Source organism: Paramormyrops kingsleyae, chromosome 13 (assembly GCF_048594095.1).
Source record: "Paramormyrops kingsleyae isolate MSU_618 chromosome 13, PKINGS_0.4, whole genome shotgun sequence".
NCBI lineage: Eukaryota > Metazoa > Chordata > Actinopteri > Osteoglossiformes > Mormyridae > Paramormyrops > Paramormyrops kingsleyae.
This window is the reverse complement of record NC_132809.1, coordinates 5,676,624-5,748,712: the sequence shown is the minus strand read 5'-3', so window position 1 is coordinate 5,748,712 and position 72,089 is coordinate 5,676,624. Positions and strand designations below refer to the sequence as shown.

Sequence of the window (72,089 nt, the reverse complement as noted above, 5' to 3'; positions counted from 1 at the left end):
CTAAACGGGGGAAAAGAGACCTGGTAATCACGTTTGTAATTTGCACCAACTGAAACCCACTTTTCTTGTAAGTAAAAGGGGAGTTTTTGCACAATTGGGTTTACACCCCTGGCAGAGTCTAGAAAAGGGAGGCCAGGGAGGTCTCCCTCCCTTTTGGCACTCTGGAGCTCCATCAGCACATCACCGAATTTTCTCAGCTTCACGTAATCTCTGTTTGTGATCTTTGGAAAGTTGTCGAGCCGCTTAAACAGAGCATCCTCAACTGCCTCTGCAGAGCCATAGCATTGGTCGAGTCTCTCCCAGATCATTTTTAGCCCGGCATCTGGATGATTGATGTGTATAGCTCTGATTTGTTCAACATGCTCCACAGATTCTTTACCAAGCCACTTACAAAGTAAATCCATCTCCTCACTTGCGGACAGATCCAGGCCCCTTACTGCATTCTCAAAAGAGCGTTTCCAGGCTCTGTAGTTCTGTGGCCTGTCGTTGAACTGTAGGAGGCCTGTTGCTACGATTTCCCGACGGGCAAGGTATCTGACAAATTCGCTGATATTTCCATCACCGTGGCTTGACGGCCTGGAATTGCAGGCGGGATCATAACAGCTATTTCTTGATTGTTGTTGTGCCCGATCATGATTTCCATTATGGCTAACTGGAAGTGGATAGGGAGGAAGGTGAGATAATGAAGTAGCTGGAATCTGTTGCCGGTACGCACTCTGTTTAGAATGATTTTTTGTATCTAATGTTAATCCACAGTTTACCAAGTTTATGTGTGAGGAATGAATATCACTGGGGTTGTCAACTATGTTAATTGGGAGCTTGTTAAGTGGTGACGGCTCTTTGTGCATTTCAGTAGTTACGTTTTCTATCACCTTAGTCTGAGCCAGAACATAGCTTTCCGTTCGCAGTGAACTTTCAAGAGAAGGGAGATCTGAATCATGATCATCAATTTGCGATTGAACAGCAGCCTCTAAGACTTCTGCTTCTGCTGCCGCCGTAGCTGCATCTTTCTCGCATTGAAGAAGTTCCATAGATGCTTCAATTTGAGCCTTTTCTAATTTCAGATTTACTTCTTTCTTAGCAAAGGCAAGGCGAGTTTTAGCTGCCTCCGCTTTTGCTCTTGCCCTGGCTGCTGCCGAACCAGTAGAAGAGCATGAAGCCTGAGATCTTGTTTTATATGAATTAGCAGACATGGTGCCAATGTTAGCTTCTAGTGAAACACTGCTTTGGAAGCTGTACTTAGCTGATACGTCGTGGCACTCCAAAGGTGTCTGCTATTAGCCTGATCTGCGTTACCTTGCCCGTAAGGATGCCGTCGTTTCACTGTTCTGTCCTCTATGCGTGCGGTGCATTCACTGACAGACAGCTAAACGCTTTACTCCACTCAAACTTCTGGATATAGATCGCCAGGTTTATTGGTTGAAGCAAAGGTGAAACTAAAAAGAAAACAGATAAAATAAACAAATTCTGACCCGCATCGACACCCCATATTAATCAACAAAAGGCATGACCAGCGAAAATCATATGCTAAGAAGAAAAAAAAGCAAACGAAATTGACTTCTTGCAAGCAATGAATATACATATTAAACTTAAAAATAAATAAATAAACACATGAAAGCAAGAGTACATGTGCATTTCCTCTGTACATACCGACGATGCAACCATAACAAGATGTATGCTGGAGTGGCTAACGATGTGAGCTGCCGAGACGTCTTTCTCCGTGACTGCGTCGTTCACTTCCAGGATAAAGTTTTTGTTTCAAAACTAACAAACTGATATGTCGGCCAAACTAAAAAATAACCAGTAGATGGCGCACTTTCAAATATTTCACTCCATAGAAATTACAATGAAATGAATGAAATTAAATACATAAATTTTTTATATTTAACTCAAACACTACAACTTGTAAAACTGGAACAAAACACTCCCCGCCTGGCGTTAATTGGCGCCACTCTTTTATGAAAGTCAAAACAATATATCTCAGTCTTTATGATTCTGGGGGAACAAGAACCACTATTTCTGTGATAGGCCTGGTAAATAGCTTACTTCCTCGTAACCCTGGTACCTTTATCTCCACAGTGCGTACCTTACCATCCTTGCTTGGAAACACTTTGGTCACAAGTCCAAGTGGCCACTCATTTCTTGGTGATTGAATGTCTTTCATAACAACAACAGTCCCTGGGCTCACGTTCTGTTGAGTAGACTGCCATTTGTGTCGGATTTGTAGTGTTGAGAGAAACTGACGTTTCCACTTGTCCCAGAAAGTGTTGGCGAGATGTTGGACTTGACGCCACTGACGCTTATAAAGATCAGAAGCAACAAAGTTGCCAGCAGGGGCTGAGAGCGTGTCGACCTTCTGTGTGAGGAGAACAGCTGGGGAGAGTATAAATGGGTCAGTAGGATCTGTCGACACTGGAACAAGGGGCCGTGCATTTATTATGGCAGACACCTCCGCCATAAGAGTGACGAGAACCTCGTGTGTAAGTTTTATGGTCTTGAGCTCAAAGAACATAGAGTCAAGAATTTTCCTAGCCAGACCCACCATCCTCTCCCATGAACCACCAAAATGGGAGGCGTGAGGAGGATTAAAAGTCCATGAACATCCCTGTTCCAACAAGTAAGTTCTGACTGCAGTAATGTTTATGTTTGAAGGTATCTGAAGTTCTTTGCATGCACCAATGAAATTGGTGCCACAGTCTGAGTGGATGCTCTTCACCGGACCCCTGATAGCCAAAAATCGTCTGAGCGCATTGATAAAACTCGAAGTGTCAAGGGATTCAATCACTTCAATATGAACAGCCCTCATGCTCAAGCATGTAAAGAGGACAGCCCACCTTTTGTTTCGGGTAACACCTCCTCTTGTGCGTCGCGTAAAGATACTCCAAGGGCCAAACACATCCAAGCCCACATTTGTAAACGGGGGTTCGGTTGAGAGACGTTCAGCTGGGAGATTGGACATTTTTTGCACATTGAGGGGGGCTCTCAACCTTCTACATCTTACACAGTGGCGTATAACAGAGCTCACTCTCTTCCTGCCGCCCACAACTTGTAAAACTGGAACAAAACATACATACAGAGATTACGCTTGGACAATTTTGAACATAGTAATAAATCAAGTAAATTTTTAGCAAACCAACTAAAACAGAATAAAGAGAAAGTAGCTATCTCTTCAGTTACAGACCCCAATGGGAAGGCAACTCATAGCCTAGGAGAGATAAATAGGATATTTAGGGACTTCTATAAAAAATTATACTCACCTAATATTAATCCAACCAATTCTGAAATAGAAGAGTTCTTAAACAACATCGACCTACCAAAATTAAATAATGAACAAATAACGGCATTAGAGTTACCTCTCTCAATAGTAGAACTTCATGATGCACTACAGTGTATGCCTAACGGGAAAGCCCCAGGTCCAGATGGATTTCCAGCAGAATTCTACAAAACATTTTGGCCTCTGCTAGCACCACTATTCCATAGAATGGTTATAGAAATTAAAGAAACTGGCAGCATCCCTCCAAATATGAATTGTGAAGACATTAACCTGCTCCTCAAACCTGACAAAGATCCTGCTCTCCCCTCCAGCTATCGACCAATATCACTTATAAATGCGGACCTTAAAATCATCAGCAAGGCACTGGCTAGTAGAATTGAAAAAGTGACACCTTATATAATACATCCAGATCAAACGGGTTTCAGTCCACTAACAACATGAGCAGACTAATTGGTGTAATAGACTACTGCAACATTCAAAATAAGGAAGCCATAATCATGTCATTGGACGCAGAAAAGGCTTTTGACAGGGTCAACTGGAAATTTCTAATGGCAACCTTACTAAAATTTGGATTTCGTGAGAACTTCGTAACTGGATAAAAATTTTATACAGTTCACCTAAAACCTGCGTAAAAACGAATGATCAAATCTCCCCAAGCTTCACTCTCAGAAGGGGCACTAGGCAAGGTTGTCCACTTTCTCCATCACTATTTGCTATATTTATTGAACCATTGGCAGCAGCAATTCGGAATAATAATAATATCAAAGGTATTCAAACAGCAAGTATAACCCATAAAATTAGTCTTTATGCAGATGATGTATTACTTTTTCTTCAAAATACACAGGGTTCCCTCATGGAGACGATAAGACTCATACAGTAGATAAGTTCTCCTCCATATCAGATTACTCTATTAATTGGAACAAGTCGACTACTCTTCCAATATCTTGTGACTTCCAGTCCAATCCAACTATCCCACTTTAATCTGGGAACATTAGATATCTGGGTATTAACATTTCTGCCAAGCTGTCAGATCTGACGCGATTAAATTACAGTCCGCTGCTTAAAAAGATAGAAGACGACCTTGCATGGTGGAACAATCTACCCACATCACTTCTGGGAAGAGTAGCTACAATCAAAATGATAATCCTACCAAAAATTAACTACATGTTCTCAATGGTTCCGAGTCAACCTCCGCAGACTTGGTTTAAATCAAAATATCTATGGAAATCCAAACCACCACGAATAAGTTTAAAAACTTTACAGAAATCCAAAAACTGTGGGGGTTTGGAGCTTCCCAATTTCTACAACTACTTTCTTGCCAATAGATTGATATATGTCCTAAAATGGACTACGCAAAATAACTTAGACCATAACTGGCTGGATATTGAGCAAACTTTCTGTAATGATATTCGAGTCCGGGACCTGCCATTTATCAGTCATATACTTAAACGACATTGCTGTTTTAAGAGCATAAACATCAGCACATCGCTGACAGTCTGGTGGGAATTTCTTAGAATGAACGAAACTTCACTGGTCCCATGTAAACTGAAACCCATCTGGAACAACCCTGACATCCTGTTAAATAAAAAAGTGATAAACTTCCTGGCTTGGCATAATAAAGGAATCAAGCGCCCCGAACATATAATCCAAGACAATTGCATGATATCATTTGACAAAATTACAGAAACTTATAACATTGAGAAAAACAAATACTTAGAATATCTTCAACTTAAATCAATAATACATAATAGATGGTGCCGTAAGCAATTAGATCTGGAGCTTTCACCTAAAATAACAAACTTCTTAATAACTCCAACTAAAAAACTACTGTCTAGGATTTACGTGCATCTAGCACAATCTGATACAACGCTCTCACTCCCTACCCACAAATGGGAAAGGGATTTACTCATCAATCCAGACACTAACTTCTGGACGCAAATTTGCTTGAATACCTTTCGAATGAATCAGGACTCCAACCTGCAGCTATTACAGTACAAAATTATACAAAGAACACACTACACTGTCATGCCCACAGGGGTGGGGAAGCACAGTGCTTAACAATCACCCTCATTTGCCGGTACAATACTTAAGGCTTAGCGGTACTAACAGCCATTGCGAAGTATTGTTGCCATGTTACGGAGCATTACCAAGCATTCATCTGTCTTGTGTTTCCTCTCCTTTCCCTGCCCGTGTCGCCGTGCCCTGCTGTCTCGCCTGCCCTGCATCCCTGCCTGGTCCCGCTCGTCCTGCCTCCATCCCCGTTCCTGCTTGCCTCACTTGTCCTGCCTGCCTGATCCACTCACCCTGCCTGATCCATCCCTTCGTGTCATCGTCCCGTCTCTCTTTGTAGGACTGATTTACCCGGCTTCGACCCTTCAGCATCCGACCCGACTATTCCCACGGATCTCCCTTTTGGCACTGTGTGTTATCGGCTTTGTTTGTGTGAATATACCTGTCTCCTGCATTTCGGGGTCTGCCTCCTTCCTGGATCGGCCGCGCAACAGAATACTTCGCCCGACAATGGACCCCGCGGAGAGCCAGAGCCTGCAGCAGCAGATCGATCACCTGACCACAGCGGTAACCCAGCTCATGGAAGCTTGCGCTGCGCCGATCGGCTTACCAGCTTCTCCACCCCGGGCGTCTGCATCTGTCCCCGTCGCGATGCCCGAGAAGTATGACGGTACCCCGGATCAATGCCAGGCATTTTTAATGCAATGTGGGCTGTACGTAGAGGAGCACCCAGAGCGGTTTGTGGAAGAAACTGCTCGTATACGCTTTGTGATTTCACTGCTTACCGGGCGCGCGCGTGAATGGGCTACGGCTTTATGGTTGGATGACAGCCCGTTGTTGGATTCAGCACGCGATTTCCAACAAGCGTTTAAAGAGATCTTTAACCATCCAGCCGTGGGACGCAGCCTAGGCGAGAGGTTGTTTGACCTGAAACAGGGGTCACGTCCAGTTGCAGACTTCGCTCTGGAGTTTCGCACCGTGGCTGCAGGCCTCCGGTGGCCGGAGGATGTACTGCGGATTCTTTACCGGCGTGCATTGAATCCGGAGATACAGGACGAGTTAACCTCCCGTGGTACTGCTCTCTCCTTTGAAGAGTACATCGCTCTCTCCGTGACCATTGATAACAGCATCCGTGAACGCTGGAGAAGAAGACCTCGTCCTGTACAAGCCTCCTCCACGCCTATGCCCTCCGAAGAGACCACGGAACCTATGCAGTTGGGTCGGGCCCCCCTCTCCACCCAGGAACGGCACCGAAGGGTTACTCAGGGCTTATGCATGTACTGTGGTGAAGCCGGACATGTGCTGCGTTCCTGTCCCAGCCGACCACCACGACTGGGGACCCACATGAAGGTAGGCACCTCTTCACTTCTTGAGGTTTCACTAGTTCAAGTCACGGTTCCTGTTACCTTAACCGGTGTGGGGGAGGGACAACACGCTCGCGCCCTTGTAGATTCAGGGGCTGCGGGGAACTTCATTAGCCTCTCATTTGCCCGCGACATTGGAGTTCCACTCTTACCTCTCTCTAACCCGGTGGCTGTACTGGGAGTCAATGGTGAACCTCTGCAAGGGGGAACTGTGAGTCAACGAACAGGGCCCATATCCCTCCAGGTCGGCCTGCTCCACACTGAGATCCTGGATTTCCTGGTTCTTCCCAAGGCTAAGGACCCCCTTTTCCTTAGCCACCCGTGGTTGAGGAGACACAACCCCGTCTTCGATTGGTGTAAGGGGGACCTCGTAGCCTGGTCCTCATACTGCTTTCAGAATTGTATGCCTGTGCCTTGCTTTGTTTCTTCCATCGAAAGCCCAGAACCTGAGGACCTTTCCCAGATCCCCGCAGAGTACGTGGATTACCAGGACGTGTTCAGTAAAGAACTCTCCTTCAAGTTACCTCCGCATCGAGAATGTGACTGCTCCATAGACCTCTTGGATGGGGCGACCATGCCTAAAGGCCACGTCTACCCCCTGTCCATAGCAGAGGAGGAGGCTATGGAGACGTATATAAGAGAGGGGCTCATGCAAGGTAGTATTGTTCCCTCAACTTCCCCGATCACAGCTGGTTTCTTCTTCATTAAAAAGAAGGACGGAGGATTACGCCCCTGTATCGACTATAGGGCGCTTAATTCCATCACCGTCAAACGGAGGGAACCCCTGCCTTTAATCCCCTCCGCTCTGGAGCAGCTTCGAAAAGCTGTTATCTTTACCAAGTTGGACCTCCGCAGCGCTTACAATTTGGTAAGGATCCGTCGGGGGGATGAGTGGAAGACCTCATTTATCACCAGTACTGGTCAATATGAGTACCGGGTTATGCCTTATGGGTTGGCCAATAGCCCCTCGATCTTCCAAGCATTCATGAATACTGTCTTCCGGGACATGATCAACCGGTTTGTGGTCGTCTACATAGACGACATTTTAATTTATTCATCATCCCGTGCTCAACATCTCTCCCACGTGCGCCAGGTTCTTCAACGGTTACGCGAATACGTCTCTTCGCCAAAGGAGAGAAATGTGAGTTCCATCAGACCCAAGTACAGTTTTTGGGCTATATCATCCGTCCCGCGGAGGTGGCCATGGATGAGAGCAAGGTAACGGCCATTCTCCAATGGCTGCGTCCTCACAGTCTCAAGGAACTTCAACGGTTTCTGGGGTTTGCTAATTTCTACCGGCGGTTTATTCGTAATTTCAGTCAGGTGGCTGCTCCTCTTACTTCATTAACCAGAGGTCAGAGTTCCGGATTAAGATGGACCCCCGAGGCTGAACATTCTTTCAACCATCTTAAACAGGCATTCAGCTCGGCCCCAGTGCTCCAACAACCCAACCCAGACCTTCCCTTCGAGGTGGAGGTGGACGCGTCCAATGTTGGAGTCGGAGCCATCCTTATCCAACGTCATCCGGTAACGGGGCGTAGGCACCCTTGCGCTTTCCTGTCCAAAAAACTTACCTCGGCTGAACAAAATTATGATGTAGCGAGAACTCCTCGCTATCAAGGTGGCGTTGGAGGAGTGGCGGCATTGGTTGGAGGGTGCTCGTCACCCGTTCCAGGTGTTTACCGACCATAGAAACCTAGAGTACCTACAACAAGCCAAGAGGCTCAACCCACGGCAAGCTAGGTGGGCAATGTCCTTTGCCCGGTTCGATTTTAAAGTTACTTACCTTCCTGGAAAGAAGAACATCAAGGCGGATGCCCTGTCTCGGCAATATGAGCCACCAGAGACAATTTCTTCAGTTGAGACTGTCCTTCCACCCACCTGCTTTGTCGCGCCTATTACCTGGTCCCTAGAGGAGGCACTTTGTCTCGCCAATGAGCGCCAAACGCCACCCCAAGGATGTCCCTCCGGTCGGTGGTATGTACCGTGCCACCTCCAATCTGCTGTGCTGCGGTGGGTTCACACGGCCCCCAGCTCGGGACATCCTGGGGTTCCGACTACTCAACGGTTGGTTTCGCGAAGGTATTGGTGGCCTGGGTGGAGACAGGCCGTTGAGAAATATGTAGCCGCTTGTCCCGACTGCGCTCAATTGAAATCAGCCCATCAACCTCCAGCTGGCCTGCTCCATCCGCTCCCAGTCCCGTCACGTCCGTGGTCTCACCTCGCAGTTGACTTCATCACGGACCTTCCCTCCTCACAGGGCAACACCATCATTCTGACAGTGGTAGATCGATTTTCGAAGATGTGCCGGCTCTTCTCCATGCCCAAGCTCCCTAATGCCACTGATCTCGCCGAGGTACTGATCACAGGGGTCTTTCGCTACTATGGGATGCCAGAGGATATCGTGTCTGACCGAGGTCCCCAATTCTCCTCCCGGGTATTCAGGGCTATTTGCACCACGCTGCATATCTCAGTCAGTCTCACCTCGGCCTATCACCCCCAATCCAATGGTCTGGCCGAGCGGACTAACCAGGAGGTGTCCAAAGCTCTCCGGCTTCTCTGCAAAGACAAACCTCATGAGTGGTCCCGTCACCTGGTCTGGGCAGAATATGCCTTGAATGCTCGAGTTAACCCTACCACTAACATGTCTCCTTTTCAATGTGTCCTGGGGTACAGTCCTCCTCTTTTCCCTTGGGACACACCACCAGGCGACATTCCCCAGGTCGAGGAATGGTACCGCGGAGCCAGCCGAGTGTGGCATCAAACTCGTCGTGCCTTGACCGACCAGGCTGCCAAGCAGAAGACCTAAGCGGACAAACGCAGACGACCAGCACCTCCTTACCGGGTGGGCCAGCAGGTCTGGCTGTCCACCCGCAACCTGAAACTGCCTGCTTGCCGTAAGTTGTCTGCTCGATTCATTGGACCTTTTCGAGTCCTTCGGAGGGTGGGTCCAGATTCCTTCCGACTGGAGCTTCCCAAAGTGTACCGCATATGTCCTACGTTTCATTCCTCTCTCCTCAAACCGGTCCGTTACAGTCCAGCTCACTCGCAGGCACCAGTGGCGGTTCCACCGCCCCCGGCCATGCAGGATGGCTCCCCCATTTATCAGGTCCGGGCCCTCCTGGATTCCCGACGGTGGGCTGGGGGTTTGCAATATCTGGTGGACTGGGAGGGCTTCGGCCCCGAAGAGCGGTCATGCGTTCCAAGGGCCGATATTCTGGATGCTAGTCTATTGGACGACTTCCATCGTATGCACCCGTCCAGGCCAGCGCCACGACCCCGCGGGCGGCCGCGGCGCCTTCATCGCCCTCCAGGAGGTGGCCGTCAGGGGGGGGGTACTGTCACGCCCACAGGGGTGGGGCAGCACAGTGCTTAACAATCACCCTCATTTGCCGGTACAATACTTAAGGCTTAGCGGTACTAACAGCCATTGCGAAGTATTGTTGCCATGTTACGGAGCATTACCAAGCATTCATCTGTCTTGTGTTTCCTCTCCTTTTCCTGCCCGTGTCGCCGTGCCCTGCTGTCTCGCCTGCCCTGCATCCCTGCCTGGTCCCGCTCGTCCTGCCTCCATCCCCGTTCCTGCTTGCCTCGCTTGTCCTGCCTGCCTGATCCACTCACCCTGCCTGATCCATCCCTTCGTGTCATCGTCCCGTCTCTCTTTGTAGGACTGATTTACCCGGCTTCGACCTTTCAGCATCCGACCCGACTATTCCCACGGATCTCCCTTTTGGCACTGTGTGTTATCGGCTTTGTCTGTGTGAATAAACCTGGCTCCTGCATTTCGGGGTCTGCCTCCTTCCTGGATCGGCCGCGCAACATACACAGGGCAGAGGATGTTCCAGATGGGTATCAGAGATACTGACATATGCCTAACTTGTAAGAAGGACGCACCAGATAATTACCTGCATGCTTTCTGGTATTGCACACCGGTCAACGAATTCTGGCAAAGGATTTGTGAAGACTTATCGACACACCTAGGGCATCCCATCCCACCCTCGCCCTCACTCTGCCTGCTTGGGGACCTCACTAACAATAATATGGACATGAATAAATCTTGCATTCTTCTCACAGTACTAACCGTTGCTAAGAAAACAATCCTTCTGAACTGGAAGTCAAAAGAGAATTTAAACATAAATCTGTTCAAAAATCTACTCTTGGATTATGTTTCCATGGAGAGGATGTCTGCCTGTAAGAAAAATCATTTGATCAATTTTGAAGACAGTTGGACTCCAATAATTAATTTTTTAATGTAATGTCGTAAGGGGTGGTGGGGCCTTGCCATCACCATCCCGGGTTGGGGGCTGGGTTGTTGGGGTCCTCTGGTGTTTCTCTTGGCTGAGGGCGCGTGGTCAGTGTCTCTGGGTGGCCGCTGGCCTGTTGGGGGCGGTGCGGGGGATGGGGGGTTCTGCCCGCCCGGGGTGGGTGGCACGCTGTGGGGGGGATCGGGGGGTGGTGCCTCTGGGTTCCGCCTGGGCCGCAGCGCTGGGGTGCGTGGGTTTGGGGGCGTGGGCTCTATCTGCTGGGGCCGCTGCTCCGGCTCCCGGGCGGGTGGTCGCCCGCATGCTGGGGGGCCTGGTCTGCCCAGGCCCGTTGCCTGGTGGGGGTGGGTCGTTGTCTGCCGTTGGCGATTCCGGCGCGGGACCCTCAGGCGCTGTGGGGTGGGGGGAGCCTCTGCCTCGCCTGGGGGGGGGGCCTGGGGTGGCCGGGGGGCGGGGGTCAGCCCACCTGGCTGGACCGGCTCCCCATTTGCCGGGGGGTCTGGGGTTGTCCCGTCCTTGGCTGCTAGCTGGGGTCTCATCTGGTGTGGTGCGGTGGGTCTCTCCCGGTCTGCGCCTTGGGGGGGGGGGGGGGGTTCCCCGCTGCCGGGCTGCTTGTGGTGCCCCTGAACACCTAGGTTGGCCGTCCCTGCCGGCTGTGCGGGGTCGGGGATGGGGACTAATCGGGGCCAGTCGGGGATCTGGCCCCGGTGCCCCTTATTGCTCCCTGGGCCCAACACCACATTTCACACAACACTAGGGCCTTGAGGGGCAGTGGGGAGGCTGGGTCGCTGCGGTGGGCTGGGGCCCCTCCGGTGTGTGGGGGGCCGTCCGCCGGGGGGGGGGGGGGGTCCCGGTTGGTGGGGCCCTTCGGCCCTGGACCCGCCTGCCTCGGTGGGGGGGTTGCGGGTGGGGCTGGGGGGCTCGCCGCCCGTCCTCCCTCTGCGGGCCTCCATGTACGGGGGTTGGCGCCCCCTTAGTCCCTCGCGGGCTCCCTCTCGGGTTGGGCAGGTGGTTGTCTCGGGGATGCATGGCTGTGGGCCCTTGTGCCGGGGGGACGGTAGGGTGGCCTCGGTTGCCTGGATCTCCTGCCTTCGCCTTGGGCCTGGGGGGGTGCTGTAACCTCCCCTGACGGCATCAAATGGCAGCACATCCAATGACAAATCAGGTCACACCTACAGTACACTTGCACATACATACAAGAATGGTTGAGCGATCAATATCATTATTATTATTACTTTTTAGGGTATGTTATAGTTTTAGGATTTGAAATATACATATATAAGGGTAGGATCACGTGTGTGTATGCTACATATATATAATACCGATTTGTCACATTATTAATTATTATTATTATCACTGATGTTGTTATCATTTTTGTTGTTTGATGAGTGTTATGTTTCTTATGGTTGTTTATATTCTGTATTCCCCTGTACTTAATTTTTTTCCATCCCACCTACATTATTAGTGTTATTATTTCTGTATACCTTTTTTTTTTTTTTTTCTCCCCCTCTCCCCATGTTGATTGATGTCTGTTATTGTTACGCTTGTTGTTTCTGTATCCCCCCCTGTTTTTCTTTTTATTTTCCTTTTTCCACGGTACCGGTGAGTTCGGAACGGCCACACTCTTTGCTCTTGAATGTAATGTAAAATAAAGTTGTCAACAACAACAACAACAAACAACAAATTTATTTTTGTATAGCGCATTATCACAACATTACATTGTCCCAAAGCGCTTTACAGCATCCCCACCCAAAGCCCCCAGTGAGTAAGCCATAGGCGACAGTGGCAAGGAAAAACTCCCCAGAAGGAAGAAACCTTGGGAGGGACCAGACTCAAAGGGGGAGCCCATCCTCCAGGGGCCGGCAGGGAGAGTCAAATACAGTTAAATTTGAAACACAAACGGGGAGCAGGGGGGAGATGACAAGCCGGTGCCACCACTCCCTCCAATCGCCAGGCAGCCAGAAGGCAGGGAGCGGGTCATACAAGGAAGATGACACAGGCAGAACGGCGAGCTGGATGCACGGACGTCATTGGTAGTGGTGACGTCACATGTTGCAGGGTGTGCTGGACATCTTGATAGATTGAAGATTAACTGGGAGTGAGAAGCTAGCTAGAGCTAGAACTAGTGTCCCTATAAGCTAAAGTATAGGTGTGTTTTTAGTCTAGACTTGAATATTGAAAGTGAGCCTGAAACCCGCACATCCGGTGGAAGACCGTTCCACAGCTGAGGAGCTCTATAGGAGAAAGCTCTGCAGCCTGCCGTAGATCTTTCTACCCTAGGTACTAACAGATATCCCGCACCTTGAGATCGAAGCAAGCATGGGGGATTGTATGTGGTCAGCAGATTATTAAGATAGTCTGGTGCAAGGCCATTCAGTGCTTTATAGGTTAAGAGCAGTATTTTATAGTCAATCCGAGACTTAACTGGTAACCAATGAAGGGAGGATAAGACTGGTGTAATGTGATCAAATTTTTTAGTGTTTGTGAGAACTCTGGCTGCCGCATTTTGTACCAGCTGAAGTTTATGTAAGGATCCAGACGGGCAAGCAGAAAGGAGGGCATTACAGTAGTCCAGTCTGGAAGTTACGAAGGCATGTATTAATTTTTCTGCATCACGAAGTGAGAGCATCTTACAAAGCATGGCTATGTTTCGTAGATGATAAAACGCAGTTGTAGTAATGCTTCTTATGTGAGCATCAAAACATAGATCTGAATCTACTAGAACACCAAGATTTCTAACCACTGTGTTAGGTTGTGTAGGAAGGCCACTAATGCTGAGGTGGTGAAACTTATTTCATGCAGCCTTGGGACCAATCACCAGTACTTCTGTTTTTTCTGTGTTTAACATTAGAAATTTTTTTGCCATCCAGCACCGAATATCTAACAGACAATCTTCTAACCGAGATAGGAGTGATGTATCATCAGGGTTAACAGATATATATAACTGTGTATCATCTGCATAACAATGAAACCCAACACCATGTTTTCTAATAATGTTACCAAGCAGTAGCATGTATAGGGTAAACAGTAGTGGGCCCAGTACTGATCCCTGTGGGACACCGTATGTGACTTTGGTGGCCTTGGATGATTCGTTGTTCACATGTGCATACTGATAGCGATCAGTTAAATATGAGCGGAACCAAGAGAGTGCTGTCCCTGTAATACCAACTACACCTTCTAACCGGTCCATGAGGATATTATGGTCCACAGTATCAAATGCTGCAGTTAAATCTAGTAGTACCAACAGCGATATCAAGTCGGAAGCCATAAGTAAATCATTCATTACTTTGACTAGAGCAGTTTCTGTGCTATGGTTTGGTCTAAAGCCAGACTGATATAATTCATTAGTATTATTTTTTTGTAGGAAAGAAGACAATTGACGAACTACAACCTTTTCCATGATCTTTGAAATGAAAGGAAGATTTGAGATTGGTCTATAGTTTCCTAAAACACTAGGTTCAAGATTTGGTTTCTTTAGAACGGGTCTAATAACAGCCATTTTAAAAGGTTTAGGAACATATCCAAGCTTAAGAGAAGAGTTTAACACATTTAACAGGGTATTGCTAATCTCTGGTGCGATTTCCTTGAAAAATTTTGTAGGAATTGGGTCTATGAGGCTTGTAGAGGATTTACAGGAGGAAATTAAGCTCAGGAGTTCTGGGTGTTTTATAAGTGTATTAGGATGAATTCGCGGACGATTACGTCACCCACGTGACATGGAATTAACTTTACTATAATATTCTGGAAAGTTGTAATTGTGGATTAATTCCGATCGCGTGTGGACTGATCGTCCTGAAATTAAGATCAATCGTCCATGATTCACCCCGAATGTTACTAAACTGCACGAACATGTTATTTACCGATCCCCTGTAAAACCTAATTTTGCCATAAATAACTTGGGCTCATAAAGAGAAGCCAGGATGCTCATCTGGGCCATTAGATCGGCATGCAGGATGCTTATCTTGGTTTCGGGAGATAGGGTGGGGGGTCGGTATACAGCACACTGTATTGCCTTTAGGGGGGAACAGGGAGGCATTGCGCAAGGACGCCTATTGTAGTATGTTATCGCAAGCAGCATCACTCGGACAAAAGGGGCAATTGGAGCACACTATATTGTCTGGGGGGAAGGGGTGAGCCTGGCCAGCTTACCCCCTGCCCACATGCAACTCTAAATTTAGTATAAAGGAAGGGGGAGATCCCAGTACTGACCGGAGTTCAGCCGTGGGATAGAGCGCGCATCGCCCGGCACTTTCTCGGAACTCACGTGTTGGTCTCCTGCCAGGACTGAAAGGGCTCCCCAGTCCATGAAGGTGGGTGATGATAGCACGTCCGAGTGTAAATAGCTTTACAACTGCTTATGCTTTCCCCTGATTGTTGCGAGTAAATTATCGCCGCTTGTGATAATATTTCGTAACTTTTTATGTTTCCTTGCGTCTTGTATGTGTAATTGCTTCTTTTCTATATATATTCATACCTTTCCACCTAATACTATTAGCTATAAGATATATATTATTTGATATCCGTTGTAGTACGAGTTGTTTTGCATTGCCTTCAATATGATAGCTCAGTATTGGTGTTAATGCGAGATAATTTTGTATTACTTATTAAAGTGTATTTGAGTGAACCTAAGCGTGCCTGTTTGTTCCTTCGAGAGCCCTATATCCCTCTCTCATCCATTTTAAGACAATAGGAATGAAAGATTCAAAAGTCTCATTATTGATAGGCATAAGACTAGCAGGAGTCTGGCAGTCATAGGTAGCTAAGGACGTGCACTGGATGGTCCGTCTAATTTTAGTTATTTTTCCATTAAAGAATGTAATAAAGTCATTACTCTTAAGAGATTATGGGACTTGCGAGTTCAATGGAGAATTCTGTGTTAACCTAGCCACGGATTCAAATAGGAATTTTGGATTGTTTTTGTTCCCGTCTATTAATCTGGAGAGATACACAGACCTAACAGTCACTAGTGCTTGTCTGTATTTAGACAGGCTCTCTTTCCATGCAGATTTGAAAACTTCTAGTTTAGTTGAGCGCCATTTGCGCTCTAGCTTACGTGTTGCCTGTTTGAGTTCACATGTATGATCAGAGTACCAGGGGGCAGGTTTCTTATCTCTATGCTTTGTCCTCCGAAGAGGGGGGGTGGTGGGCAATAAAGAAAAAAATATATATTTCCTCCGCTGTGTGTGTGTGTGTGTGTGTGTGTGTGTATATATATATATATATATATATATATATATATATATATATATATATATATACACCTGTATATACAGTAGTACATTAAAATGGACAGGACGTCAACTCCAGCAAACCATGATCCAGTGGCATTGGCAATTATTCCAATGACCCAAAAAAACAGGAAAACATTCTTCTCTGGTTTGTAGTCCTTCTCCAGACTTTATGCATTTAAGTATTTGAGTAGGAGTATGTAACTAGGCCTGATCCACAAGCTACCATCCCCATTCCACCTGTCCCATCAGATCAGTCAGATAAATCAGGTTATGACCTATTATTTCACTGAGTCCTAGGAGTTACACTTTTATTAAGAAATAAATGATCCACCATTCATTGTACACTTAAAAATTAATTTTAAAAGTATTCAAAGTAGCTGAAACTTCCCCAGATTCATAGGTGAGGTCATCGAAAGAGAGGATTGATGGTATGCAACCTTGTATGTCTTCATGCCAGTTTAAATTTTATTTCACATTTATTACTCAACAAAAGCTTTGATACATGTCTTTCATTTATCCCCTTAACGCTGACAAAAATGTTCAAATCATTGAGTAGTGGAGTGTTTTATCACTCAGGTTTCATATAGTTTAATTAAGTCTATGTAGGCAGCCTCAGCTTTTGCAGCAGAAGGTTATACTTGTCATTTTTCAACATTTTATCTGTAACTAGCAACTTATTATTTGAAAGGATTGTAATGGCAGCCTAACTGAAGGTCTTTGCTGAGTATTGTTCTGAGGTAGCTGCCTTTTGCAAGCTTAGATTTGTCTGCCTGGTTTGGTTCTCATCACCTGTTTTTGTCTTCTGGTTTTGGTAATTGGTTCTGGCTCCTTAATTCTCTTCATTCTGATTCCAATCTATGATCGTCCCTTTGGGAACCATTATTTCAAAATTCTGTGCTCATCGCACGGCACTGCTTTTGGATACCATTCTGCATAAGGAGCCAAAATGTCCAAAAATCCACCATTTTTTTATAAGCAGCAGGTGACAAAGTGACTAAGACCATGCAGTTGTGTGTGTATATATATATATATATATGACTGCTGTTGATTGCACTTGAATGACCTTACTCCGTGTGAAGTATCCAGCTGTTTAAATTTGCTTAAAATTTTACTATTGTTAAAATCATCACCTAAGCAACTAAATGAGAATATAAAATTTGGCAGCAGCACAATGTTTAACTGCTGCAAGCAGCTAGAAAATGAAATAAAGCAGGGTTTTCCCAGACTGTGTCACACCTCTTGTCTTGTGCCAGTCGTTGATGATAACGTCTTGCAGTAATCAAAGTAAAGTGTGCAGCTCAGTCAGAAATCAGAACAGGCGCAGAAGCAGGTCATGTTTTGTGGCAGTATTTCCTGTTTTTTTTCTGCATTCTCTTTCAGGTTGCTGGGTTGTTTTGTGTACCTTGACTTTCTTGGTTATCTAGTTTCTGAGATTGGCCATTTCTGTTTAAAGTTCCCCATCCCAATTTGTGTTCCAGTTTCTCGTTAACAAGATGCCTTTATTTTGGACTCCCTGCTGTCTTCCCTAGGTTACGCTTTCTCCAAGGCCACTTCCTTGCAGAGGTATCTGAAGCCAGTCTCCTACAATGCAGCTGTGTTTTGATTACCATGCCGCTGAAAGTTGTCACAGAAGATCAGAGACATGGACGCTAATTTGCTGTGCAAAGCAATGTGACTTGTCAGTTTTTGACCAAGTAGAAGACAGTGGTTTATGGGCCCTATTATGCTCCTGTCCCCCTCAAGTGTAAATCTCCAGACTGCCTTGAAACCGAAGGTATGCAGGTAGAATAAATTACACAAGTGATCCATCGTACAATCTTTCAGAGGTGGTATCTTTTTGACAAGGGGTTCTGCATTTCACTTGTTCTTCAATGTGACTTTACACTAGAGTTTAGATTCTCTGCCCGAGCCCGAGCCCAGACCCGACCCAACCCGACCCGTGGGCCGGGTCGGGCCGATATTTCCTGCCACTATCTTCGGGCCGGGCCGGGCTGGGCGGGGCCATGATCAAGCATTTGTGTGTGTTTTTTTTTTTTTTAAATCATTACTTAATTAGCCTAATTGGGTGGAGAGCTATGCCATAATTATAAATGTAGCTCCCTCCCGTAAGACACGAGCACAAGAGTCCTTTGCATTTAACTGAGCCGACGGTTTATTCGAAAGACAGTGGCTTCGTTATTATCACCATCATGGCAGACGTGAGAACTAAATACAGATACGGAAACACAAAATCAAGCACATTTACTTACAATATTAGCTAACAAACATTGAAATTCAAATGAAATATAAACATAAATAACAATAAAGACAGCTTAGAGAATTCATATACAGTTAACACGAACCTCAGTTAGCATTTACATTTACATGGCTAAATACAACAAACTTAACTAAAACTTAATTAACACATACCTCGTTGACTGCTTACGGAAGGATTTAACCTTTTTCTTAACCCTTTACTTAAAGTTCGATGCCGAGCACACAAACTGGTTCCAGCAGCAAGCGAACTGGATAAGTGAAAATGTGCTTTTCTTCTAAACGTGTCTCAAAAATCCATTCTGAATAAACAAACAATGCAGTTTACATGCTTCGTCCTTGTTGCATTTTTCATTAAGATAAATCTAAACTAATTTCTGTAGTTCAAACAACTTAGAATTGTAGTTGAGAACGTCTGTTACAACGGCTCACGTATTAAAAAATAGTCGGGTTTAAATCGGGCTCGGGCTCATAATTACAGTTAATGTGTCGGACCGGGTCGGGCTCGGACACAAGGTGCACGGGCTCGGGTAGGGTCGGGTTTAATTTTTTGGGCCCGATCTAAGCTCTACTTTACACACAAGCACAGTTTAGCATCTTTTACTTTTTCTTTCCCTCAGTGATTGTGCCACATTCTTTCATGGCAGGTGTTGTATAGTGATAGATCAGTGAAGCAAGAAATGGAACCTGTATTAGGAGAATCTCTTGCTAAATACTAAGGATTCAATAGTCTATCCTCTGTCAAGCGCATTTCCCCTGCATACTAACATGCTCTTCAGTCCATTTATTTTAGTGTTACATTATATAGCACTTTGGAGTTCCTAAATTGCCCGTAGGTGTGCATGTGTGGGTGACTGGTGTGTGAGTGTGCCCTGCGATGGGCTGGCCCCCCGTCCAGGGTTGTTCCATGCCTCGTGCCCATTGCTTCTGGGATAGGCTCCGGACCCCCTGCGACCCAGTAGGATGGATGGATGGATTATATAGCACTTGGTTCAAGCTTAGTTCAAACTGATGAAGCAAATAGAGCATCCAACTGGCATTACAACAAAATGAGAGTCAAAAAATGAACATACTTTATTTGCACAAGGACATGTACACTGGAATGCTTCTCTTTGCTGACCCCATCTTGCTCTCCATAGCTTGGGGGGGTCACAGTGCAGGGTCACTGTAATATACAACGCATATATATGAAATGCAAACTGAGACAAGGATTCTTGTCATCATGATATTATGTATAAATGCCTTATTGAAAAGTGTGCTTTATAATTCCCTCGTAATACTTCCCTCGTCTTGATATTAACAGCAAACTGCAGATAAGACTGATGATTAAAATCTTTTCAAGATATTGGAGACTCGGTTTTCCCTTACTGTAAAATCTGTAATGACTCACAGATCATCTACGTAATACACTAGTTAAGAAGCTTAAATCCTCTTCATCTTTTGAAAATATGCAGTAACATGCCAGTTAAATCCTTGAAAGGCTGTTCATTACAATATTAGCAACTTTCAACTGCCACTTTGTATAATATATTTCACAGTAAAAAGTAAATAAAAACTAAATAATAATGGTATTATATAATTTTTGTTTTATATAATGAATTAACAAATTAAAAAATTGAAGAGAATGGCGTTTGTAAACAAATGGTATCAATGTTGAAAATACTTGTGGTTCTTTAAGAGGAAGGATATCAAATATTTGAAAATGGCGAAGTACTTTGAACTGTAGACCTACAGCTGTGACACTTTACTTGCCATATCACAGAAAGAAATAGTAAAACAAATCATTGTAGAATTCTTTACAAAGTCTTTTGGGCCATAACAAAACACATCACAGCTTGAAACATGCAAGCTGTAACATTCTGCTTAAGAATTGCGTCTCTTCCTTACTTGGAGGAAAACAATTAAATCTAATTACTGTAACATTATTGTATGCTGTATTAAAGAGCTTCCTAAAAATTGTAAAATTGTGTTACTATGCTATACCTGTCATACAGAAAAGATATTTATCTTGTCCTCTATGCAATAGAACTGGGTGACCCAGAGCTATGCTGGTTTCGTTTTGCCAACCTCTTTATCAATCCAGATTAAAAGATTATGTTAAATGTTCATTTTTCTCATGACTACTTACAATAGTCATTTTTTTGCAAGAAAAGTGTTCTTGCACATTGTAAAAGTATTTTATTGATCACAAAAGAAAAGAAAAGAAAAGAAGCTTGCAAACTGGGGTTACATCCAAAGTCCAGAGCACTTACCCTGATATTTGTCACTATATAATGACTGTCAGCTCATACAATTGATTCTGGACTAACACAGCCAACACCAAATTGAAGTTTCAGAATCTTTCTCTGAAAAGGAGTGAACGTGATAACATCTTTCGGCATTCAGTGGAAATATTTAATACAGGGCAATATGTGTTGCCTTTAGCAGTGGGTCATCATTTATATTACGTGTTTTGTATGTGTAATCTACTTACTAGGTCAGGATAATTTCTCTCTGTCCACCAATATCATTACATTTTATTTACACAACTGAATCTGTCATGGGTACTGTATATCACCATGGCAACAGAAAAACCATTCAAAGAGAGTGGGTAAGTTTTAAAGAGATGTGGCAATATAGTGTTCGGAGCAAGACAAAAGTATCTCTTGAAGACAGACACCATTTCTACACCGGGTGCTTAAGAGACACTTTTATTTTGGTTTATGTCTGAGGATCAAACAGTAAATCAAACATTTGAGGTGATATGACCCTACATAAAGGTAAACGAACCATGGAGGAAACACCTATCAGTGCTCCTGTATATTTACCGATAAACAGATTAACAAATGACTTCAGTAGATAACAATGTAAGGTTCTTTCATTCTCACACTAAGGGGTCGATTCTCCCATTCACATTAGTCAAAAAACGCATATTAAGGTAATATATTCAAGAGTGGATAGATGATTACATTTTTCATGTTTATATCATTTTCAAGATTGTAAAACTTACATCGATTAAAATATAACTTTAATCAATTAAAATACAGCCACGGGAGGTGATTAACAGGGCACTACAGCCTGAATAGATGCTTTGGCCACATTTAACATCAAATGTTGCATTACAATATCTACAAGTATAGAAGCACTTTGTGTATGTATGGCTTTATAACATCTAAGTGACTGTATAAGGGCCTAGGGACTATGGACACTACAGTACCACCTGTGTCTTTTTTCTGGCCTCAGTAGTGGAAGGAATATTGCATCATTACACCAAATTTCATGATTCTCAGTCGTATACAAGGGTAATTATAGCTTGCAGAAATTTAATTGGCCGATGTCAGCCATGTTAGAAGAATATATGAACTTTCATTATGCGATTAGTTGGGACATCTGGCTGTGGACATGACACAAAATTTCATCTTTTTATGTCTGACGCTATATAATGATATATATGATAAATAAGCTATTTTCAGTTATAATACCCTCTACTGGGTGCTTTTTACGAAATTTGGGAAGTGGCTTCAGAATGCCGTACCAACTATGTAACCTCCTGAGACCCCACCCATTCATTTATGTCCATTGCAGTGGACATTTTGTTTATGCATATATCTTTTCAGTGATGTAAGGAAACATATTTATTCCTGTTGTACACTAAAGAAGACATACTGTGAAATTAAAAACAAAAATAAATTTGAAAAAAGTCTTCCTCCAAAGACATAGAAAATCACAATGAACCTAAAACTGAAGGACATTTTTTTCCTTGGGTCTCAGAAGGATATAGCACATTTGGTGAGAATCAAATGTTTTTGATGAGGTATCTTGTCATTAAATGCAAAAAGGCCATGCCCATAAATTCCTTGGTCTATAGAAGGGCTATTCAAATCTGGCCCTCGATTCCAAATCCAGGCCTTGTTTTCAGTTCTCCCAGGCAGTTAGTTTAATAGGTCATTTTCATCAGAGGTAATTTTATATGGGTTTTGTAGTATTTTTCATGCTGATTTCAAATCTGTGTTTATTTTTTCTCTAGCACGTGAAGTTTTTGTGATGAAGCTATATGTAGTATGATATTATGTACATGTAGTCTGCCTAAGTTTATTACAACAGTTGTCTGTCTTTATCTTATAGACGGCATCACCGTTCTGTATAGGTGACTAGATATTGAGTTATGTTTTATTGACACTTGCCTAGTTGTGATTCGAGTATAATTAATTTGACCTAGTGTGCATGTCTTGTGAATACAACTTAGTTTGGTGGGAAACACAGGTAGTTGTGCCTAATGTTTCGCTTTGCTGACGTAAGCTTCTTGACAAATTTTTTATTATTTCTGGAATCGTTGCAAAAGAAATACTAAATCTAATTCTCGAATTTTGGGTCATCATCCTGGAAATCAAAGGTAGCAGTGACAGACAGCATCAATTGTGTTCAGTTTCTGCCTCTGGTTGATCCACGTAAAGTATTTTTACCTGCTCTCCATAGCAAGCTGGGCTTAATAAAGAACCTTGTCAAGGCCATGGGTAAAGTTAATTCACAAGGTTTTCAATAACTGGCTGAGAAGTTCCCAAACATAAGCGCTGCAAAACTTAAGGAAGGGATATTTATAGGTGCACCGATCAAGTCTGTTTTGCAGGATGAAGCTTTTAGGAAATCGCTATCAGCATCTGAGCTAGAAGCTTGGGATGCATTCAAGTGGCTATGCAAAAACTTTCTGGGAAACCACAAGTCTCCAGCATACAAGGAAAGAGTTCAGAATCTGTTTGATTCATACCAGAAACTGGGCTGTCGAATGTCAAAATACACTTCTTGCACTCCCATTTAGAGTTCTTTCCAGAGAATCTTGGTATGGTGAGTGATGAGCAAGGAGAATGTTTTCATCAAGACATTCAGTCAATGGTGCATCGATACCAAGGTTTCTGGAATGAAAGCATGATGGCCAACTACTGCTGGATGCTGTACCGCGACAATCCAGACATGGTGTACACAAGAAAATCAAACTCAAAGCGTTTTTGAAGAAACAATGGTGGTTAACAAACACTTTTCAATTACTTTATGCCCACTGTCTGTTTATTTGATTTTGCTCTAGAGATATTTTACTCTATACTACAGTAATGCTTTTGTTTTAGTACACAATACTTAATAATTACGGTATTAACTAGCATTACTCATAACTGAAAAAGTTGACGTGACAGAAAAAAACTGAAAAGAGATATGGAAGCACCGTAGGAAACTGATTTAGAAAAATGTGTTTTGGTCTCTGATGATTTAAAAAAATGTTTTTTTGTTGTCCTGTGTAATCACTCATTCTGATTGGCCGCAGAGGCTTCACACCCGGCTCACGGGTGAAGGAAGGCTGGAAAATCAGCAGTGCTCGGCCCTATTGGACCGTGATTTGAATAGTCCTGGTCTACAGCATCAGAACGATTTGTCCGATCAAAATCCTATGGACATTCTTTTAGGCTGTATGGGCTCAAGATGGTACAATTCAAATTTTGTGTGAATCAAGTCAACGGTCTAGGACAAGTTTGAAAAATTAGATTTTTAGATAATTCTGCTTGCCTGAGTAGTGGGGGGAATTCTGCACCATTCCACCAAATTTGGTGGTTCTACATCTTATGGTCTCTACTCCCCATTTCGTTTTAGTGCAGAAGAAGAAAAATCCTAATAATAAAATAAGCTTCCAGCACTGCATCCTTGGACCCCTAATAATTTGTGATTAGTAGTTAAAAAAATCCATATTTTGAATATTGATTGCTATTAACGGTTAGCGAAGTGGTTATTACAGATTAGAGATGCAGCTATTACTGAAAATTTCAAAGGATGTAATGTGTATGATGCATCCAACAGACAGTAAATATAAAGGTACCCTGGAGCCAACTTCAAATGACCAAAGAACAGCAACTTCCTGTTTTACGACATCAGCTAAAGGTAAAGATCATTTTGTGCAGCATGAAACTTACTTTGCATGTCTCTAAAACACATTAAAATATTTAAATATTAACTGAAAAGTGTAGTATTTCACTGGCAAATGCATTTGTTGAGATAAACCTGTTTTCAAAAGGGACCTATTGTGCATTCTTCTGTACCCATTATCATATTTATTTTAGATGTAATTGACCAATTCCATTTAACAGCATTTTTAGTTCAATTATTTTATTCGTCCTGATTAATACAGATTTCAATGCTCAATCTGAATTTCTAATTATCTTATTGTACTTCACTACATTGTTTTGCTATCATGTCATGTTGTGTTTTTTGAAAAGAATGACAATAATCCTGTCATCAAATTGATCCTACCTATTATCAAAAATACTATGAAGTAGCTTTCCTCGAGGTTTTCCCAACCTTGCAAACAAACAGTCTAGGACAAGGGTCTCCAATTCCGGTCCTGGAGAGCTACTATCCAGTAGGTTTTCTGTCCCACTTGGCTTCTGATGAGCCACACCTGTTCCTGGTATTTACCTGAGAACAGGTGAGGCTCATCAGAAGCCAGGTAGGATAGAAAACCTACTGGGTGGTAGCTCTCCAGGACCGGAGTTGGAGACCCCTGGTCTAGGAACATAATTTCCTTTCATATAGCTACTTAAAATGTAAAGAAATGTGAAACACTGTAATCTATCATAGCATTGGTTTGCCATCTCACTCTATAAGAAACTCTGTCTCCTTAATCCTCTTTTCTAGCAAGAGTAAAAACACACACTCTCGCTCTCTCTCTCTCTCTGTCACACATACATCAAGGGGCAGACCAAAAACCATAGCTACTATTCCAATGGGTCTAATTAAAATTAAGGAGAAAATAGTGACACAGTCATAATACTTCAACCAGGGTATAAGAAACATAAATGAGAGTTTGACAGATATAAGTGTACGCTGTCCACCCACACTGATGGGCTGTTGTTCATGAAAAAAATAATACCACATTTTATTGACAGGCCAAGCTAGCATTGTCAACCAAGTCATCCATGCATAATTCCTCATCTGTATAATAGCCTTAATCTAAGTAGTATACACTGTATAAATCACCCCCTACATAGTGTTACATTTGCTAATGGAAAGACTGATATATCTAAGACTCTTCATATGAAGCCGAAATTTTCCACTGAAGCAGACTAGGTGTCTCCTGCATTTTTAACCAAATAAAAAAGCTGAAAATGCAATTTTTTTTGCATAAAAATATTTGCAAAGTAGGACATAAATAGTGAAATAAGGCTTAAAAAACTACCTGAAGTAAATGCATACTATCAGTTAGCTTCCAGTAATCAGCTCCTTTTATATCATACCTACATGTTGGTCTTCTGCATGGTGAACTGATATGAATGTCATTTCATAATATGTAGTTTCATTTTTTAAAGCCCTTGTGCACTTTACATTGACTTTTTGCCTGTTTTATTTAGTTTTGTTACAACCAAATTAGTGATTATGTACTTAGCATCAAGCTTTTGAGCTCACTGTGAACTTAAAATTTAGTCCATACCCAAATCTTTGCCATTTTTTCACAGACAGGCTTGACATCTGAGGAATTTAACCAGAGTTGTTCACAACAGACAGACATAAGAAATTTACTAACGAGAGGGGGCCATTTGACCCATCAAGCATACAGACAGGCAGGTACTGTAGGCAGTCAGAGACAGAGAGAGAGACAGGCAGACAGACAGACAAACAGACAGGCAGGGAAGTACACACACACACACTTTATTGTTTATTGACCCCCAAAAGGAGTAGTACAAAGAGAGGGAAAGTCAACTGATCAAAAAGTACAATATGCAAAAACAGGATGGGCAAACAATGGATATGTTATATAGTATTTGGTCTGGTAAATGCGGTCAGGAGAGAAACTCATGGTAGAGTCTGATGACAACTGGCAGGGAAGATCTCAGGTAAGGCTCCTTAGACACAGCCGAATGTTATTGAGTGTGCTCTTTGGTGTGGTTTGGTCAGGGAATTATGCACCATGTGTGTCCATGATGCTTGGCAGTCTGATAATTGTCTTTCCTTGTATGACTACTTTCATGGGCTACAAGTCAATTCCCAGTACAGAAGCAGCCTTTCTAATAATAAAATGATCATGTTTTGCTTAGAGGTTTCTTCACTCGTATTATTGAAAGAACATACTAAACTGTGACTCATCTGAGTCTGTGAACATGTGTTCCATCATCCCCTGGAGTCGCTGTCACTTTTTCCTCATCACAGATGTCCCATGACAGATGCCACCTATGGTTGTTTACACAGCACCTTTAGTTTGACGAAAGGTGGCCGGTATCCCCCTTTTAATCAGTCACAAAGCCATATTTAACATATTGTGGTTCTGACCTATTCAATTACTGGCCTGACATTTGAAAATATCAAAGGGAGGTTAAAAAAAAACCATCAAAGAGAACTGGGTAGTGCTTTGCTGAGGATCTGTGTAATATTTATACCGGATACGTGTCATCAGACTGTCATTGCCAATATAAAATCTCGCCTAATCATCAGAGTCAGCTGGGATGTTAAAATGAGAACCTTACATTGAAGTCACCTTGTGTGACAAGCTATCACAGAAACTTTAGACCTTATGATGTGTTATTCTAATAGTCAGGACTCGAGCATCCCTGGTCTTGTAAGTAAGAACATAAGAACTATACAAACAAGAGGAGGCCATTCGGCCCATCGAGCTCGCTTGGGGAAAACTTAACTAATAGCTCAGAGTTGTTAAAATCTTATCTAGCTCTGATTTAAAGGAACCCAAGGATTCAGCTTGCACTACGTTATCAGGAAGACTATTCCATACTCTGACTACACGCTGTGTAAAGAAGTGCTTCCTTAAATCCAGTTTGAAATGTTCTCCCGCTAATTTCCACCTATGGCCACGAGTTCTTGTATTTGAACTAATGCTGAAGTAACTATTCGGTTGAATAATAGCTCATACACATACATTAGCAATTACTGTGAGATTACCCCAAAACCTTGAAAGGAGATCTAATGGAGCTATGGGCTTGTGAGATCCATTGTGACCTTTACCTTCAGAGGACAGGATGAAAAATATGCTTGAGGATTTTATTTTTGGAGAGAGCAATGCATTGTCATGTCAACCTTCATAAAGTTAATGAGCAAATAACAATTGGATAAAAGATTGCATTTGAAATTATTTACCATATTCACATGAAATATGTGAAACAATATAATACACATGAGCAAAGAAAGGCAAGTAACAGGCTAGAATAGTGTCATGTTTGTTTTAAAAATCAAATGAAGGTGTGCTTATTGTGTGTTGCATTGTATAACATATCTTCATGTGTACTAATTTCAATAAGCAAAATGTAAAACATGCACATTTGCTTGTATATGAGAGTGATGCAACGACCGCCCAGGAACCCATCAGGCACAAACAACAACCACTCAGCACCATGCAGGCAGACAGTAACCGTGGTTTCCTCACGGTCGGCGCTGGAGGGTGCTAAGAGCTGCTAACAGGATGCAGCTGTGAGGCGCTGATTGCTCCAAACAGGGGGTGGGATTGTCTTCCCCAGCTGAGGAGAAAGAAAAAGGTAGCTGAATTTATGCTTTTGCTGCCTTCCTTGACAGATAGCCTAGAGGCCTAGAGGATGAAGGACCCACTCCCTCCCAACTGACCCAAATATTGTCAGAAACCCATTCCTGCCTATTTTGGGGGAAGAGGTGCTCCCCCCCTGAATTGGTGACCACAATTGCTTTGTGTATTTCCTCACATTACCTAAACAAATCCCCCAGGCGTATTTATTTGTTTCTCTCTGTTTCTTGTGTCAGATGCAGTCAGTGGCTCAGAGCCAGAAATCAGTGGATTTAGGATGGAGAAGCAAAAGTGCAAGGGCAAGGGGGGTGCGGAGAAGTTGCGGGCCAAAAAAATTAAAAATCTAGAGGTTGATGCCTCAACATGTGCAAAAATAACCGACATGTTTAGTGCTGTAGCTTCAGTTTCCAAGCCAACAGTACCTGACGACACTTTGCAAAGACAGGTGAACATAGCACATGGAGGAGAGGTGACTAGCCATGGCGGCACCCAGGCAGAGGAGCAGGTGTCGGACAGTGAAGTCAAGGAGGGACAGAGTGAGCAGGAGAGCTTTGTAGGGGTTTTTGGAAATGGAACAGTAGATATGCATATCTACAGGGACCGCAAGGATGGTATACTTGTTGGTTGTGTCCGACCGATTGTGGTGGGCCGGTCTGAGCAAAAATGCCAGGGCCCTTTTTTTGTCCCAGTCCAGCCCTGCTGTAAGAGACTGTATAGAGTAAACATGTACAGGCAGAATGATCATCTATAAACTGAAAAAATATTTAACTAGCAATAAATTTATAATAAATCATTGTAATTTATTCATGAGGTAATTTGAGACTCGTACTTTTTTATACCAGGGAATGTTTCTTTATTTTATTCAGAGATGTTCCAAAATACTTTTCAATGCCTTTAAAAAGATAAACATTGATGAAAATTTACTATTCAATGTATATTAACCTATGCATTTATATTGGAATCAGAAATTAAATGTGTCAGAGTCCAGCATGAAAGTTATTTCTGGTTATACAATGATTTCTTTTCGCTTGTTCATATGACACTCAACATGACAATTATTTGATGCCTGTTACTGTCTTTTAAAAAGTATGACCCTGACACATTGCTAAAAATGTAAATATGGTTAAAATGGATTTTCAAGTACTGCAGAGTTCATTCCTGATAATTAAACTAAACTGTCAAGTAGCATACAGTATAATGTTTCTGCTAAATTTTAATTGCTTAACTGACACTTTAATCAAGAGAGCCTTATAGTTCTAATCCATTTTTACTGGAAGTTAAGTATCTTTCCGAAGGGTACAACAGCAGAGCCCGCTGTGGGATTCAAAGCAGGACTTCAAACATACACACACACTTTAATTTGTCATCATCTGCGTGTATGAAGAAGCTTCACTAGTAGCACTGTTGCCTCACACCTGCAGTGCTGGAGGTTTCAATCCTGTTCGCACTCCGTCTTTGTAGGGTTTCTAGATGTTGTCCTTCATTCCGTCCAGAGACATGCAGTTAGAATAATCGGCATCGCCAAATTGCCCATAATATGTGATGATGTTTGTTTATGTGCCCTGTGATGGACTGGCATCCCATCCAGGGTCATTCCCCTGATTTGTGCCATGTGCTGGGATAGACTCCAGGCTTCCCGTAACCAGGCTCAAGATAAGCACTTGGAAGATGGACGGACATGCAGGTGTCTATGACCAGCTTGAGAGGAGGAATTAGGTGACTAACATTGCATATTGATCAGTTCCTCCCGTCCACTACATTCCATTCCCAAATAGAGGTACCAATTGGTGAATTCTGCATTATTTCTTGTACCTAGGACTGAAGTCATTCTATAGAGCCCAAAGAGAATGATCCTTTCCTAAATTCACATATTTCGTCTACTTTCTTTTCATGTCAGGATCACAGTTTTCTTTTCATGTGTTTGCTGTGGGCATTGGATCCTTACACCTATGGAATCCCTAATGCCCCTGGAAAGGACCCTTATTGTCATAATAAACACCCAGCTCTCAATGCCCAGACCTGTCTATTCACCAACCCAAGAAAGGGGAGAGTTGTTTTTTTTCCCTTTACTCCCTTGAACTGCAACAGAATGTATATAATCAGTGCTGGTAGTTGTCTCTCTCTTTGAAAGACTAAACTGCTTAATCTGCTTCATTTTGTGACCATCCAAAAAATAAACCAATCAGCTTTCTGACAAAAAAACTAACTTAATGGGTCAAGTAAAACCAGAATGTTGCACATTGATATTTCTTTGGGAAATTATTAATAGCTCTTTGGGGAAGCCACTGATGATGAAAAACGTTTACAGATTTACTTTTTAAACATTTTCTGTTACAAGACAAACAGTTCATAATAAAAGTGTAAGCAATAAGGGGAACAATATTATTTGCCAACTAAAGGAGAGCGGGGTGTTGGGGGTGCAATAAAAGCTGAACCACCATCACACAGATCACTGATTCTGCACATTTGGCTTGGATGCTGACTATTAACAGAGAGCCATTTGGTTGGTTTCAGAACTGCTGCATTCATTTAACCTAAAGTGCAACTTGGCACAGATGCCTCTTTCGTCAAGTGTTTGTTCATTTTAATTGTCACTGAATATCCAATTCTCAAAACAGCCTTGGCTAGACACATGGTTTATCAGAAAACACTCACAGGTTCCTTTGGCCTGACAGGTCATTCTGTCTGTTTGTGTATTTTAATAGACACTGCAGTAGTGCTCTGTATCCTGAAATACCCTTATTTAAATGACACTGGATGATAAGACTCAGCTGGACTCAGGATTTTCAGTTTGCTACCCTTCCATTTCCATTAATCAATACAGGGTTGCAGTGCGCAGCACCTCCCCGGGAAACACAAAGCACAAGGAAAAGATCTCTACGGACAGGATGCTAGTCCATGGCAGGGAATTGCACATGCATGAACCACTGGCAAATTTTTGTACTGTGAGAAGAAACCAAAGTATCAAGAGTCAACCCACACAGACACATTTACACGTAGAGCTGGAGGTGGGAAACTAACATATACACTTGATAATTAAATTCAAATTTTAATGTACTGATAATTCTTACATATTTGTATGTTCCAGGGATTTACAAGTAGGGGTTCAACTGGTGAAACATATTAGCAATAGCTGAGTCTGTCTGTCGAAGATGAATATAAAGAACAAGGATCAAGAAAATGAAAAAAAGAAACACTAAATGATAAGAAAAGTTTACGAGAAAAAAAAGTGGGGGGAAAAAACAGGATACAACAGCGAATCCTGTATCAGTGAGGGCTGTGATGGGAGTCTATTGGGATTCAGGCATTAGGATTCTGTGAATGACTGCTTTATATTTCAAAGACGTTATTACACTGCAATATTAGCATTCAGGTGCCTTTCAAAAAGAAAGTGCAACACCTGCATCAGTAACAGGACAGAATTTTAAATGAGGAGCATGAAAATCTAACTACAGCCCTGGGAGCTACTTGGGAGATTCTAGCCTCTCCTTCAGAGACATTATGAATCTAATCAAGAGCTGGGAAAATTAGAAACTTACTAAGCCGTCAGACGTGTGTTGTGGGTTGGTAACGTAATGTAGTATACAAGGCATTAGCAGCACTAATGAATTATTTTTATTGCACATTTGTAGTGCATAACACAAATGGAATACAAGTGCATAGTGCTTAAACAGATTCCTCACAGGGTTATTTTAATTTTAATATGGATTATAAAATTTAGGGTGAGACAATTCTGGTTTTTATCTATTGTACAGCATGTTGAAATTCTAAAAGATAGCCAGAAGATTTTTATAATGAGAAATCTGTTACTAAATAAGTGTGGAAACATAATACCAAACTAACTAAACTGCAGATAAAATCTCAACATTGCTAGAAATATATAAAACTAACCTTGCTACCAAACCCTATACCACTTTACCATTAGCATACGTCTTTTAAGAATTCCCTTAACTGGGTCCACCTGAGTGTGGTTGCCTTAATGAGCTCACGCCTAACGCACGTAATTTAGAAATATAAAATGTATTTAAATGGAAAATTATGTAAAATGCATATTTTTCAGTCTTTGAAACTGGTCACAAGCATATTTTCTGTTGATCTCTGTTCTAATAAGAAATTATGGCTGTTTTGTTTTATGCCAAACATACTATCTCCTTCAGCAATGTGTGCACCACACACATAAAAGCTCAAAATATTTTTTCCTTTGCTGATTTGTCTGATTGAATCTCAAGACATGACACAGTAACAGATTTTGTTGTATATAGATTAATAAAAAGCTTTCATCATAGGGAAATCCATTGTGATGTTGCTGTTTTTGTGTTTTTTTTTTATGTGAACTGTTGTAGCAAGTGCTCGTTTATGCCACGTTTTTGGTACCTTCCCTTTACATGTGTTGTTAGTGGTGAAGAAAGCACTACAGTCTGTGCTACCTTGAGAAGACAGTTTGTGTACTTAGATTTGCAGTTTTGCCTGTCAGAACACTTTGAAGTAACAGCATTTCCTCATACACCTCACAGGATGCTCATGGTCCTTCATTAGCTTCCAAATGCATGCTGTCAAGTTTACAGTTAATCTTTTTAAAGAGGGTACATCTGCCCTGTCTTGGTTTGTTGCAGATATCTAGCCACATACAAAGGAAAATAGCACAGACAGACCACTTAATGTTGTATGATTTTCAATGTTCATCCATCTGTGGGAAACGCTGAATTTGTTGCATGTCCGGTACAAAGTCATGGTGAGCCAGGACCCAATCCAAGGAAGTGCAAGACGTGAGGACTTTGAGGAGAAACCAAAGGAAGCCTACATGAACACTGGGGTGGCATTTACACACAAAGCAGCATTCAAGTTCTCAGCTCTTGACTTGTAAGGCCCAATGAGGCACCGTACCTGTATGTTTTCTAATTTTTGTAAATTGAACACTATTGCACATGTACACATTGTATGCATGTATAATAAATATTCATTACGAATGTTCTATATAAATATAGCTATGTAGTTTGTTGATTTACTGGTTTGTGATTTAGGATTCAGTGCAAATCAGATGTCATGCCTACCTTGCATGGTGATTCTAATAAGCTGATGGATTAGTGGATAAAAAAGTGACACATGTTTTATAACCCTATACAAGCCCGGGTATAATTGTTTTGTGGGTCTATTCCTCATTTCTAGATGCGTGTGTCCATGGATGTGCCCTTATATTCTAGACATGATATTACATTGTAGGATCACACATGCACATATCACAGGGCCTAAATTCCAGGTGGCCTGAGACAAGGCCGAGCCTGGTACGAGAGGCACCAAAGGGGGGTTACACACACAAACACACACACACAGATAACCAGGGAGGCTAGCACTCCAACTTTTATTGCCCAAAGATTTAGGGACCTACAGACAAGCAGAGTGGACTTCACGGACAGGGGTCCCTCGACTTGGCACACAACCCCCTCCACATACACTCTGCCTTACATCTCACTCACCCAACAGACGAACACCCTAAAGGAAATTTCATTTTAGTTTGGCTTTTGTATACCCTGTATATTGATTTACTCATGACTACTAGTCTCAATATACAGATAGGTTATGTTTGTATGTGTCCTTAGACAATCTCAGTGTTTTGTGTGCCACCCTTATAACCATGTTCACGGAGTATCACCTATTTAACCCCTTTGCACTTGAACACATATAAATTTAAATAAATAGATTGGTATAGCTACCATTGTATATATGTTCTCATGGTATACCAGAAGAATCTGGAAAGTGAATGTAACCAATGTGTCCTAACTAGAGTCTTCTTTGTTAAAACCCCCCCTTCGCTTCCAACATTCCTTTGTGGTCCTTATCTGATCTTGGTGGACGGTTACCAAGTTTCTTTGTTTCTACCATGCTATGTTAAAAGAACTGAATTAAGGTGTATTTTATCCATTCTGGAGAAGATGAATTGGCATAAGCCACACCAAACAAAATATGTTGTTTCCAGATGTGCAACTTATATTGTTATTACCACAAACTAACGGCCACGCCTATCTATGGATAAGATGTGCTGTTTGTAATATGAATATTTGATGTAATATCTGCACAAAGTGTAACATCTGTTGAGGTGCAACCCAAAACACCTGTATCCCATACTGATGTGAATGAGTCACATAGATAAAATAATTAATTGTTTAATCAATTAATGCAGATGGTATGAGGTATGTACCTGTGAAGCTGGTATGGCATATTTGGTGTCAAACTGATGGAAAATCACTCCTGATTCTAAATCTGGTCAGTGATTACCATAAAAGTGGATGTATCAAAAGTTATAACAGCTTAATGAAAATCATCAGTAAAGGGGGAATCAGTCGGGCCATAAATCCCAAAAGGACTGATACAGACCCCCTTCTGAAAGCCCGCCAAATGGATGGCCAGCAATTGGGCCAGGATTCGAATTCCTGGTCATCCCTATTCATGAACCTTAGACCATAAAAACCTGGACCTCAGAACAAAGCAGCATAGAGAACACCCAGCAGCCGTACAGAAAAGACCATCATCCCGGGAGACGAGAAGCCCACCAGAAACCCTCCGGTGAAGGCCCAGCTGAACAGAGAACAGCACCCAATACAAAGCTTCACCAGGAGAGAGAATCCAAAGGGGCTCCACTCCACTGCTTCAAACGCCGCGCCTTCCTGAGTGCCATCGGCTCAGCAGCTCTGCCATCAACTGCCAAGACCCCCCCCCCCCCCCAAAGGGGCTCCACTCCACTGCTTCAAACGCCGCGCCTTCCTGAGTGCCATCGGCTCAGCAGCTCTGCCATCAACTGCCAAGACCCCCCCCCCCACTCTTCAACCAAGTAAACCAACTTCCTTTCATTCTAACAACTTAAGCTGTTCTGTTAACCTGCTATAAGACTTTAGGGTCGTGTTTCCACAAACTGTGCTTGCTTTGCAGAACAGTATTTCCCATTTAAGGTTACTCATTTAAATCCGGTCATTGCATTTTCATAATTACATTGTTTGTTTTATTCCGTTATTTCGTGTTTGTTGTTGTGTTAGGTGTAATGTCTGTCTTATGTTAGTTGTAGTGTTAGCTAGGAATAAATGCATGTCTTTTACACAACTTTAGCCTCCGTCATTGAGTGTCTCATAATAAGTTCCTGCCTTTGTGCGATCTTGCTACACGCTCTGAACCTCAAACTCGCCTGAAACATCGCGAGACTCTCTCTCATCGGCCGTGAGGGGGGCTTCGCTACCCATTGTTTACATTACCTGGTGACGCAGCTCGGTGGACGAGCCTTCTAACCCAGGTTACTAAGTGATACTGGTAATTAGTGAATCCCATTTAAGTCTCACATTAACAGACTCACGGGGATACCGCAATCGAGTTTGGAGGAGCCGACCATTCGGCATAACAATTGATTAATAATCAGCATTAAATAATAATTAATTAAACTTTAATTAATTCAAACATATTGGTGGAGAATATAAAAATTTATTTGAGCTATTAATTCCTACAACATCAACATATCTACCATTACCCATGTTGGCCAATTTCTAGCATACAGTTTCCTTTAAAAGTCTTGTCACACACTGAAGCAAAATATCCTTATTTTGAATTTGTTGAACATTCTTTGGCAACCCTACCAGGGGAGATACAATTCTTGATCTTGTTTTGTCTAATAACCAGGACAGGATTGGTAAATTAGATGTTTTAGAACCACTTGACAGTAGCGATCATAACATGGTTAAATTTGAGGTTAAGTTTACTGCCCGAAGAGCAAAGTCCAAATCAAAAATATATAATGTTAGGAAGGCTAACTTCAATTGTATGAGATTAAAACTAGAAACTGTGAACTGGATGGAGTTAATTAACAAAACTGTTGAAGAGGCATGGGGATTTTTTAAAAGCACATTATTGCAAGTACAAGAGGACTTCATACCTGTTTCTAGCAAGAATAAATCAAGGAAATTGCAACCTAGGTGGTTTAATAGGGACATAAAGTATAAAGTAAGGAGGAAAAGGGCTTTGTTCCAGAGATGGAAAATAACTGATGATGACATAATAAAGCAAGAGTATCTAAATCTACAGGCTGAATTAAAAAATGACATTAGACGAGCTAAAAGGAATGTCGAAAGGAAGATCGCATTGGAGGCTAAGGATGACGTTAAAAGTTTCTTCCAGTATTTTAACTCTAAAAGAGCTCTAAAAGCTGAAATCACTAATCTGCAGGATAGTAAGGGTCTTATAATTGAAAACGACATTGACATAGTAAATGAGTTCAATGATAGTTTTGCACGGGTATTCACTGTTGAGGACACTAGTAACTTACCAGTTCTTATTACTAATCCAACATCGTCTATAACTAATATATATATAACTGAAGCTGATGTTTTGCAAAGCCTAGCTAAGCTCAAAATAAATAAATCACAGGGCCCTGATGGCATCTTACCTATAGTGTTAAAAGAGATGAGGGATATTATTTGCCAACCCTTAACATTACTGTTTCAAAAATCCTTATCTGAAGGTGTGGTACCTTCTGATTGGAAGCATGCCAACATAACGCCCATTTTCAAAAAAGGGGATAGAAGTAATTTGTCAAACTATAGGCCAATCAGTCTAACTTGTATAACTGGTAAAGTTATGGAGGCTATAATCAAAGAGAAAATGGTAGATTACCTGGACTCAAATAACATTTTGAGGGATAGCCAGCATGGATTTAGGAGAGGTAGATCCTGTTTAACAAATCTGTTGGAGTTTTTTGAGGAAGCTACTCAGGAAGTTGATGATAAGAAGGCCTATGATGTCATCTATTTAGATTTCCAAAAGGCTTTTGATGTTGTTCCCCACAAGAGGCTCTCACTTAAACTCAAAGCGACAGGTATTTTAGGAACTGAAGCGACTTGGATTGATAACTGGTTAACGGATAGGAAGCAGCGAGTAGTTATAAGAGGCTCGATGTCACAGTGGGCCTGCGTTCATAGTGGGGTACCGCAGGGTTCAATTTTATGACCACTTTTGTTCCTTATTTACATAAATGATATAGACACCAATATATAGAGTAAACTGGTGAAATTTGCAGATGACACCAAGGTGGGTGGTGTAGCAGATACTGAACTAGCGGCTCAGCAGCTACAGCGGGATCTTAATTTAATTAGTGACTGGGCTGACACCTGGCAGATGAAATTTAACATAGACAAATGTAAGGTACTCCATGTAGGGAGCAGAAATATAAAGTACAGGTATTTTATGGGACCTACTGAAATAAAGGTAGCTGATTATGAGAAAGACCTTGGTGTGTATGTTGATGCTTCCATGTCTCATTCTCGCCAGTGCGGGGAAGCAATAAAAAAGGCCAATAGGATGTTGGGGTATATCTCCAGGTGTGTGGAGTTTAAGTCAAGGGAGGTAATGCTAAGATTATACAATTCCTTGGTGAGACCTCACCTAGAATATTGTGTACAGGTTTGGTCACCATATCTTAAAAAGGACATAGCGGCCTTAGAAAAGGTGCAGCGTAGGGCCACAAGAATGATTCCTGGTCTTAGAGGAATGTCATACGAGGAAAGGTTATTTGAGCTAAATCTGTTCAGCCTCAAGCAAAGGAGACTGAGGGGGGACATGATCCAGGTCTATAAGATTCTAACAGGTTTGGATGCTGTTCAACCGAATAGTTACTTCAGCATTAGTTCAAATACAAGAACTCGTGGCCATAGGTGGAAATTAGCGGGAGAACATTTCAAACTGGATTTAAGGAAGCACTTCTTTACACAGCGTGTAGTCAGAGTATGGAATAGTCTTCCTGATAACGTAGTGCAAGCTGAATCCTTGGGTTCCTTTAAATCAGAGCTAGATAAGATTTTAACAACTCTGAGCTATTAGTTAAGTTCTCCCCAAGCGAGCTCGATGGGCCGAATGGCCTCCTCTCGTTTGTATATTTCTTATGTTTTTATGTTCTTATGTTCTAACCGAAAATTCTGTTTTGTAAATTTGACTGTTAGGTTCCCAGCTAAGCCTCATTATGATTAGTTAGAATTTTGTGTTTTTATTTCAGTTTTTGTTCAGGAGAAAACAGACACCCCATAAGTTTTGTTTTTTTCCCAAACAGTAAACTAATTGTAACACTTTTCATTATAAATTCAGCACAATGCAAACATTTTGCTCCCATACACTACAGGGCACATCGTAGTAGGAATATACGAGCATGCAGAAGCGAATACGACATAAAAATCTGTGGGTAGAATACAGTACAAATATGCAGAACAGTAATAAACTATGACATATCTTTACTAATTGCATGGATATGTTGTTGCTTCTTAGATTTTACCGTCATCAGTGTCAATGTAAATATATCACCACTGGTATTACCAACACCGGGTACTCTTACCAACAATAAGGGAAATAAAGAATACTAGCCACACTAGAAACAGTTAGTTTAGTAGTTAGTAATCATGTTCTAAAGCATCTGTAGAATCACAAAACTTTCATATTACCCTTGAGATTTGATTGGCATACATTTGACTTTCTCAAAACTTTTCTAGCCCAGCAGGGAAAACTGAAATAGCATACTCACACCCATCACAAATGTCCTTAGCATTGGACCAAACCTGGAAGTGCTCCCAGTTTATGAGGGAGTTTATAACCAAGCAAGCAAAGATGTAGTGGAAAACCTCTAATAATAATGACCAGAAGTAAAAAGAGAAAAAAACACAACTACTGCAGTGGACCTTTCTACCGATCACGTATATGCGTAAAGAGTGCAGAAGCAGCAGAGAAACAGAAAAAACCCTTTTTAATGGGTTGCTTCCTGCATCAAAATAAAGGCATTTTCTGTCAATACTGTAAGCAATGTATCTTTATCTCTTTATAAAACAAATCATATTGTTTGATTAAACTATTCAGAACAAAAGACTCACTTGTATTTTATGTTAATGTAGATGGTTGAAATTAGTAAACGGTAAAAACAGGCCAATAATTTCATGGTGTGTAAAAAAAATACATTTCATAGAAATAATTGTTTTTTGGTTAAAAATTAAAAAAAGTTAAGAAAGTTTTTTTTGGTTAAAAATTTAGTTTTATTTGGTTATTTAAGTTTTATTTGATTATTTATTTGGTTTAAAATTATTTGCAAATTTGTTAAAAAGGGAAACCACATGTTAATATGTTTAAAGGGGGAAAACAGACACCCCATAAGTTTTGCTTTTCCCAAATAGTAAACTAATTGTAACACTTTTCATTATAAATTCTGCACAATGTAAACTGTTTGCTCCCATACACTACAGGGCACATCGTAGGGGGAATATACGAGCATGCAGAAGCGAATACTACAATCTGTGGCTAATCTGAACACATGGCAACACTTTCTGATTGTTCTTTTTCCAAAAATAGGTTCATAAATATCCCCCTGGACCAATGTCTTGTACTGAATTAAGTCCATAATATTTCTGATGTGTAAAGGTTCTGGACGTAGCAGAGAGTCATCTAGTACCGTAGCTTGTGACTGATGGACATGATTGTTTAAATGGGTGAAATCCCCAAAGGTTTTGTAACAAAGTGCCTTAGTTATGCATAAAGTTTTGTTAATAAATTATAGTAACTTGATGCGAGGGAAATGTGTAAGACCTTGTTTTGTATGCAGGATTAAATCACTAAGATGGCGGATTCCATGCCTTCATAGTAAATGTCTCACAAAACTGTCTAGACACATGCTAGAGTTAATCGAGTGTAATGCTGCCAATGTAAGTTTAGTGTTTTGCTATATTTTGGTTTGCAACAGTGTTGTTCTAGTTTATTTCACATTGTGTAAAACTATTTTGTTATACTGGCAAGTAAATACAAAACTCACTTTTTATTAGATAAAGCTTAACAGAAAAAAAATGAACACGTGTAAACATTAAGGGCACTTTTTTTTTTTTTTTATATTCCCTCCTCCACCCCCCCTCTGCGGAGGACTACTTTATCTGTATCTATTTATGAATTTATTTTATTATTATTATTATTTTTTTTATTATTATTATTTATTTATTTATTTTATTTATTTATTTTATTTTTTTATTTACTTCCTCAAAAGAAGGAGAGGGAGGGGGCGGACAAAGGAGAAGGAGGGAAGAGAGAGAGAGGGAGAGAGAGGAATGGAAAGAAAACAGAAAAAAAACAAAGAAAAAAAAAAACAGATAATCTGCTTCCATGTCTGTTGAAAAGAGAAAGACAACATACGACATCTGTACTAATCACAACGACCATCAAACGTTAAATGTTGTTGAACAGCACACACAACCAGCCTTACAACCCATGCCCAGAAACAACAGCCGATCAAGACAGTGTGTGTCCGTGAGCATGTGTCCGTGAGCACCTGTGTGTACACCTGTGTGTGTCAGCGCGCTGGTGTTCCTAAGGTTTCTCCATGTAATTGTCTAGTAGTGTGTGTGGGGAGCCACAGCCCTGCCCACCCAGGACATGAAGTCAACACGGAGGAGACCTGGGCCCCAGATATCCAGAGGCCCCCCAGGGCACGGGAACCCCAGGAGGACCACCGCAGGGACAATTGCAGCCCCCACCGAGAAAAGGGCAGAGGAGCACTCCGGAGGGGGGCCATCCGGCAGCCACATCACAGGAGCCCCAGGGGGCCGTGGTGACGAGCACGCAGGCCCCGCCGGCGGCCAGCCACACCAGGGCAGACCGGACCCCGGGCCCAGAGATCCAAGGGCCCCCCCACCCCCCAGCCAGGGCCCCGACAGAGCTGGAAGGGCCAGGCCCCGGCAGGCAACCGTCGAGAGTGAGCCAGCACACACCAGAGCATCCAGCCCCGGACATCGAGAACCACCAACGCATCGGCAGCCGGGGGCCTCATCCACCAGCAGGGAGTGTGGCAGGGGGGAATAGAGCCTGAGATGTTATTTCAGGTGGAGTCTAAGACCCAACCTGACATATACGTATAGACAAACAGGTGTACACATACACAAGCATACGTTCCCACCCTCATGCACACATAAACAAATATTCACCCATTCGCCCAACATGAAGACACAGAAATGAACGCCGTACGCACATTCACACTCCCCATATATACTCTATACTCCGAGATCTAGGCACCACCGCCCCCAGAGGGGCAATCCGCCACCAGACCTCGGAGATGGATCCCTTTTTTCCTCTGGCATGGGGACAAGAAGACAGAGATGTTCACAAGTCATTTTTTCCAAATCCAAGTCAAGTCTCAAGTCTTTGTGCTCGAGTCCAAGTCAAGTCTCAAGTCTTTGAGTGGCAATGTCAAGTCAAGTCTCAAGTCTTTAGTCCCAAGTCCAAGTCAAGTCTCAAGTCTCAAATGACTGAAATGAACGTTCTCTCATCAGATGCTATCTAAGATAATACTGCATTGCTGTATGTTTTAGATTAAAAGCATGTACTGTACTACATCATCTATTATTATACACTAGTATAATAATACTACACAGTATCAAAATTGATCAGAACATGCACTTCAGAGGGCTATTTCAATGTGCAGTGTGAAGAAACATCATGAAAGCTTTGAGCTTGATAAATGTATTTTGAAATCACATGAAAAGACAGGATACATTAACAAACTTATTTAACAGCCTTTCCATTCTTAAGGTCTAAAATCCGTTCTGATAATATTCTACCACCAATCATAGTGCCAAAGGCACTAAACTGGCAATTTCCTTGTCTTTTAACAACTGCAAATAATGAGGAAAATAACAAAATAAAGCAATTACAAAGTCTGCCAAAAGGTGACCAATACATATACGCCAAAACACCTGTGGGAACAAACCTTTAAACATTATCCTGGGAAAGGGTTTAGACAACAGAATAGTTGCATTTCAAAAACATTAACTCTGACAGTGTCTTTGCACTTAGTCTGGCTCTGTGAGGGCGCATGATGATCCCACCGTGGCTGAACACCCTCTCCACAGGTGCACTGGTGGCAGGCACAGCCAGGACCCTCATAGCCACAAGATAAGCCTTCTGATGCCTTTGCCAAAAGTCCAGACATCCTTCGTCCTCTCCACTAGCTGACAACTGAATATAGCGGATCAGCTCTGCCTTCACAGATGAGCCATGGTCAATGGTTTTCTTGCTTTTTTTGTATCCAGAGAAGAGATGTGGAATTTTTGGTGGTGATGGCTCTTGGTCATCATCACCACTACTGCTGCTGTCTGGTACAGTGACTTTGCGTGCCTCAGCCAAGACAAGTTCTTAAAAAGTTCAATAAATCCACACTTAGTTATATTATAATGACAATAATACAGAGTAACACAGAGTTGAGGGTAAAGTTATTGTTTTGTGTTTGTGTTGGCTTTTAGCAAGGCTGTGTATACCTACCTATAATCATCTCCTTCACCTCACTCTTAACTTCGTCTGGCCCTTGGACATCTTGCTCTAGCCAAAAGAAGCAAAATGATGGGTCTAGCAATGCAGACATCATGTAGACAGTATCTCCAAATGGAAGATCCACTGCCAGGTCACTGGAGTAATCCATTCTGACATTCACAAACATCCCCTCAAACCGGATCTGGAGGAACTTCTGTAGTGCTTTTACTAAACCCACCAGGTGGCGCGTCGTGCTCAGCATCCTGATGAGGTGACTGTTCAGTGAGAGTACACAAGGGAGCGCTGCACTAAGGGTCACCACTTTCTCCCCTTGAGTAAGGTCTGTGGCTTGATGAAATGGGGTCAAAACTTCCACAAGCTCTTTCAGCTGACCCCATTCTCTGGCTGACAGGCACAGGCTTTTATGACCTTGGGCTTCCAGGAGTGCATTTAGACTTTGGAGGTCCAAGTTAGTACTGTTCCATCGTGTTGATACCGCTGAGGGGATGCTGCGGTTGGCTCCATACTCTGTCTCAAATGCTTCTTTTAGCATTTGAAGTGGAATGTAGTAAACTGCAGAATTTGGTCACCTTTGCCATGGCACTGCTCAGAACTTTTGTCTCTTTCAGTCCGTCTCGCACAACAAGCTGAAGTGAATGAGCAAAGCACTGCAGTCGTTGTTGTCGGCAACTGCTCCGGATGGTTTCCATGTCATCCTGGTACTCTTCACTTACTGTAGGTCTTCCCAGAGGTCACCGTTTTCCAGGCCTTCATCATCATCTTCATTACTTGTACCAGAGGGAAAACAAACTGTGAAGGCTTTCTTCATGTTGGATGCGTTGTCACAGATAATGTAATCTATTTTGTGCTTGATGTAAAAGTAGTCACATATTTCTTCAAACGCATCACTAATTCTTTGACCAGTGTGTGACCCTGTGAATCTCTCACAACTTAATAGAACTGTTTGGAGTCTTGGGTTACTTCTGTCGATCTCCATGAAGTGGGCTGTTACCCCTAAAAAGCCACGCATGTTCCTGTCTGTCCAAATGTCCACAGTCACACATAGAGTGTCTGTCTTTTCTAGTTTTGATTTGATAGAGGTCTGTTTCTCTAATGCTAGGTCACTCACACGTCTTGTAATCGTATATCGACTCACTGGATTATATCTCTCCTCTGTCACTGATAAAAATTTCCTGAAGTTGGGGTGCTCAATTAAAGACAGGGGCAAATTGCATCCAATGACGAGGTCATTGACTATTGACTCAGTGATGATCCTCTGTCTAGGATGCCCCTGGTGGTATACTTGCACACCTCTTGTCTGAACCAAGAAAAACTCAATGCAGCTCTGTCCCTCCTCACTGGTCCCTTTCTTTGCTTTGCTGAATTCTGCATACCTGTAGATGAAGATGTAAATTAATTTACTTGCTTACTATCTAAAATATGGATGATAAAGCTAATAATATTGTTGATTATATAAAATTACTACATGTGGAAGTACCTTTACAAAAAAAGCTGCTGTTATTTTATGTTAACTGCATTGCTGCAATATTTTTTAGACCATATTGCATTTTTGCAGTAGACTATGCTAGTTTGTACGGAGCCCGGGAGGGGTCATGTTAGTAAATATTTTTATTGCGTTCCCTCGCAATACCTTTTTGTGTTCCTTTTTGTGTACCTTTTTTTGTTTTTTTAATCTTTCTTTAACCATTATTATTATTATTATTATTATTGTTATTATTATTATTATTATATTTGACTATATCTATCAGGATACACTATAAAGTTTTATAGAAAGTTATAAAATCCACAAATCAGCAGCGGCTGAATCCTAAATGGATCGGATACAGAGTGCACTGAGAATGCTGAAGAAGCGCATTACCTCTCACTCAAACTAGTGACCCTATATAGGCAGCATATAGCATAGTGCGATTTGACATCTATTCGCTAATAGAATCGGCTAGCGAAATAATAGTTTTAGAAAGACAATACAAAAATACCATTCGACTATCTATCCACCATATGTTTTCTTTGTTTGTTTAAATAACAAGTAACAAAACAATAACAAGTGATGTTCTAAGCATAAAGCTTAGATGTATCATAATGTGTACGTCTCCATAGGCTGGAAATATGGAGCCCTGGGAGGAGGGGAACGCTATATACATTCGGTTTGTAACTGTCCTAGGCAAAATATAATACAGCTGAACGGAGTTTTAGGCTACCAGGTGCACTGATTAATCCTATGCATTAAGTAAGGGATAATGAATGGAACGCCGGGTACTTACTGGTAAAATAAGAAATATTATTCAAATAAAATGGTAACGTCGGGAGGGGAAAAATAAAGCTCTAATCTACATGTAGCCTACAACTGTGGTCAACTGTGGCTCGATTAGTTTGCTAGCGGTAAGTTTACCTTCCCATACATGCTAAGTTTCCCTTTTTCACCTGACCCACTAACCTATCCTTGTGCGTTTTGAGGTGCCTGATGAAGTTGGACGTAGTTGAGCCGGCATCATTTATCCTGTCGCCACACTCTTTGCAAGTGGCTGTTCGCTTGTTAGCTGTCTGTGCGAAGGCTTTGTAACCAAATGAGATAACAAATGGCACAGATGAACTTGCCGTCGCCATCACTGTTGATTTGAAATCTGTGGCTGCACGCATGCGTGATGTTGCGCGTATTATCAGGGACGGAAAATCAGTCTGCCTGTGGGTTTTTAAATAAAGCTGGGCAACACGTTGGAAAACTGAAATGAATGAAATAATGAAATAAATAATTCCATGAAATGAACATTGTTTACGAGTTATGACTCACGAGTCACAACACCCAAGTCCGAGTCAAGTCTCAAGTCATTGAGGGCAAGTCTAAAGTCAAGTCACAAGTCTTTGTTTGTGTGACTTAAGTGTGACTCGAGTCCGAGTCTCAGACTCGAGTCCCCATCTCTGCAAGAAGACCACCCCGGACCCCGCAGCAGCCGAGAAGCCCACCAGCCCAGACCCCGACCGGACGGCCAGCTCCTCCCAGCCCCCGGCCCCAGATGGTGAACAGAGAACGGGGGTGTGAAAAGACCCCATGCTTCCCTCCGCCCGCTCATATGTGGTGTTGGTGCGTGTTGTTCTAAAGTGCTTTAAAACAGGGGAAGGGCATGGTGCTAACCACCCTCTGCCAATCAGCAGCTGGTGTCAGCTCGGCCCCTCCCCAGAACCCTCAATGTCTATGTGCAACTTAAAATTGAGAAGTGGGCACTGGCACCAGAGGTAAGGCTGAATGAACAGACCGCCCTCTGGACGCCATTCCTTGTGCCCACCCCCCTGGCCCTAAATGTATGTGTCATGAGAGAGTAAGTAATGAGAGTGTCTAAGTTGTGATGTGTGATTGAGACACAGGTGGTCACGGGGGGACAGAGGGGGAATACCTCCCCTGCATCCCAGCGACGCACCTGTACCTCAAAATCCTATATGTGTGTTGGGGTGATGGAGCGGGAGGAGGGAAGGGCACATTTTAAGAGCTGGATACATGAGGCTTGCACCTTGATATGGTCGTGTGTTTAATGGATTTTCATTTTGAATTCTGATCCTGAAGATATTGATCCCATCCACAACTATATACACTCACCTAAAGGATTATTAGGAACACCATACTAATATGGTGTTTGACCCCCTTTCGCCTTCAGAACTGCCTTAATTCTACGTGGCATTGATTCAACAAGTTGCTGAAAGCATTCTTTAGAAATGTTGGCCCATATTGATAGGATAGCATCTTGCAGTTGATGGAGATTTGTGGGATGCACATCCAGGGCACGAAGCTCCCGTTCCACCACATCCCAAAGATGCTCTATTGGGTTGAGATCTGGTGACTGTGGGGGCCATTTTAGTACAGTGAACTCATTGTCATGTTCAAGAAACCAATTTGAAATGATTCAAGCTTTGTGACATGGTGCATTATCCTGCTGGAAGTAGCCATCAGAGGATGGGTACATGGTGGTCATAAAGGGATGGACATGGTCAGAAACAATGCTCAGGTAGGCTGTGGCATTTAAACGATGCCCAATTGGCACTAAGGGGCCTAAAGTGTGCCAAGAAAACATCCCCCACACCATTACACCACCACCACCAGCCTGCACAGTGGTAACAAGGCATGAAGGATCCATGTTCTCATTCTGTTTACGCCAAATTCTGACTGTACCATTTGAATGTCTCAACAGAAATCGAGACTCATCAGACCAGGCAACATTTTTCCAGTCTTCAACTGTCCAATTTTGGTGAGCTTGTGCAAATTGTAGCCTCTTTTTCCTATTTGTAGTGGAGATGAGTGGTACCCTGTGGGGTCTTCTGCTGTTGTAGCCCATCCGCCTCAAGGTTGTGCGTGTTGTGGCTTCACAAATGCTTTGCTGCATACCTCGGTTGTAACGAGTGGTTATTTCAGTCAAAGTTGCTCTTCTATCAGCTTGAATCACTCGGCCCATTCTCCTCTGACCTCTAGCATCAACAAGGCATTTTCACCCACAGGACTGCCGCATACTGGATGTTTTTCCCTTTGCACACCATTCTTTGTAAACCCTAGAAATGCTTGTGCGTGAAAAATCCCAGTAACTGAGCAGATGGTGAAATACTCAGACCAGCCCGTCTGGCACCAACAACCATGCCACGCTCAAAATTGCTTAAATCACCTTTCTTTCCCATTCTGACATTCAGTTTGGAGTTCAGGAGATTGTCTTGACCAGGACCACACCCCTAAATGCATTGAAGCAACTGCCATGTGATTGGTTGATTAGATAATTGCATTAATGAGAAATTGAACAGGTGTTCCTAATAATCCTTTAGGTGAGTGTAGTTCAAGATAATAAACACATCTAAGCACCTGCTAGGTTTGTCCTCGTCTATAATTGAGCTGACTGACACCCTGGGGCAGCCCCTGGTTGATCTCCTGCTGTGTGTGGGGGGGCACTGGCATTGAGAATCAGGTTACTGAAGAAGTATTGGCTATCCATGTCCCTTTGTCTTTAGAAAGCACTGGGCTCCAAATGTACCTCCACACCTATGCTACACATATGTGTTATTGGGATGGATCTATTCTCATTGGGTTCTCATTCTCATTCCAAAGACACGAGTCATGGACCACTGTATTGCCAAGGCCCAACCTACAGGATTTATAGAGCCCTCCATTTCATCAGCCTGAGCAGACTTATTCTTCATGGAGAAGAAGGATGAATCTTGTGGCCTTGTGTTGATTAGTGTGGCCTCAATGTCATTTTTACTTCTACCCTTATCCTCTTATTTTGGCTACTATTGAGCAGTATATATCAAGCTTGACCTCCATAATGTCAACAATCTAATCTGTATACAGGAAGTGAATAAAAGGAAGACTTCCACAAAGTCATAGGGTACTATGAGTAGCTGTTTATGCCTTATAGGCTGGGAAGTGCTTCTGCAATGTTCCTGGTCCTCATTAATGATGATTGTAGAGGGGCTGCATCAGTTTGCTATTGTCTGTCTAGTTTATATGCTTAAACATTCTTCAGATGAAGAAACTGATGTTCAACATGCGTGACAGGTTCTGTAATTCCTACTCAAGAATGAATTGTTGTGAAAGGGCAGTAGTGGAGGTTCCATGTAATGACAGTCTTATCCTTTGGACACACTCCATCCCATTCAGCCATTACAGAATGGCCACAACATGCTGTGATAAGGAGCAATAGCGATTTCTGGAGTAGTTTTATTTGCAGTTTAGGCACTGTGGCTATCCTGTCCATTAGTCATCTTCAAGGTTCCCCATGTCATCTTGTCTGGTTTCAGCAATCTCAGGATGCATTTGACACGCTGAAGGAAAAATTCACTTCACGGACGATAAGTTTTTCTGTAATGCAATTACACATGAACAAACAAATTAAACTGTCAGAAGCTTATTGGTGTTACTTCCTGTAAATGTAAATGAATGTTGATATCACTTTCCTCTTTGAAATGAGATTCATGGTGTACAGTATGAGCTGGCCCAGCAGGTTTGAGGAATGAGGCCCAGAGAGGCAGGATACACATTTGCATAAGACAGTAATTACTTTACTGCATGCAAAGAATTCAGGAACCATTTTGCTAGCTTTTCCTACAGTTTAAGGTTTTATTTAGTCTCAGTTAATTTTACTTCATATAGAGTGTTCTATGGAGAGAAAAACTAATTCTTTTGGCTTTTTTTAGGCCTTTTGGAAGGTAATTCAGTTCTGCAAAAGCAGTTCAAACAAAAAGGACAAAAAAGAGTTGGTTTTATCTTCAGTTTAATGGACATACTATCTACCAATCATGTAATTGAAACAATTTTAATAATGCTCTACAATTTACTTAATGGCTAAAATTGTTCAGTAAAATTGCCAAAAGTGTTTATTAATATCAGTGCAGTCTTTCACCAATGTCATAGACTGATAATATAAGAAAGCCAACCAGCACACACAGTATTGAGGCAATTAGTGTGTAAGTGTCAGAGACCCACACAATATGATGAAGCAATCTTTAAATAACCTTCTCAGATAGATAGATAGATTGATTATATGGACAAAAGTATTGGGACACACCTCTCAATCACTGAATTCAAGTGATCCATTCGGACCCATTGCTACAGGTGTATAAAATCAAGCACCCAGCTGTGCAGTCAGGTTTACAAACATTTGTAAAAGAATGGGTCATTCCGAAGACCTCAGTGAATTCAAGTGTGGTACTATCATAGGATGCTGAATTTTCAATAAGTCAGTTTGTGAAATTTCCTGCTAGATATTCCATGGTCAACTGTAAGTGGCACTATTGCAAACTGGAAGTGTTTAGGAACAACAGAAACTTAGTCACAAACTAGCAGACCATGTAAAGTAACAGAGCAGGGAGTCCAAGTGCTGAGGCTCATAGTACGTAAAAGTATGTAAAAGTCACCAACGTTCTGTCTAATCAATAACTGCAGTTTCAGACTTCCTCTGGCATTAGCCCTAACACAAAAAATGTGTGCTAGGAGCTTCATGGAATGGGCTTCCATGGCCAAGAAGCTGCAAGCAAAGCTTCACATCACCAAGTGCAATGCCAAGCATCAGATGGAGTGGTGTAAAGCACACCACCATAGGACTCTGGAGCAGTGGAAACGTATTCTGTGAGGCAGTCTGATGGATGAGTCTGGGGTGGTGGATACCAGGAGAAAGTTATCTGCCTGAGGGATAATGGTATTTGCAAAAGGTACATAAAGACATGGTTGGGTGAGTTTGGTGTGGAAGAACTTGACTGGCCCACACAGAGCCCTGACCTCAACCGCTGCAAACACTTTTGGAATGAATTAGAACAGAGATTGAGAGCCAGGCCTTCAAATCCAATATCAGTGCCTAAATTTCACAAATGCTCTTCTGGATGAATGGGGAAAAATTCCAACAGATACTCTTGTGGAAAGCCTTCCCAGAAAAGTGGCAGCTGTTATGGCTGCAAAGGGGGGGGGGGGGGGGGCAACACCATATTGATGCCTATGGATTTATAATAAGATGTCATAAAAGTTCCAGTAGGTGTAATGGCTAGGTGTCCCAATACTTTTGTCAGTATAGTGTAGATAGGAAGTCAGAGATTTATAATGCAAATGATCATCCTCTGAATGCATTTTGAAATGATTTTATAATAAGGAGATGACACTGTTGCATAAACAGACAGTGGATAACACGACAGAGTAATTTGGAAAGAAATGACAAAGTAGGCACAGTCAAGATCTCATCACTCCATCCTCAAAGGTTCCCTGATTCACTCAAATAAATCACTCCTTATTATTGCTATACTGATACAAGATGTGCGGTAGTGTTTCATAGCTCTTGCAAAATTCAGACACAATATAAAAATAATGTTTAAGAAGTCATATTGTGTAATCATTTGTAAATTACTTCAATTGGCCCTATTTCAGCAATGGCATGAAAGTATGAAATGTCAGGCTTGACCCCAGCTACTGGAGGACCAGAGAGCCCACAGTTAAAAGAATCTTCTAAGTAAGTGTGTCTAATGAAACATGAATCCTTAATGTAGAACTTATGCCCAATCAGTGTTAGTCCTCTGGAGTATGTCTCTCGCCTCTTCTAACAGTCTGATGCCCCTTCAGTTACTTTGCTCATATTCATAATTAGAAGCTTTTAAGTTCAAATCTTCATTCTGTCCCTTTATCTTCCCTGCCATAGAAATTTTCATCCATCCACCTCACCACTTATCCTGGTCAAGGTCACCTAGACCCCATCCCAGGCAGCTCAGGGAATGAGGCTGGAGTACACCCTAAATGGGATGCCAGTTCACTGCAGGGCAGACACTTACTCACATACAGAATCATATGCTATAGGCTATTTAGAGACTCCAGTTAGCTTGACTGCGTGTTTTTGACCTGTGGGAGGAAACCATAGAAACCCCACAATACATGGGTATAACATGCAAACTTTGCACACAGAGTGCAGGCTTGATTCAAACCCCCAACACTGATAGTGTGAGGCAGCAAGGCTACCTACTAAGTCTTGCCATAAAAGCATTCAAGCAAGGACAGTAATGACAATTTAGTTAATATTAAGGTAAAATCAATCAGAATTGCATTTAGTCTTAGTCACATACTGAAAATTGTAGTTGGATTAAAGTCACGTTTTAGCAGGGGTGGACAATTACAGTTCAAAGGTGGTCTCCCAGTGGGACCCCAGCAGCTCTTTCTGTGGTCACCCACATATGGCCTGGGAGACCTCTGTTGGGTGACCACATCCAAAGAATCTGGTTGCCCACCTTATGAAAACACTAGATAATAAATTTCATAGTTCACAACTATTCTTCTTGTCTTGTTTTGTGTTTTTGTTGCCTCAAGTACATGTATGTTTGCAGGTATTGAAATTTATCATTTTTCTGTCTCAGTAATATGCTGATGGCTAAGTACTGATAGGTTGACTTTGTATAAAATCAAAATGCTAGTATCCGTTGTCTGGTGGTCACAGCATTGACAAATATCCAATTATTGATACCTGCCAGCCTAATCGGCATTGCTCGGGAATCTCCGTTCATCTTCGGCAGGCATCATGTAGACCAGGGGTATTCAACTAAAATTTAAAGAGGTCCAGTTATAGAAAAATTCTTGAAGCGAAGAGAGAAAAGTCTAACTATTTAATAGTGTGATATATATTTAAGTAGCCTATTAGTTGCATCAACATTGTATGTAATCAGTACCTGACTGTCAAATCAAATTAATTCAGTACAATTCAAAAACGTTTTTACATTATTTATTGTCACGTGACATAGAACTTCGGCCAGCTGGCTGGAGTGAGACTTTCAACTCGAGATGTCTGCACACATGTAACAGTTCTTACCTTGTAAATACACTTTTGACGTAGCTAATTTTAGGCTTTATAATGGAGTAATATAGATTTCCAGCACGAGTCAGAAAGCGTGTCATGCCAGAAGCTTGAGACTTGCAACCCTGAAAATGTACATTTTTTGTTTCACATGAGTTTATTTATATAACAGATAACATTACTTTATACATATGTTAAAATGCAGAAACTTCAACGAACATGAAATCAACAATAAACTACGTCTATTTATCCAACGTGTTATATAATACATATTGTATTTGAAAACTTTTCAGCTTTATGATTTCAGGAGAGCGCAGCCACTCTGTTAGGAACATTACGCTTTTTTGTTTGTGGGTGTTAACTTCGCTGCTGCCATTTACACGAAAGGCACATTAGCGCAGACAAAGTTTCTGCATTTTAACATATGTATAAAGTAATGTTATCTGTTATATAAATAAACTCATTGGCATGGGAAACGGCGGTTCTACTGCTAAACCACTACCGAAAAGACTACAAACGCTGCGCCGGTTAAAATAAAAGCGCCCCGTCAGGTTTTAAATAATAACTAAATGTTTTGGCTGTTGGTCCGGGTCCGTATGGGACAGCTTCTGGGTCCACCTGTTAGTGACCGCTGATGTAGACTAACGATAACACTTTCTCAAATCATCAATCACAATCGGCCATCATCGTACATAATCTGCCGAAATTGTTTGAAATTATTTTCCGTAGATTTATTCAGTACACACTGGGCGACGAAAACCTTTGAAGAAAATTAATTTGGTCACCCGCACATTGATATTTTTGGGTCGTCTGGCGGTTACTCTACGTAACCATGAACAATCGCCACTGTTGCCAACTCCTCAGCAAGGAAAGTCGCTATTGGTTGTCCCAAAAGTCGCTAGAAATTGCTAAATGACGCCATCGCCTAATTTGCATAATGTGCATATAATTATAATGGATGCTGTAGGAGAGAGGAATAATGTTGTGGGAGAGACAAAAGGTGGTTAAAAACACCCTAAATACGTTTAGAACTACAAATGAACTTTCTTTTGTCGATTCTTTTTTTTATATCATAATTCCAACCCTCCTCTTTTATCCGAGCTTTGGACCGGTGTTCTGACGAGTTGAGCTACCTATCGAGATGTGCTATCGAGCCTTTCTGCGCATGTGCAGTTCCACCGTTTTAGGGGTTAGGGCAGGGGTGTCAAACTGCAGTCCTGGGGGGCCGGAGCCCTGTGTAGCTTAGTTCTTTCCCTGTTCCACCACAAATGATTCAGCTCAACAGCTATGTGGTAATTAGCACAAGAAGTTGAATCAGGTGTGTTAAACGAGAGGAAACCCAAAAATGTGCAGGGCTCCGGCCCTCCAGGACTGGAGTCTGACACCTGTGGGTTAGGGTTAGGGTTAAGGTAAGGGTTTTAGGGGTTTTTGGGGGGTTAAGGTTAGGGTTAGGGCTATCAAAACTCTCAGCAGCTTCACACAGTTTGTGGATTGTCCCACCAGAGAAAACAGAACACTTGACTTGCTGTATGCTAATGTTAAAGAGGCATACAGCTGCACAGCTATCCCACCATTGGGTAGATCCAACCACAACCTGGTGCACCTCCTGCCCATATATCTACCACTCGTGAAGAGGCAGCCAGCCACTGTCAGGACAGTGAGGGAGTGGTCAAAGGAGGCAAATGAAACTCTGCAGGACTGTCTGGATACTACAGACTGGGAGGCTCTGTGTGAGGTACACGGCAAGGATATTGATAACCTCACGGATTGTGTCACAGAGTACATCAACTTCTGTGTCGACAACACGGTGCCTGTCAAATCCATACGCTTTTTCCCCAACAACAAACCATGGGTCACCAAGGACATTAAAACACTCCTGAATAAGAAAAAGGAAGCATTCAGGTCACGGGACAAGGAAGCAGCCAAAGAGGTTCAACTGCAGTTGTCTGTGAAGTTAAAAGAGGGAAGGGACAACTACAGAAGGAAGCTGAAACAAAAACTACAGCAGAAAAACACCAGGGACGTGTGGAAGGGGATGGAAAAGATCACAGGCTTCAAGTCCAGCAGACAGGTGACTGATGGTGATGCTGAGAGGGCCAATGAGTTTAACCAGTTTTTTAACAGGTTCAACAATGGGCCTCAGCCCAACGGCCCCTCCATCTCCAGCATGACCCTCGCAGCACCCAATGCCCCTGTGTCCAGCTTCAGCAGTACATCACCAATATGCTGCCCCCCATCCTACCCATCTTCACCTCCCACTGTAGCACCTGGAAGGGTCTCCACCACTTCTTCTGAGGATGAAAACACTAACACCCAGGGAACAAGCATCATCATCACTAAGGATCAAGTGATGAGACAATTATCCAGACTTCACCCTAAAAAGGCGCCGGGCCCGGATGGCATAAACCCACAGGTTCTGAAGTCCTGTGCCTCCCAGCTATGCGGAGTTCTGCACAAGATCTTCAAGTTAAGCCTAAATATCATGAAGGTTCCGGTGCTGTGGAAGACATCATGTCTAGTCCCTGTCCCGAAAAAGGCACGACCCTGTGCCCCATCAGACTACAGGCCAGTTGCACTCACTTCTCACTGCATGAAAGTCTTTGAGAAACTGGTCCTCGTCTCACTCCACCCAGAAGTTCTACCAGCACTCGATCCACTTCAGTTTGCTTATCGGACAAAGGTTGGAGTGGATGATGCCATTATTTACCTGCTGCACCGTGCCTACAGCCACCTGGAGAAACCTGGAGGATCCCTGAGGATCACATTCTTTGATTTCACCAGTGCCTTTAACACCATTCAGCCTGCCCGACTGGGGAGTAAGTTATTTGCTATGCAGGTTCCCTCCCCCTTAGTCTCATGGATTATGGACTACAGTATCTGACAGAAAGGCCACAATACGTGAGGCTGCAGGGCTGTGTCTCAGACACAGTAATGTATAGCACTGGAGCTCCTCAGGGAACAGTTCTGTCACCGTTTCTCTTCACCATGTATACATCCGACTTCAAATACAACACGGAGGGCTGCCATCTGAAGAAATTCTCAGATGACTCAGCTATAGTTGGATGCATCAGGAATGGAGACGACTCGGAATACAGGAAGGCGGTGGACAGGTTTGTTGAATGGTGTGAGCTGAACCAACTGTAACTCAACATCAACAAGACCAAGGAACTGGTGGTTGACTTAAAAAGATTACGGTCTCCTGCTACTCCCCTGTCCATTAAGGGGGTGGATGTGGAGATCGTTCAGGACTACAAGTACCTCGGCGTCCACCTGGACAATAAGCTGGACTGGTCAAAGCATTCACTGGCTACCTACAAGAAGGGTCAAAGTAGGATGTACTTCCTAAGGAGACTCAGGTCTTTTAGAGTCTGCAACACCATGCTGCGGATGTTTTATGAGGCTGTGGTGGCCAGCGCCATTTTCTTCTCTGTTGCAAGCAGGGGTGGCAGCATGAAAGTGGCAGAGGCCAAGAGGCTGAACAAACTTATTAGAAAAGCGGCTTCTGTAGTGGGTGAGGAACTTGACAGCTTGGAAATGGTGGCTGAACGGAGGATATTGTTCCGACTTCAGTCTATCATGGACAATGCTGATCACCCACTCCACAATGTGGTGGCTGATCAGAGAAGCACTTTTAGCTACAGGCTGACTAGCTTTAAGTGCTCCACTGAACGCTACAGAAGATCTTTCCTACCCACGGCCATCAGACTATATAACTCGTTAAAATGATCTCACACCCAGCCTCAGACGCTAAAATAAATAAATAAACTCCATCCTGCCACACACCATACCTACCTTACATACCATACCTTAGCCTGGGCAAGAAACCTGCTGCTATTCGGATGTGCAATGTTCATCTGGTAATTTACCTGTGTAAATTACCACTTAACAGTATTTATTCTATTTATATATATTGTATTTCTGCTTCTGTATATATCATGGTGTACATAGCGCAGAGTCTCTTATAACTTTATTTTTAGTTCTTATTCTTATATCTGATATTCTTTTCTTTTATGTTCTTGTCCTGTGTCTATGTGTGACCGTCTGTAGTAACATGAGCAATTTCCTCCGGGATAAATAAAGTTTTTCTGATTCTGATTCTGATTCTGATCAATTAGCACTACGGTAGACTAACTCGACAAAGTAGCTCAACTCGTCAGAACACCGGCAAAAGTGACCCCAAAGAGACACTCTGGAGTTACTTATTCTTGAAAATTGTCATTTAACTGTTTACTTGGCGGAGTTTTTGGCAATAAGCCAGGGCAGGATTAGCCAGTGGTGGCTTCGCGCATGCGCGATTCAATTTGCAGTCTGGACGTGGAAAGGTGAACATCTCCTGCTCTGACTGCAGCTGGGCGGGGCTGCTGCGTGAGGACTGCCCGCCTGTGAATGATTTGGGACGTAAGGGGAGCCCACGGCAGCACCCGCTGCTCGGTAAGGAGAGTAAGATCGATACGTGCTTCCACATCAGAGTCTCCAAAAGTCTCAAATAACACTAGAAAAAGTCGCTAGATTTGTCGCTAGTCGCTTTTTTGAAACCGAGTCGCCAGAGAAGTCTAAAAACTCGCTAAATATAGCGACAAAGTCGCTAAGTTGGCAACACTGGCAGTCGCCCACAGTTGAAAACCGGTCGTCCCGGGTGCGCGGGAGACGGAATTGTCCACCCCTGTTTAGTCTTTTTCTTTTTGTTTTGTTTTAGTTAAGATTGAGTCAGTGGAACTCAGGTTTAATTTTAGGCAGTTTTTTTGTCATAATTTTCTCAGACAGGTTCATGGTAATTAAATGCATTTTGCTAAAGGATACTGCTCTTGGTTGAGTAAATTCCCTTGAGAGGTAAGCATACCTTATATGTAAGCATAGTCTATGACACTTAGTCATCGAGGCAGGGAATGTGTTACTGACTTACCATACTCCCATGTTCTGAAACTGCTTATCCTATTCAGGGTCATGGAGGGTCCAAAGCCTATCCTGGAGGCTACAGGCATAAGGTGGGGAACAACTCAGGATGGCACACCTGCCCATCGCAGGGCACACTCACACCTATGGGCAATTTGGCAATTGCAATTAACCCCAGCATGTTTTTGGACTGTGTGGGGAAACACCATGCGGAGAACATACAAACTTCACACACATGGACCCTGGTGGAGATTCAAACCTTGTTCCCATACTTCTTTCCTATCTAAAAATTAATGTCTAAAATTTGTTAGAAAAGGTGCAATACAATCATATTTCATTCACAGGTATTATTTTATGCAAATATCAACTACACATAATTGTACTTTTTCCTGTTTCATTTTTTTATTAGGGCATCAAAACACCCATCAAATTGAACTATATGCCCATTTTAATTCAATTTTTGTTATTTGGGCATCAAACAATTATCAAACACCCATCTAACTGTGTGTAAAATACAACTTATAATAACCCTTTGTCAAAAATAGCAAGTACATAAAATTGCTGAAATGACAAAAAAGGGACTTTTGTGTGGCATTTAGGCCTAAGTATCAAGCTTATCTGTGTCTTTCCTTCCATTTACTAAATAGTTTACTTGTCTCTGTTTAGTTTTAGGAAGTCAATTTAAAGTTTTCAGTTTTTTCCAATGCAATTATTTGCTTTATAGAAATGCGAAGTACTGCACCATAACTCCATCTAAGGCAGTACCGTGTCATACTATGCAAATGTACATCTTTCAACACTGGTCTACAGGGGAGAGGGTGGTTCCAGGGGTTGCACAGCAAAGTCTAGCACAGCTCTCTTAATACCATTCCACACATCCAAGGATAGAAGGCAAAGCCAAATAACGCTTTACATTAGCAAAAAGAACACCCCCAGGAAAATGTTTCACAAACATGCACAGCTGCTCAAATTTTATTATAATAAGGTCAGTATTTGGCAAAGCCTTCTTCATGACGGTGGGTGAAATAATTGTGCAGTATTTTACATTTCTATAAAGCAAATAAAGTTTTTAGTTTTTTCAATGCAGTTAAGTTGACTTACCTGGTTTAAAGTTTACCTCTGCTGCTTTTGAAGTAATGTTGTGTGTGTTCTCCAAGACAATCATAATCATTTTCATCCTTGCTGTTTAAATCACTTCTAGACAGTTTTGTGAGAAACGTATGAACTGTTTTTTTTTGCATTATAAATACCCCGGTATTTTTTTTTTTTTTACAACAAATTCACATCGCTAGGACAGCACGCTATATGCATGCTGTCCCAATATATTGAACAAAATATTTTTTTAATTTCTTGTCATGGCTCCCCTGATCTTTCTGTTGTATCTGTTCATCCGACCAGATCACAATTATTATTTTTTTACTTTTTACGTAACTTTTTTGAATGTTAAATGTAACATGTGTCAGGGTGCGGGTTGCAGGCGAACGGACAAGCAGGGGAGTGGAGCCAGGAAGTCGGGTACAAATGGGGATTTATTGAACGTAGACAGGACCGGGGAAGCTCGACAGGTAACAACCACGTGACATTCAATGACTAATCTCACAAGACTGACTGAGACTAGGACTAAATACAAGAGACAAGGCAAACGGAATAGGGAACAGGTGACGACAATCAGGATTCCGACAGGAGGTAATGAGGGGGCGTGGCACACACGAGGAGCGTTCGGAGCTGAATGTGACAACATGCTTATGAAAACTGGCTAAACAGAGTGAAGTTAGCACTGCTCTGAGCTCTAACATACATAATTGATATTCACCTTGTCAGAGACTGCAGGATGCCGTGTCTTCAGGTGCCTTTTCAAATTGGTAGTGTTTTTTCAAGCAATCTGGAATCCACACGGCACTCCATCCTCATTGGGAACGATACACCAAGTCTTTCTTTCGGTTTAACTATAACAGAAATTTATCCACAGATCGTCTCTCCTTTTTCTGCCCACCTGACAGGGCGCCAGTAAAAGTGAGGAACTCATCATAATTAGGCACTCACGTTATCTTGCTCACTGGTTTTTAGCTTAACTGGAAGCTGCATTTGCACAGACATGCACCAAGCAGGAAACAAATTATCCAATGAGAAAGATGCATGGAGACAGTGAGAATTTGTATGTGCACTTGCAGATTTATGCATCTAAATGATTGGTTAAAAAGGATAACAACCAATGCTTTGAGATGGCTACTGTGATCTAGGTTGTCTGCCCAAACGGAGCTAGCAATTTCATCTCGTCTTTACTCGTCAGAGCATAATGAACAGAGATTTCGCTGTCATTTTCGTTGGCAACCATTTTTCCATTTACGTTGTCGTTATAATCTAGTCATGAAATAAAAGGTCGTCCACAAATACTTATCATCAAAATTTTCATTGACGTAATTAACACTGATCAATATGCATACTCGAACATTCATATGTTCTCATGTACCTGTTTGACATCATCTTCCATTGCCCAAGTTCAGTTCCAATGCTTAAGAACAGGAGTAAAGAAGATGGCAAAAATCCCCATACGTTGTTCTTGCCCCGCCCCAAATATCAAGGATGCATCAGTTGCACCCTCACAAAATAGAAACAATCCCATTATTTATTGCGTCCCAAGTTTAGCTCTTGGGAGGGAAGTGTACAAGAAGTATAATCTTTACATTCTGGACATAGATAAACACCCTTTATATTCAAGTAAATATGCAGAATGACCTTGATGCCTGACGTCGCACCCAGGTGTATTCCTTCATGAGACCTGATGCCTATTTCATTCCCTTGTTCTGTCTTATGTGTCTATTCCTCGCCTTCATTTTTGTCAAAAAGTGTTATGCAAGCTATAAAAAATCTTAATTTGAAAGATAACAACAACAAATTTATTTTTGTACAGCACATTATCACAACATTACATCATGTCAAAGCACTTTACAGCAACCCCACCCAAAGCCCCCAGTGAGTAAGTCATACGCGACAGTGGCAAGGAAAAACTCCAGAGAAGGAATAAACCAGGACCAGACTCAAAGGGGAAGCCCATCCTTCAGGGATCGGCAGGGAGAGTCAAATACAGTAAAATTTCAGACACAAACGGGGAGCAGGGGGGAGATGACAGCCGGTGGCAATGCTCCCTCCAATCGCCAGGCAACCAGAAGGCAGGCAGCGGGTCATACATGGAAGATGACACAGGCAGAACGGTGAGCTGGATGCACGGACGTCATTATTAGTGGCGACGTCACATGTTGCAGGGTGTGCTGGACATCTTGATAGATTGAGGTCTCCAGGCAGCACCCCCCAGGAGGAGAAGGGGAAATAAAATATGCAATTAGTCAAAGTAGGGGAGACTATAGGCAGTGCTAAAAGTTAGATGAGTGCAATATGAAGTGCAATGTGCAAGCTCCAGCAGATATGGCTATGGCAGCATAAGTAGGAGGGAGAGGCAAGTGGGAATGCAAGTATAGGCAGTCCCTGAAATGTCAGTACTCCAATCCCACAAGCGATTGTGAAGCTAGAGTGACAGCACTGTTGTTACGATCCCCAGTCTAGGGTTGGGGATCGCCAGAAAGGTAAGGGAAAAGGAGAGGGGGAGACGAGACAACCAGGGAATGGGAAAAAGGGAACACGGGAAACAAGAGGGATCTTTTTTTGTATTTTTTTATTTTTCAGAAAGACTTTCACAAAAACCAGGTGTAACCGACTTCGGGAGTGACAACACAACAAACAACAAACAAAACACCGCTAACGAAAACGTCCCGGAACTAATCTAAGTGCAACACAAGGAAAACAAAATACAACACCAGATTCTGACTCCCTAACCAAACATACAATAAACCACATCTCGCAAAACAAAAAGGCAGTCACTCCTTACACACACCTGGTACAAACACACACAGCAAGCATACAAAACACAGGCAAAGGTACCAAAGGGAGAAGGCAAAGAGAGTAGTCCAAAAACAAGCGGAAGATCAAATAAACCAGGAAACCAAAACAAACCAAAGCAACAGTACCAGAAAGGGGCGAAGCGAAAGTCAGAGTCCAGAACAAAACAGTCATACACGGATAGTCAAAATCAATAAGCAAACCAATCTCACAAATCCAAAATAAACGAGTAGAGCTCTCGAGGGATCTTGCTGTCCGGCTTTTCACTCCGGGAACAGGAAGTGAGCAGGCGGTCCGACGTCTCTTGGGCGGTGTCCTGGTCGAGGGGGCGGAGCGAATAACAGCGGCGCGTAACACTGTCAATTCAGTTCATCAAAAGCCAATTGCACCGATCCCCACCCAGCTCTACACCTCACACTATAGGTATAACTGGGAGTGAGGAGTTAGCTAGAGCTAGAACTAGTGTCCCTATAAGCTAAACAGGTGTGTTTTTAGTCAAGACTTGAATATTGAGAGTGAGCCTGAAACCCGCACATCTGGTGGAAGACCATTCCACAGCTGAGGAGCTCCATAGGAGAAAGCTCTGCAGCCTGCTGTAGCTCTTTCTACCCTAGGTACTAACAGATATCCTGCGCCTTGAGAACTTAGATCACTAAGGTATTCTGGTGCAAGGCCATTCAGTGCTTTATAGGTTAATAGCAGTATTTTATAGTCAATCCGAGACTTAACTGGTAACCAATGAAGGGAGGATAAGACTGGTGTAATCTGTTCAAATTTTTTTGTGTTTGTGAGAACTCTGGCTGCTGCATTCTGTACCAGCTGAAGTTTATGTAAGGATCCAGATGGGCAACCAGAAAGGAGGGTATTACAGTAGTCCAGTCTGGAAGTTACAAAGGCATGTATTAATTTTTCTGCATCACGAAGTTTGAGCATCTTACGAAGCTTGGCTATGTTCCGTAGATGATAAAACGCAGTTCTAGTAATACTTCTCATGTGAGCATCAAAACATAGATCTGAATCAACTAGAAGACCAAGATTTCTAACCACCGTGTTAGGTTGTGTAGGAAGGCCACTAATGCTGAGGTGGTGAAACTTATTTCTTGCAGCCTTGGGACCAATTACCAGTACTTCTGTTTTTTCTGTGTTTAACATTAGGATTTTTTTTTCCATCCAGCACCGGATATCTAACAGACAGTCTTCTAACCGTGATAGGAGTGATGTATCATCAGGGTTAACAGATATATATAACTGTGTATCATCTGCATAACAATGAAACCCAACACCATGATTTCTAATAATGTTACCAAGATGTAGCATGTATAGGGTAAACAGTACTGATCCCTGCGGGACACCATATGTGACTTTGGTGGCCTTGGATGATTCATTGTTCACATGGGCATACTGATAGCGATCAGTTAAATATGAGCGGAACCAAGAGACTGCTGTCCCCATAATGCCAACTACACCTTCTAACCGGTCCAAGAGGATATTATGGTCCACAGTATTGAATGCTGCAGTTAAATCTAGTAATACCAACAGCAATATACAGCCACGGTCAGAAGCCATAAGTAAATCATTCATTACTTTGACTAGAGCAGTTTCTGTGCTATGGTTTGGTCTAAAGACAGACTGATGTACTGTAATTCATTAGTATTATTTTTTTGTAGGAAAGAAGACAACTGACGAACTACAACTGTAGCAAATCCTCTTAAAAATGGACAGGACCTCAGTTATGTAAATAAGCCTTTATATAAGACTTCGGAAATGGTATACAACATAAATGACATAAATATAATGGCTTCTAAAAGTTAGTCTCTCTTCGTTGTCGGCTCAACAAACATAACTAACTTCAGCGAAAGTGGAAGTCCCCCCCCTTTTTCTCTCAAATAATCATGGAAACTGCAGTCCTCCAGCAACAACCCAATACGTCAACTGAAACGTACTCTCTCAATAGGAAATAAGATATAATTAACAGCTCTCAACAAATGCATTTATTACAACAAATCAATCAAAAATACAACTTAAATCGCTGTTATTAAATCAGATATGCATAACAACAAATCAATCCAAACAGCAATAAAGTTACAACATCCTCCCCCCCGATGAACTATGGAAGCATACTGTATGTGTAGCAAAATTCAATTTGCAATGCAATATGCAAAATGACAATGCAATATTCAAAATGGCAACGCAATATTCAAAATGTAATTCTGTATTTAAATTTACATCTTCCATCACCTCCACGCGTGCAAAATTTGGTGCAGAATGAAATTGAAAATTAAATTATATTATTTACATTTGCCATTTCCAACAGTAGTCTTAAGTTGTAAAGTGCATACTATTTTAATGCTTTATAAGTAGCAAAATTAAAATGAAAATGTATAACCCAAATTGATTTGATATGTGTAATGTCCAAGCAGAAACAGTAACAAAATTATCATTTAAATGTTATTTGTCCTAAATGCATTTAGACTAACAGTTAGGACACTTACGATTGCATTTTCATCATGACGCCTTGGGATATTTGTAGCAAAATTCAATGTGGCTTTGAAAATGCATTCCGAGCTGACCACGCCCACCCTACGGCAATCGTTGCGTCAAGGCGGGGATTGGCGGAAGCGTGTTACGTTTAGATCCTTTGAAACATGGCGGCAGGAGATCTAATAAGATCGTTGAATTCATTGGCAGATGAAGTGGAGCATGAACAGAGAAATAATGTTTCAGAAGATTTTTACGCGTCTGTAGGTGACAGGACAAGATCAATATTGGAGCATCTTGCAGAATTGTCGGCCTTAACAGGCCTCGACACTCGTTTGGCTGCTGAAACCTTGAGAGTGGTGGAAGATCGATTATCTTTGTCTCTGTCAAGGGGAGTGGGACGACCGGCCGTGGAGATCCCTGACGAGGCCATAGAGGGGTATCTTATGTATGGTCTTAAAGTTAAAGACATCGCGGCCTTGTATGGAGTTAGTCGCTGGACGGTACATCGACGAATGCAACAGTGTGGACTAAGGTAAACATCAACTTAAATGTTTTTTGGGTTTTTTTTATGGTTTCATAGAACGTAACCTTAAACGCCCTGACTCTAAACATCAGGCCATGAATGCCCTCTTTTTTGAAGCATCATAGAAACACATAGGCTGACAATAATAATTTGATAAAAATTGAACTAGGGAATTCAGATCACTTGAGTAAATAAGAAACTTTCCCTGCTTGAAAAAAAAAAAACAATAGTTCCCTGCCCAAAACACAATAGAAAATAAGTAATGGATTTAATGGTTATAATGGGAATTGCATTGGTTTTAATGGTGTATACTGGTATGTGATGGATTTTATTGGTGTTAAATCCTATTGGAAAAATGCCCAAAACATACTACAAAAGGGAATTTTGTAATGGTTTTACTTGAAAAAGTTAATGGTTCATAATGGTATTATAATGGAAACCATTAGAATTTCTGTGATGATTTCTATTGGGCTTCTATTGTTTTGTTTTGTTTTTTTTTAGCAGCTTTTACGTAATTTTGTTCATCTCACAAATATCTGATGCATCTAATGCCACTTACCACACAATTATATACAATTATATATATATATATACACTCACCTAAAGGATTATTAGGAACACCATATTAATACGGTGTTTGACCCCCTTTCGCCTTCAGAACTGCCTTAATTCTACGTGGCACCATATTAGTATGGTGTTCCTAATAATCCTTTAGGTGAGTGTACATGCATTCAAATTAAATCCAAACTACAAACTATATCACGCCTTCAAAACAAATAATAATGCACACAAGTCGTCTTAGTGATAACAAACAATATTACTTACAGATGATGCCGTTTATCAACTTGCGAAGGCATAGATGGCAACAGAGTAACAGAGGTGAAACTGCCTCTGACTAGATCTTGCAGATTAAAAATATACAAAAACAACCACTAGAGGGCAAACTGCGGGACAGAAAATACCTAATGTCAGCATACTCCCCACCTGGCATCCCTAGGATGTCAAACTGCACATCACTTGACAGAATTTCTTTGCAACAGGAGTATAACTTCAGACACTGGCCTTAAGTAAAGTTTTGGAACACTGTCTCTGACAACTTTCACCTCAACCTTCCTGACCTTTCCATCATCACTTGGAAAGGTCCTTGTGATCAGTCCTGTGGGCCAGTTATGTCTCTTCAGTGAATTGTCCTTCATTAGGACAACATCTCCGTCCATGAGATTACGTCTCTCCGTTCTCCATTTCTTTCGACCTTGTAGACTACTGAGGTACTCCCTCTACCATCTCTCCCAGAATGTGTTAGCTAAGCTTTGAACCTGATGCCACTGACGTCTAAAGATATTACTATCATCAAAGTTACCAGGAGGAACAGAGGGTACAGCAATCTTCTGAGTTAGCAGCATAGCAGGAGTGAGGATGAGAGGCTCCTCTGGATCTGTGGACACTAAAGTAAGTGGTCTGGAAATGACAATTGCAGTTACCTCTGCCATAAATGTTGTCAGGACCTCATGTGTGAGCTGAACAGATCCAAGCTTGAGGAACATTGCGTCAAGGAACCGACGTGTGACACCGATCATCCTCTCCCAGCTTCCTCCCATGTGTGAAGAGTGGGGAGGGTTGAACAGCCATACACAGCCCTGATCAGACAGGTAGTTGGACACTTCCTTGTTGTTACAGCCTTTGGAACTGATCCCAAGCTCTCGGCAGGCTCCAACAAAATTAGTTCCACAGTCTGACCTTAGCTGTTTGACAGGCCCTCTAACTGCAAAGAAGCGTCTTAGAGCTATAATGAAACTGGATGATTCGATAACCTCGATGTGTATGGCACGCATGCTCATACATGTGAAGATGATTGCCCAAGCTTACTATTGGCTAGCCCTCCACATGTCCTCTTTGAGGTGACACACCATGGTCCGAACACATCCAATCCAACAAAGGTGAATGGAGGATCTGTACTCAAGCGATCAGTAGGCAGGTCTGCCATTATCTGCTCCTCCTCTCTCCCACGCAATCTTCGACATGTCACACAGTTGTAGATCAAACTGCTGACAGACCGTCTTCCTCCAATAATCCAGAAACCAGCACTCCTCAAAGCGCCTTCCGTCAAGTGTCGTCCTTGATGGCAGACTTGCTCATGGTAGTGTCTGATAAGCAAGGAGGTAACATGATGTTTACCAGGCATGATAATTGGCTGACCTTCTCCTGCTGTGAGCTGTGACTTTTTCAGTCGTCCTCCGACGCGGAGAAGGCCTTCAGAATCAATGAAAGGACAAAGCTCGCTGAGAGAACACTGTTTAGGAACCTGATCTCCTTTTTGTAAGCAGTGTATTTCTTCTGAATAGACCTGCCTTTGGACAGCAAACAAAATTCTGACCCTTGCATGATGTAGCTGGTCTGGACTGAAGAGCAGCTTGCAGTTGTGCCAACCGCGGCAAGGACCTCCTTTTGCTGCCCTTGTAAAGGAGTAAGCAATGTGGCAAAGTCTGGCAATAGCTCTGGTGAGTGACCTCCAACTTGAAAATCGCTCAAAGCATTTACTGCCCAGCTGAAATGACAAATTTGTGGCACAAGTCACTACCTCTGGACGTAGTTCCACATCTGTTGCGGGTTCAACTAGGCTGAAAGCTTCCCGTTTTAAGTGACACTGTTGCTTGTCTACAAGAAAGGCTGGTCCAGACAACCAGGAGGAAGCTGCAAGCTGGTTAGCTGGAATGGCTCTAGTTGCATAGTCAGCTGGGTTGACATCAGAAGGAACATAGTTCCATTGGCTTTTGTTGGTCGAACGTCTGATCCTTTGTACCCTGTTATGAACATAGACGTAGAACCGTCTAGAGTCATTAAATATATACCCCAGTACTACTTTGCTGTCTGAGAAAAACTTGATGTCGTCTACCTGAATGTCCAACTCTGCAGACATAACCTCTGCCAGTTCCACTGCAAGAACGGCTGCACAGAGCTCAAGCCTTGGGATGGTGATGTCAGGCTTAGGTGCCAACTTTGTTTTCCCAAACAGGAATCCAACTTCACTATGTCCTGCAGCATCTGTGACTCTCAGATAAGCAACAGCAGCAATAGCTTTGGTAGATGCATCACAAAAGATACAGATCTCCTTCCTCTGAGCTGTGGAGAGCGGGACCGTAGTGTAGGCTCTTGGGATCTTCAACTCTCTCAGGTCTTGAAGAGACGTGCACCACCTTCGTGCCCCATAGGAAGGTCGAGGTGAAAGCTTGAACCATCGTTCAAGCTTTTCTCGGGGCAGTGGTGCATCCCAGTCACCAGTATCAGTGGTGAGTTCTCTCAAAATGAGACGGCCCTGAACACTGAAGGGAGCAGCGAACCCCAATGGGTCAAATAAGCTGTTAATAGTAGATAACACACCCCGACGTGTAAAGGGTTTTTCTGCGCCGTCCACACGGAAAGTTAGAGTATCTGTAGCAAGATCCCAACCAAGACCCAGGCTGCGCTGCATGGGAGGAGAGTCCTGACCCACGTCCAGGTCTTGTAGGTTGCTAGCTAGATCTTCAGCTGGAAATGCCCTGATGACCTCAACACTGTTAGACACAATCTTGTGTAGTCTGAGGTTGGATTGCGCTAGCATGTCTTGTGCACCCTTCAGCACTTTGATGGCATCTTCTGCACTGAGGAAAGATTTCAAGCCATCATCAACGTAGAAATGCCTGTGCACAAAGTTCCTCACTTCGGGTCCATAGTCCTCTTCACCCTCCATAGCCGTCCTCTTCAGGCCATAAATGGCCACAGCCGGCGAGGGACAGTTACCAAACACATGAACCCTCATGCGAGGTAATGCTAAGATTATACAATTCCTTGGTGAGACCTCACCTAGAATATTGTGTACAGGTTTGGTCACCATATCTTAAAAAGGACATAGCGGCCTTAGAAAAGGTCACGCTGCGTAGGGCCACAAGAATGATTCCTGGTCTTAGAGGAATGTCATACGAGGAAAGGTTATTTGAGCTAAATCTGTTCAGCCTCAAGCAAAGGAGACTGAGGGGGGACATGATCCAGGTCTATAAGATTCTAACAGGTTTGGATGCTGTTCAACCGAATAGTTACTTCAGCATTAGTTCAAATACAAGAACTCGTGGCCATAGGTGGAAATTAGCGGGAGAACATTTCAAACTGGATTTAAGGAAGCACTTCTTTACACAGCGTGTAGTCAGAGTATGGAATAGTCTTCCTGATAACGTAGTGCAAGCTGAATCCTTGGGTTCCTTTAAATCAGAGCTAGATAAGATTTTAACAACTCTGAGTTATTAGTTAAGTTCTCCCCAAGCGAGCTCGATGGGCCAAATGGCCTCCTCTCATTTGTATAGTTCTTATGTTCTTAGCACTTTGTCATCAAGTTGGTGGTTACGAAACCACAAGAATCGGAGGTGGTCCCGATGATCCTCTCTCACTAGGAAACTGTTGAACATCTGTTGAATGTCTGTCATCACAGTAACTGGGTCCGTTCTGAAACACATGAGGACCCCAATTAGGGTGTTGTTGAGGTCCGGGCCTTGTAAGAGCACATCATTCAATGAGATGCCTTTGAACTGTGCGCTTGAATCAAAGATGATCCTTATTTTTCCCGGTTTCTGGGGGTGATAGACACCAAAGGAAGGTAAATACCAATACTCTTTTTCAGGCTCTGGTGGAGGAGCTGGCTCAGCATGTCCATTTTTGAAAATATCCTCCATGAAGTCTATGAAATGACGTTTCATCTCCAGTTTCCTATTCAAGGTACGGCGAAGTGACATCAGTCGGCTGAGGGCTTGCTCTCGATTATTTGGTAGACGTGGTCTTGGACTACGAAATGGCAGGGGAGCCACCCAGCTGTTGGAATCATCTTTCTTGAACTCCTTGTTCATGATCTGGAGGAAGATTTCATCTTCGATGGAGGGTGCCAGCTTATTGTCCTCTTTTGAATGGCTGAAGACCAGCTCACCTAAGCTTGGCTGAGTGGAAGTCAGTGTGTCAGGGGATATTAGCTGTTCCCCCATGACCTTATCTTTGTAGATGATCCTGTTCTCACAAGGCTTGAAGTAGCTGGGTCATCCATTCTCAAGGACATTGGTCTTAAATGTGTTGGCAGTTAGCCGGTGAGCCCCACCGAGACAGACGTGACCGATTATTACCCAACACAAGTCCAGTTGTTGGGCATAGGGTTTGTTGTGACGACCGTTGCGCTGACTGCGCACTTTGTGAACTCGGATAATGTCCCTCCCAAGTAGCAAAAGTATCTCTGCCGACGCATCAAGAGGAGGAATCCTGTCAGCAATAGACTTGAGATGCTTGTGGCTTTGGGCAGCTTCTGGAGTAGGGATTTCGTCCCTATTATTGGGAATCAGGTTGCACTCAATAAGAGTTGGCAATGATAAGTGCAATTGTCCATCAGCTGACTCCACCATAAATCCAGAGGCCCTTCTTCCAGCAGTCTCTGTGATTCCTGAGCATGTTTTGAGGGTATAGGGGGAAGCCTCACCCTGGATGTCAAACATGTCAAAGAATGCTGATCTGGCCAGCGACACATTGCTTTGGTCATCCAGCATAATGTATGTCCTCACCTTTTGGTCTGGGCGACCCTTGGGATACACACTGACCAGACAGATTTTGGAACATGATTTACCTTTAAGACCCTCACCACACACGGCTGTGCATGAAGAGGCTGCTATGTCAGTGGCACACTCAGTAGGCTCCCCACCATGCTCTGCAGAAGGTGGTCTGGAACTTGGAGCCCAAGGTGCCGGTCCAGGATGGAGTGCTGCGATGTGCCGGTCGCTGTCACACTCAGAGCAGTGGGTGTCAGCCTTACACCCTTTAGCTTGGTGGGTTGCTGAAGCACAACATTTAAAACATATGGAGTTCTCCAACAGGAAGCATCTTCGCATTGCAAGCGATCTTTCTCGAAAGCCTCGGCATTTCCTGAGGGAGTGAGGTTTCTTGTGGAGAGGACACTCTCTGTCCAGATCAATGTTGAGTCCTTTGGAGGAATGAGAGGTGGGGGGGCTTCCTACCTCAGTTTTACTTACGGATATAGGAGGTTTGGACTTCCATTGTTTGGAGAAGGGTCCGTCACCTTTGAATGCAGCTGAACTGAAGTTAGCAAAGGCAAAGCTAGGATCATTTCTTGTCTCTGCATAGTTATACACGAAGTCCACAAAAAATGAGAAAGGGGGATATGGAACTTGGTGCTCCCTCTTATAGCGAGACCCCTGAGTTATCCACTGTTCTTGGACGTTGTGGGGCAGTTTCTCCGCTATAGGGTTTATCACCCTTGCAGTGTCTAGGAAGCTGAGCCCTGGCAAATATCCCTCTTGCTTAGCAGCTTCGATCTCTAGGAGCAGGTCTCCGTGTTCTTGAAGCTTCTGGTGATCTCCATTTGAAAGCTTTGGGAAATGGGTCAATCTATTGAAGAGAGAAGCTTCAATGGCCTCTGGAGAGCCATAGCACTTGTCCAGCCTCCGCCAAAGCATGTTCAAACCCATGGATGGATTGTTGACATAAACTGCCCTTATCCTCTTGGCGTGGTGTAGCGACTCCCCACCAAGCCACTTAATGAGCAGGTCCAGTTCTTCACTAGGTTTGAGGCTAAGTCCCTCCACAGCGTTAACAAAGCTAGATTTCCATGACAGATAACTAGCAGGCTGGTTATCAAACACTTTTAGTCCAGCTGTGACAAGGTCTCGACGCGCCAGATATACAGCTAACTCAGACACACCTCGAGCGTCCAATGGTGAGCGGGGTGGAAGTTGGTTTGCTGAGTCTGTGTAGTGATGTGTGTGCATGGAGGGAACATCTCCATCTGTGTTAAAAGACAGAGGGTCAGGGCGATTTTTTCTCTGATTGCCTGGGCGCAGGCCTTCAGCCGAACAAGCAGAAGGATCCGGCTGTTGTGTGTCACGACTGACGCGGTGAACTTCGATATCTGGGAGCTGTCTGTGTTGTAGTACAGAAGCAGCAGGCTCTGTTTCTTTCTTATTTTGAGCGTAACTCTGCCCTGAAGAGAAATGTGCTTGGATGAACTCACCAGTTCGCTGTAATGACTGCTTCGATGCTTGAGCACGACTGGCTTTACTCCCAAGGTCACAGTTGTCTAAATCCGCAGCAGCCTCAAACACTTGAGCCTCTGCTGAGGCAGCCTCGGCTTCACACTCTTCTTTTAGTGCATTCAATGTAGCCTCTATGCGTGCTTTCTCTATTTGTATGTTTATTTGGCGTTTTGCATAGGCTGCTCACGTGCGTGCAGCTTCCGCCTTGGCACGAGCTTTAGCAGCAGCGGCACTAGCTGAAGATTTATTCGAACTTTGCTTGGAAAATGTAGCTGAGGCAGCACACTCTGACCTAACCTCCAGGCTATCGGCGTCGATAGGGTTTGAGCTTGACATCGTTTAATACAGGCAGGTGAATGGGTCTTCAAATCCAGGAAAAAGATACCGAAGCAGCGAGCGTAGCCTCTTTAGTGTTTTTCTTCTACTCACTGGATACTGGTGGCTAAGGAATGGGCTGCCGAGATTCCTTCACAGCTTGATGTGATGGTCCATCTTTTCACTGTTCTGTCCTCACCTAAGTGTTGTCCTCGTGAACGTAGACTCAGCTATACAGACAGCTAAACACTCTCCTAATCAAAATCCAAGGAACAGGCCAATGTGTTGAGTTGGATGATTTAATAAGGAAAAAGTGTGAAACTGTTGACAAACCAGAAATAAACCAATAAAAATGTTGCACCAATTTACAATATAACAAACACACCAGTAAGTCACATATTCAAAAATATGAGCACAATATTTATCTGTTTAGTGAGTGCCCGAATAAAACATCAAATGAAATCACGCTCATGATCAAGATGTTAAAGGAGCTACATGGCATATGAGCTAGCTTAACTTTACTAGCTTAGGATATACATGCATTCAAATTAAATCCAAACTACAAACTATATCACGCCTTCACAACAAATAATAATGCACACAAGTCGTCTTAGTGATAACAAACAATATTACTTACAGATGATGCCGTTTATCAACTTGCAAAGGCATAGATGGCAACAGAGTAACAGAGGTGAAACTGCCTCTGACTAGATCTTGCAGAGTAAAAATACACAAAAACAACCACTAGAGGGCAAACTGCGGGACAGAAAATACCTAATGCCAGCATAATTGACGCAATTCCAAAACTGGAGTATCATCCTTAACGCCACTTAAAAGGGGGAAGAAAGCTGGACTAAGTCCTGAGTAGAGTGGACCTTCATTCATAGATGTATGTCCAATCATTCTTCCCACAACTCTGAACAGATCACCATCCAAGAGTGCTCTGGATGTTGAAGGAACCTTGTGATCATCTTCGCCATTGAAGAACAGCGTTTTGCCACAGTTATCTGAAAAATTTATAACAAGTATAATGCACTCAGATGAACATACTTAATCATCTCTTCCTATATTATGCTCATGACTATTAAATCTACAAAAAAAAAAGTTTAAATGTATTATATCCATTATGTCTGTATTTTTAATAGTGACTAAAATGGAGGCGAAGGAAGGTCTGCACAACATTTCAAAATGTTTTCAATTATAACTCACCAATGTCAAGTTCAAATCCATGGTGGAGCTTTTCCATTATCAATGTGAAAAAGTGCCGTTTAACTCCATCCCCTAGTGCAGCATCACCTGTTTAATTGAGGATTATTAAATTGTATGTAATCTCCAAGTACTAATGCAAACAAGCAGAGCTACTTTGCACTAATAAATACATACCTTTAAGTTTTACAGTTAATGGACTTGTCCAATCAACATTTGGACGTTT

General features: G+C 42.6%; 2 long non-coding RNA genes and 1 pseudogene across 2 annotated transcripts in view; all 3 read right to left on the bottom strand.

Moving 5' to 3' along the window:
- Positions 1 to 1,390: 1,390 nt before the first annotated feature.
- Positions 1,391 to 2,660, bottom strand: LOC111860123 (uncharacterized). The gene is made up of 2 exons (XR_011982154.1): positions 1,651 to 2,660; positions 1,391 to 1,436 (listed from the first exon to the last, which is right to left on the bottom strand). It is a non-coding gene; the product is annotated as an uncharacterized lncRNA (long non-coding RNA).
- Positions 2,661 to 13,041: 10,381 nt separating this feature from the next.
- LOC140578280 (uncharacterized) lies at positions 13,042 to 42,741 on the bottom strand (annotated as a pseudogene).
- A 28,201-nt stretch (positions 42,742 to 70,942) lies between these two features.
- LOC111860120 (uncharacterized) overlaps positions 70,943 to 72,089 on the bottom strand; it is a 1,726-nt gene continuing 579 nt past the window's right edge. Inside the window, exons 2-4 of the long non-coding RNA XR_002841964.2 lie at positions 72,041 to 72,089; positions 71,867 to 71,953; positions 70,943 to 71,664 (exon numbers count right to left, since the gene is read on the bottom strand). The exon at positions 72,041 to 72,089 is cut by the window's right edge and continues 149 nt beyond it. This is a non-coding gene — a long non-coding RNA (uncharacterized lncRNA). The remainder of the gene's footprint in view (positions 71,665 to 71,866; positions 71,954 to 72,040) is intronic.